Consider the following 50,568-nt stretch of genomic DNA (forward strand, 5'->3'; position numbering starts at 1 on the left):
CTGTCAGTTCACCAATCTTTGAGCGGTGAGAGTGGGAATCGAACCGTCAACCTTCCGGTTATTAGACGACCCAGTCTGACTGAGTGAGCCACGGCACGGCATGACTCCACGGCATAACCGATGAGTCAAAAAGTTCACTTGAACCTCACGTTTCTTACATAATGTTCAACACTATAGGAACACTCCACTGAGACATGTCTGCTCCTATGGAATCCAAATTATACATTTCCTCTTTCCACCTTCCCACCGTGGAGCAAACATTTGGGCAATTTAATGCTGGCACTGGGTGGAGTTTAGTCTCCGCCCACAGGCAGGTGATATCAGAAAGGTGAGCTCCGCAGCTTCATTTTGTCACGAAGCTTCAAGACAAGGTGAGTAACAATATTTGTGAAATGTGTTTGGATTGAGCTACCTCAGAATGACCTGACTTTTACTCACAAAATTTTTTGTTGTCATTTGAGTGAGTTAACAAACCAAATTAAAGTAAAACTAATTTCTTTAATTTGATTTATCAAATATTGCAGATGGAACTGGTGCAATAATAAGATTAAGGAAAATATTGCATCTATGATGGATCTTTAAACTGTATGAGGACTCATTTCATTTCAAAGAAAGTCTCATTTCTGGTTTAAAAGGCATTTGTTATTATATAAAGTTGAAAAGAGGAACAATGATCGCAGTACATCACAGCCATATACTGCACCTGAAACAGGAACTGTGAATTATGAAATGGAATATTCAAGGAATCTGTGATTTGTACTTTGTGTACAAATATTCTTTGTATGGAGTCAGTGAGCTGTACACAATGTATTTGCAGGTCTTTTCCAAAAGAAGATTAAATGAACGGTTTCCCAGGATGATGGAATGGAATCAGGGACAACACAATGCTTTCACCTGGTTCACAGAGTCCGAGCTCCAGTCTGTGATGAGGAACGGTTTAGTCCCAGATTGGTTTCATGGAATGATCTCCAGGAAGTAAGTTTACAAGGCCTATCACTCTCTGCCATCTGCAAACACAAAACAAGCAAAGTATTGAGTCGTCAGAATTTTACATCCAATTTCACGATTTTTTTCTTTCCTGAAAGACACAATATTATACACATGTGCTTTATTTAAGTGAACGCTTCAATAATCTTTTTTTTTAATATTGGTAGTATTAAAGGATTTGTACCCATGGCCCACTGATGAACTGTTATATTTATGGACTTGTGAAAAAATGTTGTATTACCAGTAATGCAAATCAAACATTTCCCTCTGCTGCAACTCCACACTACACGCTCCAACCAAGCAAAACACGAGTTCACCTTTTTGATTTATTAACAAGAACATAACACCATTTATGTCTGTGTAATTGCCCAGTCATCCGGTTCATTGTAATCCTGAGTGTTTAAAGAGAAGGCAGCTGAATTTTTCTTTTTTGGTTCTTCTACTTGGCAAAAAGAAGTCCAGCCTTCTCCTTTATCGCTTTCTGTTCTGGACCCTAATGTTTCAGTGGTTTGAGCATGTTGTAATATGTGGCTGGGAGTGTGCAAAAGTCAGCCTCTTTACTGTGCATATTAACATGTTAGATTCTCACAGAAAACTAATGGCAGCTTCAGTTTAAAATACAACTGGTAGATTAAAATGTGGGTGAAAGGGGCCTTTGTGTGTGGTGATTTGTGCAGAACGGCAGAGGAACTTCTCATGTCCAAGCCACCTGGCTACTTCCTCATCAGAGTCAGCGAGAGCAGGATTGGCTACACGCTCTCATATCGGTGAGTGTTCTGCACAATTTCAGGATCTTTTTTTCACCGACTTCACTCACGCACTCAGCTCAATAGGTCAAAGTCCTCCACAACTCATTCTTGTGCACTGACCTCTCAGTGACGAGGGCCACTGCAGGCATTTCATGGTTGATGTACTGGAGGACGGCCAGTACATCATTGTGGGGGAGAGCAGGCGCCACCGGTTTCTGCACGACCTGGTGGACTTACATCGTAGGACTCCCATCATGCCCTTTAATCAGGTGTTGACTGTTGCTTGTGGACAGGTGAGGGACTGAGTTGGCTATCTTATTAGCATACAGGTGGATGCATTAAAGATTTGTATGGTTTTCAAATTATCATATGACATATTTACGCTATAAAGAATTACTAGCTGCACAAGTAACAATAAAGGCTTTCTACTGTTTATTTATTTATGTTATATATACTCAGAGTTGAAACAAATGACCAAAACCACAACATTTGCAGAATGGCATGGCACACACGCCATGCAAACAGAAAATTAATCAACACCTGCTTCCTCTTTTTGTCTCCGTCTCATCCTATGTAAGTCTTCAAATGACCGTACAGACTACGCTGAACTGCTGTTTCCTCAGAAACATCCAACATCTAACTCCAGTTCGCTACAAAACTACTCCCCCCTTCCCAGCACAAGTCATCAAGTATCACAAGACGACGTCCGACCTGCCCTTCCATATAGACCAAATAACCTGATGAACTCTACGGTTCAGTCTCCAAACAGCCAACCAAACAGGCTCTACCCATGTTTGGAGGATCACATCGCCTCCCCACTTCCAGCCACGGTAACAAGACTTAAAAAGACCGTTCTTCAAATTACTTTACGTAGACGATGACCAAATGCTTTATGACAACAGTGATTCTCAAAATGTTTCAAAGATTTAAATTGGAATTGTACTGTCCTTTTAGAAATGTATAAAATGCTGTTTACAATTACTGTGAGTGTAAATCTGTTCAGACACAGTTGTGATGAATTCTGGCCTTACATTCAAAAGATTTTTGCACATTCAGGCACCAAGCACTGTCAGCATCAACCGATAAGGGGTGGAACCACAGTTTAACAAGCACACAACAAGCTCCTTGATTAAGATTAAGAAAAAGTCATGGATAGCATTAAAACAGACCCACATAACGTTTCACATGAACGTGTAATTTTCTTGGATTAATGGCTGCTGAGTCCCACCTCCTGCATTAAACATACTAAAGACAACGGCACATATGACACTCCACATCCTGCTGAAAACCATTATCTAACAATTGTGCTTGGTGGCAACAATAAAGAAAGAAATAAAGCTTTCATGGGCATCATCACAACAAGAAGGTTTTCTGTTTCGTGACAATTTCCCGTTTTGCAGTGAGACTCGTGTACAGGCTCTGTGGGAGGTTGCGCCAAACCAATTCAAAAGAGGAGCGGTGAGTGGGCACCTGGCTGGCTCACTGATGGTGATGTTCACAGCTGTTGTGGTCTGGTTACCAAATGATAACCTCCCTGAAAAACGACAATGCTTATAATACTTTATTTGATATGACAATGATCTTCCTGAGATCTTCAAGCAAGTGTTGCTGAGCATTCAAGTGTAATGGTGCCCCTTTATTGTCTTACATATGTCTGTGCTTCATGTCTGTGATCTGTAGCCTGTGCCAAAGACCAGGAGGAGATATGCAGCTGACAACCCTCCATCCAACCAGCCTCCTGAAGTCCCATCTCGGAGTTTTCTGCCTCAGAGGCAGAACCAGGTTTGCATCAGAACAGTCTCTGCAGTTCAAAGTGCGTGTAGAGCTATGCCCTCTATACAAACACTCTGCACCGAAGTCCATCTTCATGATGCGAAGATGTCAGTCGTCGCCAACCTGAAGAACCTCAAGAAGAAATTCCAAAAGAAGACAAGTACTTCGCAGGATAATACATATGCAGAGATTAATTTGGATACAAGTGACATGAGCGAAGACACAGAGCATGAATATCAAGAGATCACAGGGGAGCAGACCTTTAGTGGATCCCATCTTTATGACACTGATGTGACTGATCAGGTGTTACCTCAAGAGTACATGTCACCTCCACCTTTTGCCCCAGGCTTCTGATACACTATAGGGTCCAGAGCCTCCCTACTGACACTAATGGGAAAGACATTATGACCTGGCCAGGAATGTGTAATAGTAATGAGGGGACATTAGATCAATAAGTCTTAAGGAAGTATAATATTAATTATATCTGAACTGTGGCCATGTCTTTATTGGTCCTCATAACATCATATTTGTGAGCCAACATCTAAACCAGCTCTTTGAAGTCATGTCGCCCTAAAAGGGTGTGTGGTTATAGCAGCTCCAAGACCAAGAGGGGCTGGAGCCTGTCCTAACTGCCATCAGGGGAGAGGTGAGGTACATTCTGGACAAGTCGTCAGTCCATCACAGGGCCAACACAGGAAAATGAGACTAACAACCATGCACGCTCACACTCACTCCAAGGGTCAATTTAGTATCCCCAATTAACCCAACATGCATGTTTCTGGAGGATGGGAAGAAAGCCAGTGTACCGAGAAAGGGCCGGCACATGCATGGGGACAAAATTAAATTGTTGCAGCACACTTTGAAATCCAGTTTGATCGAGACGCATCTGTTGAAATCAGATCAGAATCGTATTTCAGTACTACCTCGAACTGTGATATGGATCTGAGTTTAAAAAGCCATCTTTTTTTTTTTTTTTAACTAAAAGTATCATAATACCCAAGGTATGGGATTAATGCAGAAGAGTTGCTTGTTCTTCAGGCATTTATTATGCATTCGCCTGTGTTAATGTAGCCTCCCGGTTCCTTCCAGCTCCTGCTCGATGAACCGGCCCGGAAAATATACACTATCTTTCTAAGCAAATCAAAGGATGAAAACCTATATTCATTTTACAACCAAAAAGCTTCGCCACCTGACAGTTTCTCATACTATTTAATCACTTAAATTTAAACTTGTGGTCATGCAATGGTGAAGTTCTGGCCATGATTCAAGTGTCTCAATTCACACATCTTGTCAGCTTGTGGCTGCAAGTCATTGATCTTATGATCATGTGCTGAAAACACAATAATTTTTTCCCTCAAATGCTTATGCTTGTGCTTTGCCGGCACAAAAGGCCATGTTTTATATGGACTGATCGTTGGCCTTTGTGGCTCGCCTGAAACTATGTTACACTGCTGAATGAAACCAAAGAAGGGATTAGTGTGCATAGCCTGCACCTGGGATCTTGTCTGGTTTGGTAGACACCAGCCTCTTTTGCTCTTGTGCTGCAATGATTAGTGACTCTGTCCTACCTTGCAGAATAGCCATTTCTAACCACTGATAGGACTTCTCCATATCAGTCAGTCCAATCGGAATTTGGTATGTGCCATGGAGGTGCTAATCCTTCTATGGTGTTTTCTTCTTCTTCTGCAAAGATACTAGTTGCACTTTTATACTCAATTGAAATGCCAAAGACGCAAAAAAAAGCCAACAGGAGAAAGTTTTATGCAGATTATTTTAAATATCAATAGCAGCTATACAGGACCTATGCTAAAGAATTAGATGCAGATCTGTTATCAGAACATATAATGAGGAAGCTGGAGAGGAGAGAAAATGAGGACTGGTCAAACATGTTTCCCAGGTAGAACCTTACAATTATATCAGGTTCACTTTTATACAGCTTTTCTGCAAAGGCATTGTTTTATTTTTATGGCAAATCTCTGTGGTTACCTTTGTCACATACTTATAATAGTTATGAAATAGAACAGCAGGCATGTAGAACCATGTGACTGCAGCAACATATGACATTTGTGCACATGGCTGACACCTAATAAAGCAAATAAAAATGTGCTCTCTGTGTTGTTTTGCAACGTTGTGGCCGAGCCTCGACATACAGTCGTTTAAATAAAATATATTATCTTGGTCAAGCCAGATTAGAGGCCTGCATACCAAACCAATAGAAAGAATGTGTTTCATTGTAGGCTACCATCTAGTGGCAATCAGCCACATCAGATGCCATTAGACTCCTTCATATGTCACAACACAAAATCAAATTATACACAATTTCCCTTTTTTACTAATGATCATGATCTGATTGTATGTCTTTTCGTGTTGAATAACCGTTAACACTTTAGAACTTTGTCTTACGTAAAGTTGTCAACACGCATATTAAAACTGCGTCCAGTATAGTAAATGTGTTAATTTCCCTTCACTGGGCTCTACAGTGTTTTGTGAGCAAAGTTGGTTATGACATCATAGATCCGAAAATACAAATAGGCTAAAAGTTAAGTCCCATAGCATGGTGAAAAGAATCCATTAAAAAAGAGCAAACTAAACAAAATCAACACATGAAGACTTATAAATGTGACATCTTCCACTTCCCCCTGGTATTTCACAGTCACGGCATAGTTATTAATTAATTATTTCAATTCCATACTGCATATAGTGACACACTGCTGTTAAACGCATAATCACATATCTGAACTCTCAGCCTCGTGCCTCTGGGGAAAAGAGGACCAACTGTTTCTCGGAGAGTTTGATTTATAACTGCTGCCTTTACAGAGTCTGCATAGCACGACAGTCAACCGTTAAACGCCACCTTTCTGGCTGCCTGGGTGAACAAATCACGCAAACCTGCTCTTGTAGGAGGCGAGCTGACGTCATCTGGGAAGCCGTTGGTTTCCAGCTCAGGATCAGCGAGTTAACTCATGTCGACAACTGGGAAGTTGTCCCTCTACGGAAAAAATACCTTTTATTTTACTATAATAGCGACGTTCGTTTCACAGTTGTCTGCTGTTTAGCTTAAATATAACAACTAAACCATGTCTTTCATCCCAGGTCAACCGGTGACCGCTGTTGTGGTAAGTTTGGGTGAAGCTCTTTTTCTGTTGATTGAGACTCTATTGTTTAGCTCCTCGTCCGACATTGAGTCGTAACTTTACAAACCCTTTGTCAACCGATGTTACTTACCCACAAGCTCTAATCCACTAACGTGAGCCCGGTGTGTTAATTGTGACATGATGTTATTTGTTTGGTGAAAGTGGGTGCAGTTTTTACAGAACAGTCAAAACGTCAGATATTAATGTTCAAATGAACCAGATAACTCGTTAAATTACTACACGAGGGGCGATGGGTGTTGAATTGGGATATGAAACACTGTACCGACTGCTGGTTAAAAAACTTTAAAAAAAAAGACATATCTTACGATTCTTTTAAATGGGCGTCACCCGGTAGGTGTGTGAGTCACTTTTCCTGGTCAGTATTGATTTTGTCTCCCTTCCCTCAGTGAACAATGGACAGAAGAAGTAGATGTATACGAGAAGAGAGCTCAGTGGTTGGGTTTTTACCAGGCTGTTGTGTGTGAGGAGAGCAGAGGTTAGCTTCCTACCTGCATGTGAATGGGGCATTCCCAATGTATTGCTGAACCTTTTGACCTTAGGACTGGAGATGACTGTCACTGTTGTTAGATAGTGGCTGTTAATTCATCCTTTAGTTTATTAAATGGCAGAAAGCAGCGTTCGGTATTTTCAGTGATTCACAGAGCAGCAACTTCTCAGTTGTGGCTTATTTGCTCTCATACTGACAGCAACCTCACATCTCACTCAGCGTTTTAATCATCCATTCGGTTCATTGTTTCAGCTCCGATTTGGGGAAGATGCCGGGCCAGTATTAATGACTGACATTACTAGTCAGTCAAGAGGGCACACACTACAGTTTGCAAGTCCTTAATAATTGACTGTCTGACAGTTTCCGTGAAGTCATCTTTAGACTTCATTGTATCAGCCACCACTGAGAGACTCTCTCGTTATTCATCATCACACACACAGGCGGCCTTTGTGTTTGAGGAGTCCTACTGTCAGAGTCCTCCATCCATCTGGTGCTGCGAGCCTGCAGCTGCTTGTCACTATCAAAGGAATGACTCCATTAATGGAGTCTCCATCTGTGTGGACTTCACATTCATGGGGGAAACCGAGTCTTGGCCACGTACTGCAACCTTATTCTGCAATTACTTGAACATTTTATTAACACGTTGACAGTAATTCTAGTTTTGAGAGTTAATGGTCTCGTGTTGCATGACTTCATCTAACCTAGTTTTGTTTGGCAGCAGCAGGAACAGAAGCCTGTCACTGTCTGAGGTGGAGATAATAGTGACACATTGAAACACGAATTGTTCAGATTTCTTTTAACGCGACAACAAAACAAACAAAAATCCCAATAAGCAAACATCCACTGTTTTCTGAACAGGGACTTGTGTTTATCTGATTTTGGATTTATTCACCTTTGTCAAACAGCAACGAATTGAGATCCAGAAGTTGCGTCAAGGTGCCAATCTGATCCTGGGTTTCAGCATCGGAGGAGGTATAGACCAGGACCCCGGACAGAACCCCTTTTCTGAGGACAAGACTGATAAAGTAAGAATAGGAGATGAAGAAAGAATTACTAATGAGGATTCTGTGCATACTTTTTAGTGTTTATTTGATTCTTTTGCTTCTTTTTTTTTTCAAACCTTTTTGGACAGCCCTGTCTATCTTGATATTTTTAAAGCTAGAAATGACTTATATGGTAGGCTACAGATTGATATTTACAGGCAGTGGCAGCCCAATTAGAATTAAAACGTAAGACTAAACCCATCACCTAATCCCAATGAAAGAAAAAAAGAAACATCTTCTCGTTATTTCTTCCTCTCGTACCGACTGGTTTTGATAAACACAGATAGAATCTGCATTCAGAGGGAGACTAAATACCTCCACTTTAGATTTTCAGTTATGATACAGTAGTCGGTGACGATTATCAAGTCCAAGATACATTTTTGTTATTCATTCAAAGTGAATTTCACATAGTTGAGGGCAAAACTCCAAAGGATGATGCAAAACTAGCATTTGACTTGGAAAATGCAAGCCTTTTGCGTTGAATCACAGTGGTAATGGAGCCCTGCTTTGGTGAGCTGTAAAGGAGGGACAGGCTTGAACACATTTCTCGTGGCCTCAGGTTTGAACGAACCAGACTCGAGTAACTGAGTCATAGAATGGGAAGCTGCAAGTTTGCACAGAGTCACATCCTACCTGATCATTATTTAAACATTTGGAGCTCGAGGGATGGAAATTCAATCGAATGCCATGTGCTGTCATTAAACTTGTTACGGATTAATGACAGCTTTGCATTAGACTTACCGGGTTTCACCCTTCGACATGTAAGACTATCCTTATACTCATTATATATTTACAAGTGGAGGAGTTCAAGTATCTCGGGGTCTTGTTCACGAGTGAGGGACGAATGGAGCAGGAGATTGACAGACGGATCGGTGCGGCGTCTGCAGTGATGCGGGCTCTGCACCGGCCCGTCGTGGTGAAGAAGGAGCTGAGCCCGAAGGCAAATGTCTCGCTTTACCGGCCAATCTATGTTCCTACCCTCACCTATGGTCATGACTTGTGGGTAGTGACCGAAAGAACGAGATCGCGAATACAAGCGGCCGAAATGAGTTTCCTCCGCAGGGTGTCTGGGCTCTCCCTTAGAGATAGGGTGAGAAGCTCGGTCATCCGGGAGGGGCTCAGAGTAGAACCGCTGCTCCTCCGCATCGAGAGGAGTCAGATGAGGTGGCTCGGGCATCTGGTGAGAATGCCTCCTGGACGCCTCCCCGGTGAGGTGTTCCGGGCCCGTCCCACTGGGAGGAGGCCCTGGGGAAGACCCAGGACACGTTGGAGAGACTATGTTTCTCGGCTGGCCTGGGAACGCCTCGGGGTCCCCCCAGAAGAGCTGGAGGAAGTGGCCGGGGACAGGGACCTCTGGGCTTCTCTGCTCAAGCTGCTGCCCCCGCGACCCGATCCCCGGACAAGCGGAAGATGATGGATGGATGGATGGATGGATGGATGGATGGATATTTACAAGCATTAAAGTAAAGCTCCCAAAGAGATGCCAGAGATTTAACTCTGTCTATGCAACCATAGATCGTAGAAAAAAATGGTCTTCAGGAAAGTTACTTTATCGCTGATTTTGGCGAAAGCATCTGTTGTGATGAATCACTTTGGGGACTGCATGTAACGCCGTCGCAGCCAAAACGCCAGATACAGAGTCGATTAATTGACTTAAACATCTCTTCTAAACGCTGTCTACGTCCACAGCTCGCACGGTCTCTGAGTCCCCTGCAACGCCACTCTCACGATGGATTTCTTCTCACATCCGTTCTTCGTAAACCTTGCTGCCTTTTAAACATGTACATCTTAATTCTGCCACAACCAATCATGCTTTGACATAACTCAAGTGGTGAAGAACGTTTGGACAGCAACTATTTCCCGTTGTGATCCAAGGAGATCATATGTCAGATTGTTGACCCTCACATCTATGAATGGAGTGCAGGTTTACTTAATATTAGTTGTCATCTTTGTTTAACAGGACATCTTTGTGAGTTTTAGAGCTGTGATGATATGAAATAGCAAGTGTTTTTATCTTATCCAAAGGGCATCTACGTGACCAGGGTATCACCGGGAGGACCAGCAGAAGCGGCCGACTTGAGAATGGGAGACAAAATAATGCAGGTGTGTCTGAAAAATACAGTTCTACTTGTTGAACGGCATATCCACAAGATGGCAGTCTGGGCCCCTCTTTGAGTGTCAGGCGGGAGCTGTGCATCAGGAGCACTGATCATCAAGCTGAAATGTTTTCAAAGCCCTTACAAAAGTTTGAGAACTCCTCTTCTTCTTCTTCCTCTCAGGTGAACGGTTGGGATATGACCATGGTGACTCATGACCAGGCTCGTAAAAAGCTGACAAAGAAGGGCGAGGATGTGGTCCGACTACTGGTCACCAGGAAGTCGTTGGAACAAGTTGTCAAGCAATCTATGTGCAATTACCCCAGGCCATGATCCAGTGGCCCTATCTACACTGACTAATACAATAGCCAAGGACTGATCACGTTCATGTACACTACAGACACTTCTAAATCCACATGACGGTTGCACCGTGGCCTTTTATAACTCCATCAACACACACACAAACAAATAAAATAATCATGTAACATTTAGGCGACTTGTCGAGTCTAAATTCCCATTTGTCCTCTTTGCCCTTGTTTGTTGCACATCTGAGTGTAACTGAGTAAAAGAGGTAGATTACAGGAAGAGATGCAAGCTAAGCAAGCTAAAGTTTGAACAAGAGCAAATGCAAGACATTCTCAATAATGTCTATATTAACCACGGCTTCTCTTTTTTTACTTTTCTGAGAACAGCAGACTGAATTAGACATGAAAGACATTTTACGGAACAATTCTTGAATGACTGAGTGCAGCACAACTTAGCCGATATTTATCAAACTACTTTGGGAGCAGTTTTAGTTTTTCTCCTTTCTTCCCCACATGCCTTTACCTGACCAAAGTGGGGCTTGATGGACTGAATACACCAAGGAAACCGAGGTTCATTGCTGAATGTTGGATCCTTGATGAGCAGTGTGTCTCTCCTCTAATAAAGAACCAGTATTCTCTTGTCTAGATTACAGCAGCAAATGCCAAATTGAAAGCCAATACACTGTTGACATTTAATACAGTATGTGATGTAGTATTTGTGATTATTTTCTCTTTGTTTTTTTTTTTTGTTTTTTTTAAATAATGGTACAGTAAACTGCAAAAAAAGTATCCGTTTACACAGTTTTTTACGCACACTGATGCGTTTGTGTTCTGTTCGTTTTTGGTGAATTACATTTCCGTACCTGCTAAAAACACAGGAATTTTTATTCTAGATGCTGGGCTTTTTGTGACACATTGTACGATATTCCTTTTTTTATTTTCCTGCTATCTCACCTTTGTCGTGATCAGATACGAGAACAATTTGCTGTTTTTTTGTTAGAGAAGCGCCACATTGGACTGTGAAACGCAGTAAAAGCTGGGTGTCATAACTGACCAAAAGTCAAAACTGTAAACTCTGCAAAACCAAACGAATGCAAATGTTGTTTGATTTGTTGGAATGCAAACAGCAGCCTTAAATAAACATTTATTAGCACAAAGTTTTCTGATTGATTTCTGTTTTACATTTTGCTTGTATTGGGAGGAGACCCAGGACACGTTGGAGAGACTATGTATCTCGTCTGGCCTGGGAACGGGGACAGGGACGTCTGGGTTTCTCTGCTCAAGCTGCTGCCCCCGCGACCCGATCCCCAGAGCAGCGGTAGATGATAGATCGATGGAAGGATTGGTTTGACACACCTGACACCCCCCCTACGTCCCCTGATAAAGAATGCACTAAAAACAGAAGAGATTATCGATTTTAGCACAAATTCTAAATATGTATATTTTTGGCTTGAATAATTCAAACAATGACAGTTAAATGGTTTTGCTAATAATGTATCTTTGACCTTAAATGCTCCCCTTTATGTTGGTATGAAAGATAGGGGACTTGTATGGGTTCAAATGGGCCCTTTAATTGATATGATATTAGAAAGAAAAACCTAATTTAGAATGTAACATTTTATTTTTTATGCCCTTTTTAAGAAAAGAAAAAGCTAATGTCATCAAACTGTCAGTAAACAATTATAGATGTTAAAGGTACATTCTGCCTAAAATATGTCTTATTTGTATTCTGAAGGAATCAGAACAACAAGTTCTTGATGTGTTTTATAGCTGACTATTTTGTGATTAATCTTGTTTTTTTTTTTGTTTGTTTTTTTACCAAACTAGAGCCTTATCTACATTAGTTCAACAGAAGGGTTATATTTCCAGTTCCTTTCATAAATCAAATAATCGGAATGACTTCACTGAGTATTTTGGGGGGGGACTTCTTTCCTGTTTGGAGCCTCTGGTTGTTACGGGACACCTTCAGGGTTCCTGACTCCTTGTTGGGAAGCAATGAATTCCCCATTCACAGTATTCCTGTTCAGTGGAGCAGTAAGTAAAGACAGTTACTTGTGACATCTCTGTTTGAATGATGTCTTATTTGATGAGAATGTTTCTTACAGTATGTTAAAAGACTGAAAACAAGTCTTCCACTCGAGCTTTTATTGAATAAGAGGATAAGAACATCTCCACCCTCCCTCTTTGTAAAGCCTTGATTTATTTATTTATCTTTATCTTACAAGCCCTTCAAATAGCTTCATGTTGCCAGTTATGTAGTAATCAGCTGACATTTCAAGCAGAGAATCTATTCCCTGACCTTTCTGCATTCACCGAGGCTTTCTGATACAGAGAGCTTTCTCCACTTTGATCCCTTAAATATGTGAGCTTGGAACAACTCAGTTACCTTTGATGTTTGGACTCTGGACGCAGCCTCCATGGTGTAGGAAAATAACGGTTTATCAGATCTAACACCCAATTCTTTCTTTCTCGATATACATAGCATTTGTAATTGCTCTCAAATCAGATCTTATTTATTGTTTCTATTGATTGTGCCGTTAATTGCCTGTCCCTGTGTCCTTGTCCACTTGTTCCTTTGCTGTCACTTAGTATCCCACTACCGTTGTTGTTGTGCTTGCACTATATCATCTGCATTATAATGATTCCAAAAACAAGTGCATTTTCTGTTTGTTGTTGTTTTGACCAAGTTAGTTATTGGCTGTTGATGACAGGCGGTGTCATCTAGAGTGATGTTATTCATTTTCATGCCATTTTTCTGGGGACTAAACATTCACATCTGAATCTGCTGTGTAATGTTTAAACTCTTGAAATATCACCTGTCACATCATGGCAGAGGGTCGATTTAGGGCAACACTGAGCTAAAATCCCCCCTTTGAGAAATAATTGATGAGCAAGCCATGATTGTGTGTGTGTGTTTGTTCCAGATACAGAGGGAAGCACGCTCCATTCCACTTACCCGCACATCATAAGTCCCTTAAACCATGTTGTAAGACAATGATGTAGTTGCACAAACATGTCAGCCAGTGCTCAGGCACATAGTTTGCGTTTGCTCTAACCAGTACTGCAACATTAACACATTGCATGTTGCTAGGTAACTAATGGGCAGCTGTAACTGGGAGCTATGAGCATCTAACTTCATTATAACATGCACAATGACATCATTTAATCCATGTAATAAATTGTCATGATAATTTTGTCTCTACGTTTCCTAAACTCACTTGTTTGATGACAAGATAACTCAATTTCGTATATTTGGCATCTATTAATTTCTACACCCACAAAACTTAACTTAAAATATACTTCTAAATTCACACCACATGAAATGAACTACTAATATACAAAAGAAGAAGAATCCAATTTCTACCAACTAAAATACAACACAGAGATACATTTTCCTTCTTCTTAAAAGGGGGTGAATTATTACACCAACTAAGCTTGGTTCATACATGATCCATGCCTCCCACGTTATGGCAGCATATTTGCGTTTCCATGGCGATGCAATCTGCTCCCATCACTTTGGTCCTACACCAGATTGGAAGCAGAGGGAAGCCCGCAGCCTCAGATCCATCCCAATGTCAGGAATACGAATCTGTTGGAGATGTGGTACTAAGTTGATCAGCATGAAGGGGCTCTCTGCGATTTCTTGTTGGGTTAATAAAGAGCAAAATAGTTTGATACTCTGTAGTGCTAAAGCTGATGATCATTAGGGTCAGTAACCTGATTCTGCTGGACTTTCTGCTAGCTCCATTTTTTGTAAAACGCGATGCGTGCATAGGCATTGCTCAACCCCTTTTAAACTCTGTGTAACCTCCCAGGGATCTCAGTGTTTCCAAGTATGTTAAAAAAAAAAAAAAAAAAAAAGTTGGGAGGATGTGCATGAAATAAATCCCATTTCAAATAATTTTTCAGATAAACGCAGCTCCTGTTGCTCTCAGTGTCACTAGCAAATAGCTGCTCTGAGGTTTGTAAAACATTCTCACGACAGGATCTATTCATCAACAGCTCGAAAGCTTTCGATATCATCAGATTTTCCTCTCCAGCAGTTATCTTAAACTACAACTTGCGATTTCTAAAATAACAAATTTGTCTTATCTTAGCTAAATACACATAAAATAAACTGTTCATATCACAGGGTACCAGGGGTATTTATCATATATTCTTGTGTTGAAAATTACATTAACAGCACAAACATTTCTGGCTAAATTTGTTATTTGTTCATTTCAGGTTGAACAAAAAGTCACAGAATCAAGAGTAAAACTACAATGAAATCTGCACGCAACCTTTAACTTATCTAGACTGTTGCTTGTTTTTAAATTCATTTAAATTATTTTATTTGTTTCTCTTTTATGTATTTTAATGCTTCTTCCACTCCCTGCTGCAATGCTTTCATTTTATGTAAAGCACTTTGAATTGTTTGTACATGAAATGTGCACTATAAATAAATTTGATTTGATACAATCTCTGACGTACAAATGTGCAATGAAAAATAAAGATAAACTCCTTCTGGAAAATTATCTGACATTTCTCTTGAGTTTGACATTTCTCTTGAGTTTGCTTGATGATGTTTAACTGTAATTCAGAAAACCACAGTTTTTATTTCTGTAGCTTCCTATATAGAGCGTGTATTTGAAGTATAATTTACTCTGTGTGATAAAGTGTGTGAATATGACTGCGTGTTAAAAACAGAAACAATTGTGGAGCAGATTTTTTCTCAGTTTGCCTCCCTGCATGTAAATGGAACTTTTCTGAACGTGAGTGTGTGGGCGGGTGAGTGCAAAGCTGGGCAGCTGGATGCCAGCAGGGTTACAAATGCATGAGTTCCCCAGAGTTCAACAATGAGCAGATGCGTGTTGTCATAGCAATAACTGCTGTGCGTTTGTACAATGTTGTGCCACCCATAGGGCCCAAATCCACAATTTGAACAATAACCGCACAATCATCAAGGTAATCAAACATGTTATGGCAAAGAGTTTTTTTTGTCATTTAGCAGCCTGCATGATTATGAAAAACATCAACAGAGTGGTGTATTTGCACACAGGCTTCACTGGTGTTAACAGGCAGCAGGTGGGTTATCTTGATTACCATTTTCTCTCCTGAAGAATCCTTAACCTCTCCTCCTCCCACACAGACCTCCCAGGCGCCCCTCGCTGGAAGCAAAGCACAAACAGTTCCATCGCCTTGTAAAACGGGAGTCTACAGTGAGGATGATGAGGGGAGAATCTGTGCGTGGGCAACATTAGTTCATTATCGGCAGCGTGGTGGAGAGGAAGACATCCACATGACAGTGTGAGGATCATCTTGGACAGATAGGTGTGTCAGACTTTATTCAGAATTAGCCTCCTATTTTTCTTTTTTTCTTTCTCTTTTGTGGTGATAAGTGTGATTAAGATCAATTGGAGTGAGAATTGTCAGGAAGATTGTGTGTAAGTGTTAATCTTTTTTCTTTTTTGCGCTGCCTTCAGGGAGGACAAGTTCAAACAGAGGAACTTATCAAGTCATGACAGCTTGAAAAGAGCAAAGTCCAAAGCAGGGTGAGTGTTTTGTTTATTTTGCATCCAGTTTTAAGTGGCATAAACCTTTTTATCATAGAATAAACACATCACTCCGTGTATCCTCTGTGTCCGTCTTGAAATCACATTCTCTGCAATGTTGTCACTACAAATCAGTAGAATCATTACAAATTAAAGCAATTTTCTCTCATACCTCGATCTAGTAATACTGTATATACAGCAAGACTCTGAATTAATCCTACACTCAGGTCTGTAAAATAATATAGTATTTTCTCCTGTTGCTATGCTGATGCTTGACTTAGTATTTAACCCTCTGAGCGATGCCTTTCAATCCATCAGTTTTCTTTCTCAAATTTGACTCACAGTATCTCATCACAGTCATTTCACAGGCAACTGAGTAAACGTCGACTGAAGACACTTTTATTTGGCCAAGTAGAACAAAGAAACGGTGTCTCTGTGTCAAGAAGGAAAGACAGCAAACACAAGTGGTTGGTCGGTCACCTTGTTGACTTTGTTGTCAGAACTTTTAGACAAACGGGAGAACTTCTTTGACATCTGTCAAAAGGAGCAAGGAGTGTTATTGCTGGATGAGTTCATTAAAGTAAGGCTGCTACGACTGCCGTCGGCTTTGATGTCCTCACTAAAATCATCACACACTGACATGGTCAAATTTGACATCTCCAACCCTTCACAATTTTTTTTTTCCTATAAAATGAAGTGAAGCACAAGTATTTTGATGGCTGGGGGGGGAGTTTCCTTTATTTCAACACATTGTTTCACTTTCATCCAAAACTTTCTAAATTCGATCAGTCACTTTAGGTCCTGGACACGAATTTCTCTATTTTGTTTACACCGACATGAAAATAACCGCATATAGGAACATAGTCTTGTGGTATTTCTTCAAACTGTCATGAGAGAAGATATTATGAGCTCTGACGGACAAAGAAGTAACTCCATCATCAAACACTCCTCATACACACGACTTTCAGCGATAAGATTCCAGTTTCTCTCTCATCAAAATTATTATTATTTTTTTAACTAACTGCAGTTGTTTGCTTCTGCTTTTATGAGCAGGAAAACATCATGCCCTGTCTTAGAATATACGGCATGCTACTCCCCATTTTGATACTCAATTTTGCTGTAGTCAGTTATCGCTGGTTTCTTCACTAACACACATAGCCGTCAGTTCTGACAGCCAATGAGGTGGTGATATAAAGTATTACTGGCGTCCACACAAAATGTCTCCAGCTCCAATAGACTCAATTAAAGATTTCTATTAAAGTCGCACTGCGTAGCATTTTGATTGCTTTATTGACAGAAATGCAATTTTGTATCCATAATTATATCTAAATTGGTGTACAGTTATATAAAAAAAAATTCTTACTGCTCTTTTATGACCTTAGAATGAGTTGTTTGTAGCTATAGATGGTTCAGGACAAACCAGCCACTAGCTCTGGAGTAGGCCTTTTGCATTTTTCATAGCTGTCACACTTTTTTCTATATGCTTGGAAAGGGAGGGTGAAGGAGAGGGTGTTCAGGTTGCAATCTGCAGCTTTACTGCTGGATGCCACAAAATCTTACACACTGGCCCTTTAAGAGGTACAAAGTGAATACAGTACAATCTGCCCACTAATCATTGTGGTGCCATTAGACAGACTCTCACCTTCTGATCAGTGAGCTGGCAGTCATTTTGAAAAGAGGAATTAAAATGAGGAAATAGATATTTGACCTCATGGAGAGTTACTGTGTCCAGTCAGCTTTTTGTATCCCTCTCCAGTTATGCCATCTTATCCAAATATGGTCATTTTTGTCTTAAAAGCAAATAAACAGACAAACCAAAAAAAACAAGATGGCAAAAGCCAAATTCAGGTTTTAAAACGGCAGCTCATATAATAGTGGCTTATGTCAGAGTGACTAAGTCCAGCTGGTGTATGATTTATTACATCCATTTGTGATGTAGCCACAACCCTTCAATGACATACAGCTAAGTTATTCATCTTCAGACCAGTTAACAGAAGCATGGGCATTTTACTATTTATCAACATTTCAAATTTTTAGAGGTTACTGCTGGGAGACTTTTTTTTTTTTAACTTAGCAATCACTTATTTAAAATGGGCTTTCTCAAGTTTAACAAGTCAAACTTGTTGTGCCTTGAAATAAATGACTTATTCAAAGTTATTGTCTCAGACAGAAAGACACTCTACTCATCACCAGCTTTGAAATATGCCAACGTCACTGAGTAAAATGAATGCAGTGATCCATTCACTTGAAGTTTTGGTCTGAATGTTTTCTTGCATGAAAATGTGTGTCATTTGTACAGAAATGATGTGCATGAACGACAGGTTTTTGTGGGAAGTGAAGAGGACTAGAAGTTTGGATAGATCCAACTCTGTTGCACATGTCATGTGGTGCAAAAGGCTGGCAGTACAGTGTGTGTGTGTGTGGAGGTGTGAGAAGGTCAGACCTTAGGAGAGGCCTTTTCATGTCTATCTGCTTATGGGAGCGGAGCAGAGACGTTTTATCATTGTGCCGTTCAGCTCCTGATGCTCTCTCACACACACACGGCATCCCGACTGTAGAGTACGCAGGTGAAACTCAAAGGTGCCTGACTTTACTTGGACTGTCTGACAGAGGCTGTTAACCATGAGTGGTGAGTAATCAGCGAATTAAAGGACGACTGTTTCTGGAGAGGAATACTCCTCAGCAGAATTTTTCTCAATGTTATTTACAAATTGGTGAGATTGCCCCGGTTTATGGTCAAATTTGACATTACCTCTACTGTGGTGTAAAAATACGGCACATGCTACAGCTTGAGATGTGATCTCTGTGTCCCAGTTTTAACGTGGTAGTCTGAAGTGTTCTCATGTTGATGTGCAAAATATGTTCTGCCTTGAACCAGCAGCATATCCAGCACTCCTACATTTGTGTACTAGTGGTTTTAGTGATATTTACCATAACCATTAAAGTGTAGTATTTCCTGGCTATTAGTGTTAGCTATTTATCACTGGTTTGCTCTTCATCAAAACTCCAGCTTTTATCATTGCACTGCAGTTATGAAGCACAATATGGCTCCTGTTTTTCGCCAGTGTTTTCCTTTTTTGTTGTTGTTGTCGTCTGTCACAACCTACATTCACAGGGTCTGCCATATCAAATTTCAGATTATAACATTTGGGCAAAATTGTTTTCGAGCTAAAGCAGATGAGATGTGAAAATATTATGCGGCTCTTTAAAAAAAATGCTGAATTTAGTTTCAAACATTGGTGGTAGGATACTCAGATCTGTGGTCACTGAGCACCACGGTTGAAGTTTTATTGTGATGCTGAACCTTTTTTTTTTCATAGCGATGGTTTGCTCCCTAATAGGCTTTTAGTATTATCATACCTAGTTAGTATTAGTGTGTTTTTGTTGTTCCTTTGATGTGTACAGGTGGGTCTCACCAAAAGACAGAGCACGTTTGTGGCTACAGAGAAACGATGCCAGCCACCTGACCAGGACAAAGCAGTCTGATTGGTGGTGCAGAGAGATTACCAGCAGCTGGATCTGCAGCCATGCTCCAGTTGTTCCTCAATTAAAAAATGAAAAATTGTGGCTTACAGAACTTGAAAGCTTAAATAATGAGAGGGTTTTGTTTAGTTTTGTGACTGGATCAGCCTGGTGGCTTTGGAGAAACAAATTTGCTCCAGTAAAAGGAAATTAGGTAAAAAAGGATGTGCTCAGTGACATTTGAATGATCTGAAATAAAATCTCTAATTGTGTTTAACATACAGTGCAGCTAATGCCTTATTGGGAGTTGTATGGTAATTTATTCTGAATCACGCAGTAGAAAAAGAGATTAGAGGCTTTCATTTCCTTCCGTTCTTTCTTTTCTGGGCTCCAAGACAGAACACCCATGTAGCTTTACATCTTAGTTATTTCAGTGTTAATGTAAAACTGAAACTCATAATGAGAACTCCATGAGTTGATCCTCCTTTTCATCCAAATTTAGCAATTAGTCATGGTGAAACAGGATCACAAGTAATGTTCTAAATCCAGACATTGTGAGTGCACTGCATAGAAGTTTTGGTGCTCCAGCTTCACACACACACACACCCACACACACACCCAAGTGCGAGAAGTGCTGTGTTAGAACTGACACAGATTTACAGTAAACAATGGGCTTGTATCACCCCAGTTCATCACTCTGCCTGCTTGTTTATGTAGAGATAGAGTTGAACCTCAGCAGAAAACAGACAAAGGCAAATCAATCGACAGTAAAGATGCGAAGTAGATGCAGTAAAATGTGTCCCCACAGAAAAAAAGAATTACAAAGGAACATGAGCTTACACTGATAGGGATAAAGAACAGATGAAGAAGTCAGAAGGAAGCTAGTGTGTCTAAGCGCGGGACTTCTGGGAAGTCTGTTTGCAGAGGGTGGCGGAAGTATTGTACCTACATAGATAAGGAGAAGTGAGACCAACCGCCACATGCTACTCACACACAGGGAAAGAGAGATACGGTAAGACCACCAAAACTCAGTAATTGAATGTTTTACAGTTGTTTTTACAGCTCTTTTTAATTCAAACTTGCCAAAGTGTTCCCAGATGAGCTTTAGAAAGACAAAGCCTTTGTTATTGTACTTGATTTAATACAACACAGGAAGTTTATCTGGCTTTAGTTGTAATTTAGGAGACAGACTTATTGTTTGCTTCTTATTGAAGGTCATGCAGTGTTGTCTACAGTTAACAAACTCTGTTTGCTTTAGCCTTATCAGGAGGAGAGGATTGACAAAACAACCACCGCATGCAGCTTTAATATACTCTGGTTTTATGAGGTTTATTGTTAACAACTCCGTCAAAATTACAGTTGACACTATTCAATATGAGATTCTAAATGAGTGCTTAACAACATAGATCATAGATAAATGCCAAGTACTTTCATTATGTATTCTCAAACAGAGGAGGGTGTAACAAAGAAATTAGATGTTTGCTGATGAATAATGATCTGCTATGTGTTTGTTGCTGCAACAGAGGAGTGAGAAATGCTTACATTTTAAAGGCTGGAACTGGTAGATTTCAAATTTTTTAATTTCTGATGACTGATCCAATGTTTAGTAGACAAAATAGTTTCTTTTTTTTTGTTTCCTTTTTTTATTTTAGAAATGGAGGCATTGTCTGTTCTTTAATGAAAGAAAAGAAACACACCTTCTGTTTCAAATTATCTCCAATCATTATGTCACAGCTTCCCTTCCCTTCCCTTTATTTCCCCTTAATCATCTTTCTAGTTTCCCATGAGACCTGCCTCCTCGACCAGGTGCTGGAGCTTATTATGAATGAGAAGCCCCCCAACAGTGCAAGTCTTTTCCTGAACGAGGACGTGGACAAACCACCCCTGCCAGACAGAGGAGACCTGAGGAGGCGCCTACGCAGGGCCATGGAGAGGAGAGCCAGCAGCATGAAGGAGAGGATTAGCTCCATCAGCAGGGAGAGCCTCAAACGTTTCCTCAAGAGGAACCTGTTTGTTTTGTTCACCGTTGCCGCCGTTGCTTTGGGTGAGCAGAGGGGGAACCCTTTCGGAAGTTGTTTAGTTGCGAGGTTGTTTCGACGGTCAATTGAGTCCAATTTGACAAATCTTTTTTATTTCGTGTGCGTGCATGGGAAATCATGCTTACCCAGGTGTAATCCTGGGCTTTGCTCTGCGCCCCTACAACCTGTCCCTGAGGGAGATCAAGTACTTTGCCTTTCCTGGGGAGCTCCTGATGAGAATGCTGAAGATGCTGGTGCTGCCTCTCATTGTCTCCAGTCTGGTCACAGGTTGGATTTTACCACGTTTTTCGTTTTGTAATCTGTTGCAACTCCCCTTTCTCTATTTTTGTCCCCTTTATGGAATATGCTGATATCAATAATAACATACTTGCAGTTTATTCAGAAAATCTGATGTAGTTTCTTCGGCATTTATCACTCAGGTGTTTCTGAAATATAAACGTGTTGCAAACAGACTGCAATTGAAAAGTCCTGTTCTCTGTCTCAGGTGTTTCCTCTTTGGACAGCAAAGCATCAGGTAAGATGGGTGTGCGCGCTGTGGTCTACTACACTGTCACCACCCTCATTGCAGTGTTTATCGGCATTGTGATCGTCATGATTATCCGGCCGGGGAAAGGCAGCAGGGACAGTCCTGTGGCCAAGAATGGGAATATTGAACCAGTTCAGGCTACGGATGCTTTTCTGGATCTCATCAGGTAAGACCTCAGAAACTACTGAATGCATATTTCCCCAAAGTTTTAAACTATTTTCTCAATGGCTTTATATCCTTGTAAGGACAATAACACAAAGACAAGTAGTAAACATGACCCATGTGAGATTACTTTTAGGGAGATTACAATGGAGTTATAAATTACATAGTAAAGAGAACATTTACAACGCATTGTGACTCATGTCATTTGTACCTTTTTTCCAGGAACATGTTTCCACCCAATCTGATAGAGGCTTGCTTCATGCAGGTGAGGTTTATTTGTTCCTCCCCCAAAAACATTCTATACCACATATTCCATAAATCTAACTCAGTCATACAGGTTATTCATCAAGGCTAAAAAGCTTGTGAATAAAAAAACATTTTATTTCTTGCAGTATAAAACCATGTACAAAAAGATTGTCCACACAAGGAACGTGACGGTGACTCTGAATCTGACCGACGCTTCCAACACGACAGAGTCTGACCTGAGCATGAACTTTACCCGGGTGCTTCACACCATACAGGTGAAGTGAAGTTTTCTCGTGACATGCTGAATTCTCTGTGCTACACTTGGAAAACAATAAACCAAAAAACAAGTGACATGTTCAGTTTGCTTTTTCTGCTACAGGAGACGGTGGAGGAGACTGTTCCTGTGTCTGGCTCCTCTGGTGGAGTAAACGCTTTGGGTCTGGTGGTCTTCTCCTTGTGCTTTGGTTTGGTCATTGGCAACATGAAGCAGCAGGGTCAGGCTCTTAGAGACTTCTTTGACTGCTTGAATGAAGCCATCATGAGACTGGTGGCCATCATCATCTGGTCAGTAAAAACATGTGAACAGCTCCTCGTGTCCAACGTGTTCACTGTTCTTTACAGCAGTTAAATAATACAGACACAATCCTTTGATGGTTTTCCTAAACTATAATTTAAAAGATGTTCTAAAAGTCATTCCTAATCGAAACATTTTTAACCTGTTTGTGCTCCGTTTCATCTTGCTACATACTCATGCGTCTGAGTCGTCTCCCCTTCAAGGTACGCTCCAGTGGGTATCCTGTTCCTGATTGCAGGGAAAATAGTAGAGATGAAGAATCTGGCCGAAGTGGGTGGTCAGTTGGGGATGTATACCGTGTCAGTCATTGTAGGCCTCCTCATTCACGGACTCATTGTCCTGCCGCTGCTCTACTTCCTGGTGACCAGAAGGAACCCTTACACCTTTATAGGTGGTCTGCTGCAGGCGCTCATCACAGCTTTAGGAACTTCCTCCAGGTGAGTTTCATCCTATAAATGTTTCTCAATGCTCGTCTTTTATCTTTTGCCATCTCCTCACCCCATTTGGAACCATCCTTTCTATGCAAAGTGCCCTAAGAATGTAATGGAAATTACATGAAAATGTATTCCCGTATCACTGTTTATATTATCAGACACACCTTTTTAAAAAGTTGATATTGTATTTCCCTTTTATGTGCAATACTTGGCATGTGTTGTGACTGCAAATAAAATGTATCTGTGCAAATGAACCGGTTCATGCACTTATGACTCTGCTCACTTAAATGTCTCCCTTTTCGTATCCAGCTCTGCTACTCTTCCCATCACTTTCCGTTGTCTTGAGGAAAACAACCATGTGGATAAACGAGTGACGCGTTTCGTCCTTCCTGTTGGTGCCACCATCAACATGGATGGCACCGCCCTCTACGAGGCTGTGGCAGCCATCTTCATTGCTCAAGTCAATGACATGGACCTGAACTTTGGGCAGATTCTCACCATCAGGTGACTGAGTTTTGACCAACAACTAATACAGCTGATCATGAAAGCAAAAATGATTTGTTGTGATACAGTCCACCAATAATTAGTGGGGACCGAACTCTACCCGATCATGTCATGGATATCCGTTAAAAAACATAGTGAAAACCTTTATGAAGCCACGGTATCTTAAAGGCGGGGTAGGGGATCTTTTTCTGGAACATTTTTTTACATATTGCTTGAAATACTCTTCACACCCCCATTGCAACCAATTAATTAAAAGTTTTGACACAAATATGAAAAGTTTTAGTGGCCTCTAGAACGTACAATCTAGGAAAAACAGTATCCAATCATTGTGAACGGACCGTTCAAACTGCAATCTGCTCCTCCCTCCCCCTCCTCCCCCCCCTGTGCGCGTACCCTGCTCCGTGAACGAATTACACGTCCAGAAGCTTGGCAGGAAGCTAAACTAGAGCCAGCTTGGCTAGCACCTAGCATTATTAAACGTATAGTTAGCATAAACTAAATACTAAATACGGCAACGATCGATGCTTGCTGTCAGAACAGCGCTCGTGCACCTTCGTGCTCGTGCGCGTTCATGTACTCTAGAGGCGTGCCTTCGGGGGGAAAGTGAAGAAAAGGGTTGGGACTTTTTACCGGTGTATTTTCAAAATGCAGCTTCGCTGGACTCAAAATCCAGGATCTCCTACCCTACCTTTAAGTTATACACTCTGATAACTTTGGTGGTCTGGGCTAAATATCAAGTAATACCATGTAAATAGGATTAATTCTGCATTAAAGCTGTTGTAGTATATAGACAGTTTTATTCTATAATGAAAAATTGTAAATATTCCAAAACTCATATTTTCACTTATTGCAACCAATTTGTGCTACTGTTTATTATCAATATAGCTCTATGACATCCACAGCCAACAACCTGCCAAAAATCTAGCTCGATGTAACAATGGAGCTGGAAAAAAAATTAAAAAATTCAGGTAGTGTGGACTGGTTTATTCAAAGCAACTGAACGTGGGGTTCAGTATCTTGCCCAATAACACTTCGACTTGTGGAATGGGGGAATCGGGAATCAAACTAGTAACTTATTCTACCAGCTGAGCTGCCTCTGTCCCAGCTTGTAAATTCCATTTGATATTTTTTAGGGGAAAGTGTTACTGATCAGTGTCTCTGAAGATGTAGATTTGACTTTAAGGTGTGTGTGAACACTTCAACTTTATGAACCCACCTGTGAAGTCTAGTTTAATCCAATACAACAGCGGAGCCCTAAATTCTTTCACTAAACTTAAACATTTTTCAAAAATGTATATTTGCAGACAGGCTATAAGGGTTTTGCAAGGTCCTTCAACTTCCGAAAAGTTTAGAAATCTTTGAGGGAAATCTGTGATGTGAACTTGGAAGATCAAGTGTGTTTGAATGTAATGACCCATCTTCATTGTTACTGATTATTCTTGTATCCAGAATTGCCCTTTGAGTTTATTACAGAGGACATCTTACTTATGATCATTCATAATCAAATCAGCTTAGATTTCCTATGCGAGGGACGTTTCTGATAAGCTTTTTAAACCATGGATAACAACATAAGGTAGCGTAATAATTCCTTGTGTGGCTTCAGCTCTCTACCACTCCCACCAGGAGTACGCATGTGCAGTTTGTTTGTTTTTCTTTATTAAATGTCTTCACTCTCTTCTCCATCCTCCCACCGCCCACTCAGTATCACAGCGACTGCTGCCAGCATTGGAGCAGCAGGCATCCCTCAGGCTGGCCTGGTTACCATGGTGATCGTATTGACATCGGTGGGACTGCCCACAGAGGACATAACGCTTATCATCGCTGTGGATTGGTTCTTGTGAGTTCCCTCTAAATGTCAGCTTAATGGGGATTGGTCTGGGTTTGTGCCGGCCTAAATGTCATTATAAAGCTTCAGAGAACACTCACAACTACAAAGGTTATTGTTGCATAATGCAGAGTGCCAGATGAGAAAGCCTGCAAACGGTTTTATACACTGATATTTTTTGAGTCGGTGGTCTTTTTCACCCTATGTGTTTTTACTCTCTTTGACTCTTGTGTCTCTTTGCCACTGCAGAGACCGTTTGCGCACCACCACCAACGTGCTGGGCGACTCGCTCGGGGCCGGCATCGTGGAGCATCTGTCCCGTCGAGAGCTGCAGAATCAAGACGCTGAAGTGCGCAACTCTGTGATTGAGGAGAACGAGAAGCCCTACCAGCTTATCTGCCAGGAGAATGACTTAATAAACCACCTCAACAGTGAGACCACGATGTGAAGACAAGGGCTTCAACTGCGAGGACACATACCAAAAGTGTTTGTGATGGTCCTGGAGAAAACTTTTTGTTTTTTTTATGTTCAACTGAGCCAATGGTTTGTTTGTTGCCATATCTTTTCCCCTTAAGTACAGACGGCTCTCTGGAAAACAGCACAAAGCTTGTTCTGAGGTGTAGTGACGACAGGAACTCAACCTAACATGTTGTTAAATAACAGTTAAACATGCACTGTTTGGGCCCAGACCCCCAATTATTTATTTAACATCAACCTATTTTCTTTTGTCAAATGCTCAGTAGTCAAACTGAAGTCAAACTCCTCAACCTCACCAGAGTTTGAATGATTCATACATCTTGTGATCCGTGAAGTTGGAACAACACAAAACGTACCAGTCTCAATGCTAGAAAACAGTGTTATTCCAAGTAGGTACCGTGAGTCAAAAAGAAAAGTCAAACCAACTTATTCCTCAGTGTTAAGTAGGAAAATCAGCCCGTTGGGCTCATTATTGAACAGGATTTACATTCACATAATTTCCTTTACAGACACTTTTTCTGTCATTTTCATCCTGACTACCTCTAACAGGATTTGGTTACGGAGTTTCTACGAAGCAACTCAAAAAAATGTGCTCAGCAGGATGTAAATAGCTCAGTGTAAGTGTTCTTTTGTTCCTGTTTTTAAATTTGTGTAATTCAAATGTTCTTACACAGCTCTTACTTAGACTTCGAATGTTCTTGACTGTTAAACACCGGAAAATGGTGAAAAGGAAAACTGCTTTTGAGACTGATGTATTTTTAGTGACACGCAGTGCTTTATTACCAATATTTGTGTGGATCTTGTATTTATTTGGTGCTATGAGTATTTAAACTATGGGCCCAGAACTGTACTGCTACACACTAATTTCACAGAAATGGCTGCAATAATAGTATAACTGTTCATTTTCTCTTGCGTGTACTTTTTTTAGAACATTTTTTTTTTTTGACTTGTTAAAATTTTTCATTTTTGTTTCATGGTTTCTTCTGGATTTTTTATTTTATTTTTTTTAATTCTATATCACAAATTCACAACTCTACGATACTGAAAACTCTCCAAAAGCATTTTGTTTGTGTTTTGATAGTTAGTGAACCCTTCCACTTAACTAAATGTGTATATTGTGCCTCAACTTTAGAGGCAACTTGATTTTATGTTTACTGAAACTTGGAAGTTTATTATTTTTATCATTTTTTTTTGTTTGTTTGTTTTGTGGAACAGTGCTGTGAGGAAAGTTTGTGAAGAAGAATTTGAATCTACCGTCGTTTTATCAAGTGCTGTGCATAATAATGGATAGGATAAATATATTTAGCTCTTCATTTAAAGCTTATCTGACTTTGTGACATTTCAATGTTTATTAAGAAGTTTGACAGTTTTGAAGCTTGATGCTATTTTAGTGTAAATGGTATTTTCTATTGAAGAGCAGCTCAATATTTCAATGGACAGCTTTTAAAAAATGTGACAAATAAATGTCTCAGGAATTGAACCGTGATTCTCATTATTGTGATTGTGGCTACCCCTTGTGGAGGATATTCTGTCCAGAAGCTGTTAGGTGCTCTGCTAAAGACAAACGCAAACAAAACTCAGTGTAAATGTATAGTAGTAATGCCACTAGTCCTTCTACTCCTATTTGACAACAATAAATCACTATGAAGGCAACCTTGGTGCGACCATCTGAATGTCAGGGAAATCTGTTGTCATCGTGCTTTTTACATGACCTCAGTCTCAATACTTTAAAACCAAACCAATCCACAGTCACTGAAGAATGCCAACGCATTTAGATGTTTATTTTCTTTAATGAAATAGTAGATACTAAATGTATTTACACGACTCACGCTCTCTTTGGACATCATGCCGACAATTGCTGTAGACGCCTGTGGCTCTAAAGGCTTACTTCCACTAAATTTGCACTTTTTTACCTGTTCTGTCCTTTTGAATATATGACACAAGGATGTTCCTCCTCACTTGTAAACTGCTTTGGAATAAAGAATGAGCTCAAGAACAAAATCTAAATTTGACGCTGACATGCTGATGTTTGCCATGTATGCTCGTCATCATTACAGTGACTACTGTCAACCATTGCCAATTCTACAGTTAAAAACCTTGGTAAAATGCCCTCTATCCAGTTAAAAATCCCAGTCTCAGTCAGAAAATGTGAAAGCACATCACTCTGTGTTGCACGTTGGGACTGGAGTGCCATCCTGTAAGGAACGCTTTCGACTCATCTGTGCCTGCTTGCTTTTGTTGCCTGATTAGCTTTTGCTTATTTGTTTTACCTAAAAAGTTGATCAAATCGGTCAAACATGGTGGATAGGGAGACAGGAAAAAAGAGAGAAAATATTTCTTACAGAGAAATTGAATTATCCTGCCAATCAAAGGGGAAAAAAACTACATAAAGCCATTAACAGGCTTTTTTTCCTACAAATGTGTCTGGATGCATTATGGGGCAAAACTGTGTTTAGGAGTAATGAAATTCCTAAAAACTTCCTTAGTAAATGTACATTTTCATTATTTTCAGGTTGCGTTGAGTCGGTCATGACAAAACTCAATCATAAAAGGCTGCATTCTGTATGGGTTTTAATACAGACTTGTGGAAAATGTAAGCTTTATGGATTCAAAATGATTTTTCCTGGATTTTTTTACTTTGGCTCGATATGTCTGCTCTCTTTATCGTGACGAAAACGAGAGCTTAAACACTGAAAATGACAATTTCATAATTATATGTAAAATATAAAGAAAAACTGATATCAACCAATAAATACATATTTTATTCTGAATAGAACACAGAAAACATAATTCGTTAAAAGTGAGTCATTTTACGATTTAAATGAAAAATACGAGCTCATCTTAAATTTGATGGCAGCAGCATGTCTCAAAAAAGTCGTGACAGGGACATGTTTACCACGGTGTAGCATCTCCTCTTCTTTTACAGTTACTGAACAGTTACTGAAGTTACCATCTGGTAACTGAGGGGACCAGTTGCTGGATCTTTGGGAGAGGAATGTTGTTCCATTCTTGTCTGATGTAGGATTCTGGCTGCTCAACAGTACTGGCATTTCCTTTTTGTATTTTGCCAACAGCCATGCTGTTGTAATAGATGCAGTATGTGGTTTAGCATTTGGGATGGTGAACTTTGTCACTAGGATAGTACTTTTTAAAGGATTCCTGAGCCTGTGCAGTGATTTCCTTGATAGAATCGTGACGGTTTTCTGATTTTCAGCTTTGCACCTTCCACATGTCTCCAGATTCTCTGAATCTTTTCAGAATTCAGATACAGTCGATGACAAAATATTAAAAGTCTTACTCGGAAATTGCTCCACATCATCTTGATACTGTTTTTTGCAACTTGCTGAACCTCTTCCCATCCTTATCTCTAAGAGACTGTGCCGCTTTAAGGTCTTCTATTTATATGCATTCATATAAATAATATGTTGTCAATTTACCTAATTAGTTGTGACATTTTTCTCCAGCTGTTTTTTTTTTAGTACCACTTACTTTTTCAGCCGTCTGTAGTCCCCCCTCTCAGCTTTTTTTTGCTGCTGTCAAATTCAGAATGAGCTAACATTTTTCACGAAATGGCAAAATGTCTCGTTTTCAACATTTAATATATTTTCTGGGACTTACATCTTCTACTGTTGATAAAATATTGATTCACAATATTTGAAAAATATTGCATTCTGATTTTAGATTAAAACCAACTTTTTGGGAATCTTTGGGCATTCTTAGCTTGGATCATACACATTATATCAATGAACCACTTATCACATGTGGTGAGAAATTACAGGATCCCAAACCTATTTTAGACAGCAGATGTTTTAGACATTTTTAAATGCATTAATGCATGGCTCTATACACGTATATTATTGAGGAGCTTATTGTTTTTACTAAATATGTGTGAATATGGACCTTGGGTGCATATAATTGTGATGTCATGTTGTTATAAGAGACAAAGTCTAATTACATGGGATCAGACTTTTGCTTTCTGAGACAAGACGAGGGCACTGCTGGAATTTGCTGCATCTGGGACTTGCATGATCTGCTCTTTTACTGGCCTGGACCCACAACCTTCTCCTGCTCTGCTCTGCAATGGGCCGTGATCTTCTGGGAACATTGAATATGATTTCCAGCCACAACTATAAATTGCTGCCCGATTGGCAGAGTTAACTGCTTCGTTATCAAGACCTTGGCTCTTTCAAACAAATGCTGATGAGCAATGCTTTCTGCCCTGAATTCCACACGCACCTTTGCGATGATGGCGTTGCACAGAAACTATTGGACTGACACCGTTCCAGTGTCTCCACAAAATCCCCAAAATCCTCAAAAGTTTAGGAAAGATTTTGCAGTAGCTGGTTGTAGCATCTGTAAATTAACAAGGTGTTGTGCGAAAACTCAATTTCCTGTGATCTGACCTCCCTTTTTTGGCTGATTTATAGTAAGTTAGTAAAACAACTGTAATACTTGTACATACAGTGCATTGAGCTATAAGCTAATTTTAGGCCAAATCTTTTTGCTGTGGCTACATTGTTTAATAAAGATTTCATATCATCTTGGAACCTGTTAAAAACATAGTTAACTTGCGGTGGACAGATGTGTTGAGTATTTTCCACTGCTATGTAGAAATCAATTGAGACATAATCTTAGAGGTTATTCCTACAGTGGGTGATGATCTAAAATCATGATCCTGAGCTCAATAAGCGCCCTGCATGTAGAGGACACTACTCTACACTATTCTCACAATGTAAAGAGTAATAAAATTCTAATTACCCAAAATTCAACATGGCATGACGTCTACTTCACGTTCCCTTTAGGTTTTATTATTAGTTCAGTAACATGTTGAAAGAGAGAAGAAATAATGTATTCAAGTAAGCAGTCTCCTGTTATAACCCAAGCAGCTCACTGCTTTGACAGAGATGGAGCATGCTCTTTGCCCTTTCAGTGAAATAAGAAACATAAACATGTTTTGTGTTTTATTGTGGATAGCTGTTTAAATTAGTAGGTAAGGATGTGCGTCAGGAACAGATGGGCACGACGCTTGCTCAGACTTTTGCTTTTATTACTGCACATTCTGATAAAAAAATATGGTGTAAATGAGAAAAATCAACAATTTCCAACAACTGATGAAAAAATGCTCTGTGGAATAGTTCAGCCACATGCAGTTGTGTCTGAAGGCAATTTCCTTAGCTTTGATGTATTTATAAAATCCTCTTGGGACACAGTAACAAACCAGATGATGGTGTTACAAAGTTAAAGCGTCATCATAATTATAATAATTCATCCCATGGGTGACTTGATTGTCTGTGCCAAATTTGATCAACCTCTTAGAACGAGAGTGGACTTACGTCACCCCAAGTGTCGCCAGAGCTGCAGCGGTTTGTGTGGTTGGAACAAGCATTATTTAGATCATGATGACAAAGGTTGCTGCTTCAGATTCATTCTTTGTGGTGGACAGAGCAACACTATTGTCCTTAGTCTGAGCCACAACGCCTGCATGACTGTTGCAGTAGAAAAGACAGACACACAATATACCCAGAAAAACACTGAAGCTGTGGTTATTAACTCAGATTAATTTATAAAATATTTCACTTAGGATACAGTGCATTTTTCTACCACACAATGCTTGAGCATTGTATTAAGCCCTCTAAGTTTTAACAGCCTGGCCACGGTATGGATCGACCCATGATTACTTTGGCATAGTTTTGTGATGAAAAAGACACATGTAAACTGCTAAGTTATTTAAAGATATCTAAATCTATCATTAATGCCTGACGGGCTCATTTTAAAAGATAGATTAAGCATTTTCAAACAGTCAATATACAAAATGGACAAAATATCAAGAGCATTTGCTCACTGTGTTACAAAGAAAGGTTGAATACAGGTGACATCCTCACTCTGGTCCCACTTTGATTTTAGTCAACAGTCAAATATAGCCTTAAGGAAGATTTTTAAATCCTATTACAAATAACCAAGAAAGTTAAACAAGGTGCAAGTTAACATTACAGACAAGCTTCCCAATATCCTCACAGAGCTGATTGGGACAAATTTCTATCTACTTTACTGTGTGAAGTGTCATTACATGTTCAAGGTATACAAGTCACAAATAAACACAGAGTATCTTGCTGATATATAATATATAAATGTCAACGCTCTCTTCAGTACAACTTCACTGATCTCACATCAGCCAGGTGTGTAGTTCTGTTGTAGTGGAGGGAGACATTTTCAGGCAGACTGGCAAATAACAGTATAAGCCATTGAAAAAAAAAAAAAATCATTGCAACTTATCTTACAGATAACACTCCTCTATTGAGACTGTTCCAGCCACATGTTGGGAATATTTCAAGCGCAGTTCATGTTTAGATATCTAAAGCATTTTAAGATGTATTGCTGCCCAGGTCTGGTCCCAATGAGACGGAGAGTGTAGAAAGAGAGACACAAGAGTCAGTGAGTGTCGCCGAGTAAAGACAACAAGCTGCTGAAAGTTTACTTGGCCTATTGAGAAGTGGGAAAGAATGCAAAAGCTTAGGATTAGATACATCACCTGAACATTCAATTTATCGATCTTCATTGGATAACTACATACTCAGCAGAGCCTTACGTATGACTACAAGGTTTCCTCCATATTTAATGGGGCTTCATCACTCCACATTGAGAACCGCCCAGTTGTTTTTTTTGTCCTGGTGATCACAAGGGGTAGAAAGAAGGCATCAGGTGACACATATTACACGTAAATCTGAGCTGACACAGTTTGATCATATAGCCGATTAACTTGGTTACGTTTCGTTTCAGTGCATTTGCTGCATGATCTGCAGTAACTATGTGAAGCAGCTGGTATCTGTCGAGAGCAGCAAGTCTACAACCACAGGCAGAAAAACAGACGAAGTTCAGATTACTGAGAAGTCAGCAAAGGCTATATCCTTTAACCAGCACCAACTTATTATTGGCGAGATCAGTAACTGGCTTTGACGAGGATAGAGACCCTGCTGACTTCTTTGTAGTCTGATTACTGAGCCATGAGAATCTATCTGTTTTGACTTTGAAACACGCTTTTGTATCATCATCTATACTAGTAGATTTCAGGTGTAACAAACAAGTTAGAAATGGCAGATCCTCAAAAAAGACTTATGATATTGGTTATACTGCAACTGGAGAGTATTTCTTCAATGAAAAAAAAAGTGCAAAGAAAGACAGTGAAGGCTTTTCACAGATGAAAAAATGCATTTGCTCTTCTTCCAACTGGCTTCAGCAAGAGCTTGATTTACCAACTGGATCTGCTGGTCGTGCTTCGTGGATGTGATTGATTGAAGTTTATTCTTAACATATGGTGATAGATAGATCCACAATGGATAAAAGATGTGATTGAAGTTTTCTTTTTTGACAGTGCCTGCACTTTTCTGTGGAAAACAATTTCCACAGACAACTTTCAAGATGACTCAACGAATGAGAGGTGTAGTGCTTTGCCTCCGCTAGGATCTGCATGACCTAAATGTTCACATCAGCAGGTGCATGCATGTTTCTGTGACCCAGATTTGTAGTGGGTATGCACATTTGATACACGCCCTTTAATCACACTCCAGTGGGGTACAATAGCAAGAACTTTTGCAAGTTGTGTGTAAAAAATACATTGAAGTAGTTTGACCGAGTCTGACCTCTGACATGACAGGCAGGTTATCATGCGGCAGGAGCCACATGGTTCGGTGGGCCTTGGTTCTCTGTCTTTGCAGGAGCTTCCTCAACAACCGTTTCACCTTCCGATCCCTGGGGTCTGCACATTTCACTGCCTTCTTTGTGTAAAGACTATGAAAAAAGAAACAATCCCTTTCATACAACACAGGTTAACAGAATAAGGACCTACTCAACGACAGGGGGAAATGGAAGAAATGCCAAATTCTAGCTGTGCAAGTTGCCTTAGGATGAAAGAGAATGAACAAAAGAAAAAAAATGGGAAAAAGTTTTAAAAAATTTGTTGGCAACCACCAAATAAAACACAGAGGACCAAAAGAAATTGTTGTATCTACTGAGTAAGAATTCCATGTTCATGTTAAGTGGACCAGCGAGCTCATCATTCCCCAGCGACATCAGATTTCTCTGCCCTGCTGGAAACAATAGGTACCACAATAGGGTTTGCTTAACTAAACCCTGCTGTTCTGACTGACTGACTGCAGTAGGGCTCAGCTGGCTCACAAGGTATTTTCAGACGGCTTGTTATTCCAACATATTTCCTTTCTTACTTCTCTGGCAATTACAGCTTCGAGCCCTGCCATAACAACTTGACCTGGAAAGATGACAATGCCTCTCAGCCCGGCTCTGCCCTTCTGTAATGAGAGGCATATTTTCCATGCCTGCAAATTGCTCTGTGCTCTTAAGCTCCAGGAATGGATAGTTGAAATACTTGCATGATGGCTTGTATACTGCAGTCAGGCCCCTCCGTCTGCACCTCAAATCGCAACACGTCTTTGGTGCGCACCTTGCCCTGGGAGTACAACATGCAACACTGGACATCCCTCTGCATCTGCACGCCGTTAGCTGGAAAACAAGGAGAAGCATAACAAGTTAAACAAAAGCAAACTGATATGATGATAACAACGTTTCCAGGTGTCAAAAATCCCTAAATTATGATGGCTTACTCCCTCCGATTTTACATGTTTAGTTTTATTGTAGCTCTCCTTTAGTAGATCAAGTCAGTGCGAAAGCATCTGTCAAAAGTTTTAAACAGTATAGATCATTTTGCACTATCAGAGATAACCATAACATCAGTTGCAGAAACATTTATCTTTGGTATTAACTGAAGAGCATCATGATTTTGGCAGCTTTTCTACACAGAAAACATAATCTGTCTTGCAGCATCTCCACATGCCTTTTGGATACATATACACATACTTCCATGTGAATACACATATGCACACATAAGAATGTCAGAGGAATTACAATGGCATCCAACTGTGCAGAGAAACGTACTACTATGCCTGTGAAAAGAGAGGAAGTGAGAGAAGGAGAGGAGTGTGTGTTTGTGTGGAGGCTTTGCCATGATGTCGCTCCATTCAAAGCAGATCTGTAAACAAAAGTGAGATGTGAAGCAGCCGGAGCAATAAGAACTGTAAAATAGGACAGAGTCGCTTTGTTGTGCCATGAACGATTTAGAATCAGTGCACTTCCAGCACGTTCACTACATCTCAGGAAACAGACTACACCGTCACACAGGCTGACACAGTTGCTGTGTCTCTGCATGAGTGTGGTGTGATTTCAGATGCTCGTCCTCCTGCGTTCTGCCCCTCTGTTTACATCCATGTCTCCATCCCTGCTGCTATCCCTCTTTCCCTCTTCTTTCCTTTTCTGTCTTCGCCATCATTCCCTTTGCTACACTGTCCAAATGCAGGGTGCATACAATCCATGCAACACACACATACAAACACATATAGGAAGTATAGCTGTGTCCTACCTTCTACAGATGCCAGGAAGATAGCAGTGAGTGAGATAACAGTCAACATCTGCAGGATGAACATGATGAGACTGGCAGAGAGGAGAGGATAATCTACTCTGTCACCTCTCCCTCTATGGCTGCCTCTCTTATATTACTCCCTCCCTCTCTTTATACCTCCCTGCCCATCTCTCACTCACCCACTTTCAGCACCTCTCCTCTTCTGTATTACCGTCTTTCCCTCCCACCCTCTGCCTACCCATCTTCAGTCATTCTCACACTCAAACTCAACTCCCTTTTTTTTTTTTTTTTTTTTTTACACGTTTATCTCACCTCTTCATCATTTCTCCCTTCTTGTCTCCTTGCTCAGGATGCCAAACCCCATTTGTCTCGTCTGAGGTTTTAAATTCTTCCTTCCTCCTCTTGTGCATTTTTCCCATCAGGACTGAATGGAGATCAAAGGGGGATATTGAGAAGTAATCACTTTGAGGCGTTCACATTAATTCCCATGACCGGTCTAGTTATTTGGCCAGCAAATAGCACAAATGTGTACTCTGTGTCCAAATAAAATAATGTTTAATTACTTTCGGTCAGGGGCGTGCCTGGCTTGTGCTATAGGCCAGTCTTAAAACAGGCTTATGCCAAACTAACTCGATGTTGAATAAAGTCCTTTTTTTGGACACGAGACACGTAGAATTAAGGGAGTCATCAGTCTGTTAAAGTGGCTGCATTCATACCTATCATTTTCATTATAGTAACAGATAGGGTAAAAGGCATGTGTAATTATCAACCATTTATGAGACTGGACAGATGTACCAAGTGTGATGTCATGCATAAATGCAGTTTTCTTATAGTTACATCCGATGTTGCTATGAAAATCAATACAAATTTGACAAAAACATTGTGGTTATCAAAAAGAAACTGATGTAGGCACCGGATCAACTCAGAGTTTTGCATTTGCAAATTCTGATACACGTGGCTAGAGAATGAACAAATACTATTAGTTTTTTTTTTTGTGAGTGTGTGTGTGTTCGTATGATTGACTAAATGGAGGAAATGTTTTCTTTCTTAGTTTAGGTTATCCTAATTCTTTTCTGACCATAACATTTTTTCGCACTTGTCTGGTTTGGGGCGAGGGCCACTCCACTATCATTTAGAAAAAGTACGATGAATTCCTTGTACAAAACACAACCTCAGTTGTGTCAGTTGAGCATTCAAGTCTCATGGGAGCTATCTCTTCATCTCTTCCATCATACATTTGTTTAGTTGCCAGGCCACAGTTACCAAAATTGATTAATTCAATGCATGTCTATGTAACACCAATTAGACCGGCATAAACTGTAGTTACAGGATGTAATGTCAGTCCCGTGTGTATGTGTGTAGCTCCCTGATAGTCATCTGTCAGCATTTGTCATAGTCTATGAGCTTTTGTGTTTGACCTTGTCTTTTGGTTTCTTGGTTTGCTTTTGCACTTTGGTTTCCCTGCTTCCTGTTTTGTTTTGTAGAGTTTGCCACCATATGTTTTCTGTTGTACTTACTTCCTATGTTACACCTGGTTTCTGTTACTAATTGCCCCACCTGTTGTTAATTTCCCTCATCATTCCTTCAGTATATATTCTCCTGGTTTTCCTTTGTTCTGATGCCAGTTCATTGTGTTGTGTTGTACTAATCCAGTGGGTTTCGTGGTGGCCTCCTGTGTTGTTGTTTTCTTGTGAGTTTACATTTGTTTCAGTTAATCTGTCAGGCTTCTCTTTGTTTTGTTCTCGCAACTTTCCAATGATAGTTTTTCTTGTCCTGCTCCAGCAGAACATTTGGTTTATAAATAAAGCCTTTCATCATCTTCTCTGGACGTCCAGTATTTGGGTCCTAACCACAGTAAAACTTGAATCGTGACACCATTAGAAAAGCTTGTTAGAAGGAATGAGCAAATCTGGTTAGCTGAGCATTTCTACTACCGAAGAAATTTACACAAACAATTGGGAAAAGTAGATTTTCTACATGATTAAGGTTGTTGAGAAGGCAGATTAAAAAAGGACTCTCACGTGTCAGAAAGTGACTCGAATGTCACTGTGCGTCTCTTATAGAACAACACTGTTGAATTTATTATGGCACACACACACACCTGATGATACAACATTGTGTGCTTGGCTTTCAGCTCACAGTGAAGCTTGTTTTAACGCACATGTTACACATCACGATGTTAAAAGTACAAAATTCTTCTCCGATCAAATAACGACAAATACTTCTGTCGGATCTTACATTCTTTGGTCCCTCTAATCATCTCTTTCATTTACAGCATTAACTTGGAAGTCTGGCAGCAGCACGAAACTAATAAGAGGATTTTAGTTGATGCTAACCAACACTGTTATTCGATTTTGAGGCTTGGCTCACCGATGTCACAGAGTAAATGTGATATATTTGGCCAATAGACTGATGCAGATGTTGAAAAACATGTCCATAATATGACTATAAAGCCTCTCCATGTCTGTACATAAATCATAATAAAACTTTTACTTTGCTTCCATAATTGGAAAACCACAAAAAATAAGCTGGAGGCGCAATGTGTGGGCCAAGTATGTTCATCCATTACACAAAAGCTTTGACAAAAAACAGCATCAGGACCTGATTACATGGCAGAAACCAGAGAAATTTCTGTAACCATCCATCTTTTCTTTCTTCATTCTTTTGATCTGACCCTGTGGCAGGGAAAAATGGCAGACACATATGCCAAAGTCAGATAATGCAGCCAACAACAGCACTGCATGACCAATCAAAAGCCTGGTTAGGTTTGATAAAGGTAGAAATGATACCACAGTCCAGTGTTAAACAGCATAATGTGTCTGGATAATAAACAGCTTGAGCTCTGCTTCTTTATCAATGAAGACATGATTGTGTATCTGTCTGCTCTTGTAGGAGTAATTATACATTAAAAAAAATCTGCTCTTAACTCAGGGTTTTAAGGAAATTCCTTCTGTCTTTGAAATATTCTTCGGGACATGCACTTCTTCATTAGAAGGGCACAGGAGGTGAGAAAAAGGAAGAGTAAAAAAAATAAATAAACAAGCCTCACGCAAAGCTGAACATTTCAATTTATAGTAGAAATCATCTATAGTTTGATATTGTAAATCAGAATTATGAGGAGTGATATCTGCACCATTAATTGGGGCTTTAAAACATAAATATTGACGTTTTGTATATTTTGGAAATCCTGTAGTTATCATTTTCTTTTTTACAGTTTTGTTTGAAAGTGGTTCAGAAACAATTGAATCTTATGTTTGCACTGCATAGATCATCATCATCATCATCATCTTAGCAGAATTAGGACATGAATTAAATGACAAGAGAAACTTCATGTTCTCTGTATGTAAATGTGTAAAAATGTGTGCATATATCAGTACTGACATTTGCAATCGACCCCAATGATTGGCATATAGAGTACTGACAAAAATCTGATATTCCCCTTCCCCTTAAATAATGATCTATTGCTTTTAAGTTATCTTGTTACAGCAGTAGTGACACATTACCAGTTTGTACGAAAGTTTCCGATATTGAAATTTGCAAAATAATTAGGATTGTTTTTGTCTGGATCCGTGCATGTCAATGAAGATGTAACATGTCGTGTGGCTGCATTTTGTTTTTATCCGCTAAGCCTGCTGATGGATGGGGTGAAACTTCACCCTCCCTCAGATTTTCCCTGTTGGACCAACACCAAAGCCTGACATTTAAAGTTGTATTAATGAGAAGGCTTCTACTGACATGGTTTCTTGTTATTTATGTTTGGTCATTCATCTGCATTAAGAACCAAGATATATCACCAAACGAAGCTGACATGGGAATGTGTTGTGTATCATTGGTAGTTTTTTTTTGTTCACTTTTGTTTTGACTTGACTTAACAAAAAGTGTTCTCGTAAAACTACTGGGGTGGATCCACCAAATAATCTTTGGGAAGAATGTAGCCTTCTCTACATCACGACATAAATTAAGCTTACAAAGATTCAAACAACACATCATACCTCGTTAAACGAAACGCTTTGGGCATTTTGTTCTTTGGAAAGAAAAACACAATAATGGACAAATATTTAGTGCATTGGCAGGGCAGCCCTGGAACTATTAGTCACTTTTCATGGAGGGATATATTGCTCTAGACACTAATACAGACATGTAATGGACACATTTTGTAGGATTAGACCATTAAGTGCCTCCCCAAGTTCCTGTGGTTCAACAGATCATAACAATGGACAAATTATCCTTCGATTGGAAAAACTTAGAAATATCCAGACGAGACAGTGTGTCTCATATGGAATCCTGGGTATGAAAGTATGCAGTCTGTGCACCGAGGAGTGAGGTTGCAGTAAAAATGTGTACTGCATGTACATGGGTGTGGGGTTAACTGTTCAAGAATTTGACCCCGAGAAATCAGGTTGGAATTTCAGCTGCAAAAACATACCTTTCAAATGACTACAGGTCTGCTTGTGAGCCAGTTTTGTGCATATCTTTGCTGTGATTAAAATATCTCCTGTCAAGGTGAGCTGACCTACATGTATGGGAAATCATAAGACCGACAGCAGGAATGATGGCATGGCCAGGTTTTTGTCTTCCTCTCAGCGGGATAGAAGATGCTTGAAGAGATGTTATGGCCTCCTGCAGATGATACAGAGCTTGGCTTACTTTGTTGGACGTGCAGCCTACGAGATTGTAATGTACCTGAAAGGGATCTCTGAGGGATAAAATGCAGGGGGCAAATACTTGATATAATCTTTGAATGAAGGCAAATGGTGGGGGGCATATAAAGCAGACAGCGAACTGTGTCGAATGCATTTTTGACTGTCGAAGCCTACGCAACACAGTTATACACTGATTTCTGTGCTAAAGACATTTAATAAAGGGGAGATCAGAAGAAGCAGATATTTTCATTTGCAAAATGCAGGCAGTGTAATGAAGAATTTTTGGCAGTTTGAGTCCAACGAGCAGCGGTTTCATATGAGTAATAGTCCTGGATGAGGAAAGGAGATAGGACTAAGACACCCACCACCCAGCTCACTAGATGCTGGCATAGTTGGGAGATACCTGAAATGTTTGAGATACCTTGGAGAACCCAGATGAGACAACATGGGGCGAGTGAGGGATGCATACAAGACAGTCTGAAAAGCAGAATTAAAACCCAGATTACAAAAAGTTGGGCTCCCATCATCTGCCTGGAGGCATATGTTCTAAAACCTGTCTATGTCTCTCAGTATCGATGGTGCCTTTCCAGATGTGCATGTTTCCAGTTGCATAGGCACTAATGCCCCCACATACCATCAGACATGCAGTTTTTTTTTCTCTAAAGGTTTTTTTTTTTGGCTCTCGAGGCCTTTCTTTGACAGGAAACAGGCAGAGAGAGAGAGTGACATACAGTAAAGCACCACAGGCCACAATCTAACCCGGGTCAGCAGCTAAGGGGCAAAGAGCCTCCGTACATGATATGCAGTCTTACGAACTGAGCACCGTCAACAACCTGAATGGTCCCTCTCCTCTTTAGTCCGGGGGATGCGCTGTCCATGATTTCCAAAGAGAATTTTTGAATTGTCTGTCCACAGAACATTTTTCACTTTGCCTCGGTCCATTTCGACCCAGAGAAGGCGGCAGTGTTTCTGGGTCATATTCACATTTAGCTCGTTCTTTGCAGGAAAAAGCTTTAACCTTCATCAGTGGATGGCACAGCAAACTGTTTTCACAGACAATGGCTACTGGAAGCATTCCTGAGCCCAGGCGGTGATTTTCATGAAAGAATCATGAGTATTCAGAGCTGCCCGAGGGCCTGAAATGATCACAAACACAATAAAATAATTTGTATAAAGATATGTCTTGGAACTGAAGATTGGTGAGGTATGTTGTGCTATTATGAAGCTTTTGCTATGTGCAATAAAGACAATCTCTTCCCTCATAGCTACCCTCATTCCCTGGTGTTGTAAAAAGTTACCTAAATACATTTCCAGAAACAAAACAATGACATTAGAGCTTATTTTCTGGGCATGCCTTATGTATGCATCACAGCAAAGAACCATCCGGCCAAGCAGGCCAAGATTTATAGTTCTGCTCTGGATGAGAAAAAGATCTGCATTGTCTTTTCACATGAGATTTCTTGGATGGAATGTCTTTACTGACTGTGGAAATAAAACAATGTCCGATCCTTCAACATTTGATTATATTTTATTAGAAAAGAGGACTGTGTGTTACCCTGTGCCAGTCAAGCATTCCTCTGAAGGGAGTTCACTGGTGCTCCTCTGGAACTAAACATCTGCGCTTCTCACAGCTCTGTTTCATTACCCCCTGAAAACCTAAACCCAGAAAATCAGCTTAAACACACTAGAGCATTTATTTAGAAAATCCCTGCTACAAAAACATAGAGTCTGAAACTAGACACTCTGGATGTGTTTAACAAATTCTGCCAGGAAGAACAAAACACCTCTCAGGTCTAGAAACTCGCATACATTCCTTGGGCAATGTGATTTTCTCAGTGTCACCATGTCGAGTGAGAAATTCGAACCCTTAACATTTCAACACGGGCTTGCATTGCTCTGTGTGAATGTCCAAAATGTTCTGCTGGTGCAGCCAAATGAACAGAATTCAAGTATAATAACACAAAGTTTACTCCATATATTTACATGATGTTAAATAATTTGATATATCATAATTTGTTAGTTCCTTTAGTCCACTTTGCTCAGAATGACCAGATACTATTTGTTAAGTTAATAATAATCAGCAAGAAATAAGTTCATTATAGAAAAGCCAAAGTATATGTAATTCTGTGGCATTATACCAGACTTATAACAGAATGACACACTCTACTTACCCCAATTCAGTGTTCAAATAACCACAATTCAGGACCCCTAATGGAATATTGGTATGAAGTTTGTGTTAATACCGGCCCAACACAATTTTCTTAACAACTTGGTCCTTCGGAGCACGGTTGGAGCTGAAACTGTGCAACTGGGGGAGTCCAGGACTCCTCATGAAAGACCTCCTGCTGAATTGCTGTTATTCAGAGGACAGCTTCCACTGGAAGGGGGAAAGTGACGAGATTGTATTTTTGAATCAGTGGCCAGAGTGGCTGGATTCGTGGTGAGAAACAACTTTGAGATACTATTTTTGCAAAAATAGTGTGATATTTAACTAAGACCTGTAAAACCAGTGAAGTGAGTATAATCAGTATTATATTCTTCTAAAACCTGCTCATCCGGTGAAGTTCAATGTTAATGTGTAATACTTAACTAAGACCTGTTAAAGTCAGTGCAGTTAAATACAAGGGTATATGAATGTTATATGGGTATAAACTGTATTGGGTGGTGGTTATTCAGTAGGGTCTTAGTGAAACACCAGACAGGGGCAACCTCGCGGTGACAATAAAAGCAGTGTTTCACTGATCGGACCAGTTGCTCGGGTATACTCAATACAAACTGGTTGGCTACTGAAAGGATAGAAACTGGGGAATACTTGTTGTAAAGAAAACAGGGAATTAAGTGGGGATGTTAAATGCATGTTTCAATGGGACCCAGATAATATTAAATACTTAGAAAGATACGAAAAGAAGTTTAGTTTTGAGGGAAATCTCAGTGTTGAAGAATGCACAAAATTAGTGAAAGACACAGAAAGAGCAGGCCAGAAAAAGAAAAAGAACGGCCTCACACAGGCACAGGCCTGGCTCACAGAGGCACACAAGAGAAAGTCAGGAAAAAGAAAAAGGAGCAGCAGAAAAAGAGGTTAGAGCTGATAGATAGAGAGGATGTAAATGCGTTGTATAGAAGGAGGTATCCAGACGACCCTCTGGGACCTCAGCCAAGTCCTCCCTCTACACCAACAAACCCACCAGCTTATGGCCTCCCGGGAGCTATAAACGGGGTAACGCCCCAATCTAGGTCCTCACCTCCAAACTCGTGGTATCCATCAGAAGATTTAAAAAGGATCCTTAAAAAAAGATGAAGGACATGTAACGAGATCAGGGAAGAATTTTAAAGTGGCGTGGAATGTGTCCAGCCCGCCTAAAATGAGAAACTCAGACATATCAGAAAGAGAAACTTATTCCAAGATAAAAGCCCCCAATCCCAGAGCAGGGGAACAAGGAGCTGGCACCACCGTGTATGTCTACCGACCAGACAGCTGAAGATGTGAGAAAAGCATACCACACCCAAAAGTGAATGCTTGTGGGTTTAGTGATGGTGTAAAAAAATTGTGTTTTAGCAACGGGCTAAATTGATTAGAGACAGAGAGAGCATTGAGACACGTAATGGGAGTAGATTGGTGTGTAATCAGCAGGGATTGGAATCCCACTGATGCTGACGGAGTGGCGTTGCATTATGGTGCAGAGCCACTAACTGGCAGACTTTATGCATTATTAGAGATTAACAGGTGCATGCAAAAGGAGGAGGAAGCCGTAGATCGATATTTTTACAGACTCAAAGAAGTGTTTGACATTCACAGTGGAGTAAATCCACCAGATAACAGGGATAATGACTCTCCTTATGAGCAGCAGTTGAAAAAAATGCCTTTCTGAAGGGCTGTGTGCCACAGATAAGCAGCTTTGTGACCAAGCACATGGTAGATCACCGTACTGCCAGGTTGAATAATTTAATGGACTGGTCGAGGCATGCAGAGCAACATTTTAAAAACAAAAAGAAAAGCAAGAAGGGTCAAAGCTTTATGATGGAAGGTGATGAAGAAAGAACTGTGCATGTGATGAAAAAGAGCAGAGACACAGATGGAGGCAGAGGCGGTAGAAGAAGAAAAAGAGGCTCAGTTTCTCACAGAAAACCTACTTTCCAAGGAGGAAACTCACATAGAAATAGACCATCAAGTGTTTTGTGATGTGCAAAAAGCAGCTCCACAAACAGAAAGACAGATGTGACAGAATAAAGGTGCCACTTACAACGCACAGTCAGACTTGTATGAATGACCTGAAGGAAAACCCATATTGCCAAAAAGCTTGTTTAGATATGCTGCAGTATTGAGCCATGGACCATGTCATGTCAACAGGAGGGATGGTAGCAAAAAATAAACAAGGTCTTAACAGCACATGGCTTTACTAGTAACTCAAAAAATTTTTGTCTTACAAATTTTTTGTCAAATATGTGCAAAACACAATTCACAGGTCAATCTAAGACCAAAACGAGGACAATTCTCTCAACCAGAGTACCCTTTTTCAACACATTTGTATGGATTTAATTTAACTAAATAAATGTGAAGGGAAGCAATTCTGCCTGGTGATAATAGAGTTTTTACCAAATGGGTTGAAGTATTTCCATGTGCATAAGCAGATGCACTCTCAGCAGCAAAATCACTGGTAAAAGAAATAATTCCTCGATTTGGAATACCCGAAAAGATCTACAGTGATAATGGAACACACTTTGTAAACAATGTTATCTCCCTGATGGCAAAAAACTTAAAAATAGACCTCAGAAACCACTGTGCATATCACCCACAGTCAGCAGGATTGGCAGAAAGACACAATGGAATAATTAAGTCAAGGTTAATTGACTTAATTATTCAGAAAATCATGGAAGAAACAGGAAAAAGTGTTTACTGTTTGCCACTAGTAGTCCTTAACATGCATATTACTCCAACAAGCGCAGGATTAACTCCATTTGAGATAATGTCTGGTAGACCATTTGTACTCCCACAGTTAAAACCAGTCACCAGTATTATGAAGAAAGAGAATAAACCTTAGCAGAATACATAGTTAAAATGTTAACAAGTAGCGAGATCTCTTCTGTCAATTCTGTTCCAGGTGAACCTGTGGAGGAATCTCTGAAGACAGTAAAACCCTGAGACTGGATCCTCATTAAAGTGTTAAAGAAAAAGAACTGGTCCAGCCCAAGGTGGGAAGGTTCATATCAGGTGCTACTTACGACACCCACAGGAGCTAAAATAGCAGAAAGACTTCCTGGATTCACTTATCGCACTGTAAACTAGTATGGCCATGACCTGCAGGAGGAGGGAAAGATTAGTTACCCACCACCGTTCTCTGAGACATAAGTCTGACTACAAAGGGAAATTCTCTCAACAGGAGGGCGTTCATCTCAACCTCAGTGAGGAAAACAACGGCTAAAACGAGAGCATAGGGTGTGGCTAAAATAGGACAGGAAAAATGGACAGGCAAAGGCCGTGGCATCCATTCAGATTACCAGAATTAAAGCCAGACCACATTTAGCAACTACACCATTTAAATTAAGTAATCATTGTATAATGACTCCTTTGTACCTAACACAAAGCAATGTAAAACTCTTTCTTTGTGGTTCCCAGCAGTTAAGAAAATGTACCGGCCTCAGTGTTGGCTTATAAGGGTAATTATACACGTTTTATCCGCAGCAGCGCAGGTAAGAATAAGTACACTCATGTCAGATTATTGTCAAGAATCCATCAATGTTACTCAGCTACTCGGCATCTTGGTTTCGGAACCAGACTTCAATGAGAGCAGACCTCTGGTGGCTGTGTGGGGATCTGTAACTGAGGCCCGCCCTTCCGCCTAACTGGCAGGGCAGCTGCGCAGTGGCCCAACTACTGATGCCTTTCCATCTGTTCCCTGTCGGGGATTTTAAGGCCTTGGGTCACAAACTCTCTCCTGAGCAGCTGCAAGCGTTCAACCGTGCCTAGTGGCTCATTTGACAATGGAGTGTACATAGATAGCATAAGGATTCCGAGAGGAATCCTAAATGAGTTTAAAGCTAGAAATCAAGTAACTTCAGGTTCTGAATCTTTTTTTTCTGTTGGGTAACAATGAATAAGAATGTAGATTGGATAAATTACATCTATTACAACCAACGGCGCTTTGTGAACTACACTAGAGATGCCGTTCAAGGCATTGCCGAACAATTAGGTCCAACTTCCATTCTGGCATGGCAAAATGGAATGGCTTTGGATATGTTGAGAAAGGAGGAGAAAAGGAGAAAGGAGGAGTGTGTAAAATGTTTGGAACTTTCTGTTGCACCTTTATCCCTTACAAAACTTTCCCAGATGGCAGCATCACCAAGGCCTTAGAGGGACTCACATCACTCTCTGCAGAGCTGGCAGAGAACTCCGGGCTAAAACGGACTAAAACAGACCCCTTCACTGGCATGACGGAGAGGTGGTTTGGCCAGTGGAGCCGACTAGTTGCTTCTGTACTGCTATCTCTGTCTGTTGTAGTTGCCATACTAGTCACCTGTGGTTGTTGTTGTAACCCGTGCCTGAGAGGACTATTCCAGAGACTGATTGAGACCACCCTTACCCGCACAACGTATCAGCAGGTACAGAGTGATGATGGCGGCGAGCTACAGGAGGATGATGGAGGTGAAGTTTAAAGTGTCAAGCAGTGCTTTGCATGAACCCGAGTGAATTCTCAATGATTTGCTGAATGAAAATCTCCTTGCAGTGTTAAACAATGATGTAGAAGATAGGCAAGATTATGCAAAGAATATAAAAAATATATATATGGATATACTGTATATTGAGATTTACACCTCTTTTCTTCAAGTATAAACAGGAGGGAAATATTATGAGGATATACTATGAGAAAAGAAATACTGTGTGCAAGAATTTTTTATGGTGTTGGCAGATTAAAGGACACTGTGTGCTGAAGGCCTCCTATTTTTGCTAGTTTTATCCTCTGTATGAACCTTGATCTACTGAACAAAGAAGTCTTACATGACGTTATGATATTAACTACATTGTACTCATCTAACATAAACAGTGATAGCAGGGAACGACAGCAATGTCTCATCACCTTATGTGTATAATGCTTCAGTAATAGAAAGTAAAACCATGTGTGGCTAATGTTTATGTAGTAGAAAGAATAAATAGCAGAAGTATCAATTTAGAATTCAGACAACCCTGTGTCAGCTTTGTGATATGTTTCGCAGACTCGTTTCCTCACTGCAAGATTAAACCTTTGTGTTAACTGATTCCAGCGACTCTGAGCCTCATTGGGAGAATTTTCTTAACACATTCATAGGATCATAGAAGACTACAGTGCCTAAGCCTGATATCACCCAACAGACCATAGGGATTGGAAATATTTTGGTATATAATTTTTATTTAACATAGAAAAGCATGGGAAAATGTGTAACAAAAAATTTTTTTCAATAAGTTTAAGCCATAAATTTCAGAAACAATTCTATCCCGTTAACTTTAACAGAGGAAATTCTTTAACATGTTGAGTTGTCTGTGACTAAGAGAAACGGGTGTGGAATATGAATTCGACATCCCAGGAGCGACACTCTGGTTAGCCATTGGTCTCATTTTGACAGTTGGTAAAATTATCCATCTGACCTGTATACAAGTTTCACAGCTGTCAATGTAAACATAAAGAAACGTTTTCAAAAAGCTACTTGATCACTCACTGAACTTTATGATTGTGTTTTTTCTCCTGATTAAATTTAGTTGAAAGTACTTTTTTTTAGTTTTTCTAAATTTGACAGAATCTCTATATACAAAAAACCCCAAGCCACTGAGCGATTGTACTGGGACACTGATCGCATAAATCAGCATAAACATCTGTGCTGTGTGACAAAGATGAAGTGCTGCGGACATAATTCTGACAGAAATCGGTCCTTTAAAACATACATTTATTTCATTGCACAGAAATATTTCACACATATTTACAAAGAAATGTACATTTTACCATCAATGTCTTTAAAGTTCCGTTAAAAAAAAAAGAAGAGATTTGTGGGGCCTATGGCAAAGAATTTATAAAGATCCAATGTGTGAGTTTTACTTAGAAAAGAACCAGGAAGTTTCCCACATTGACAGGTGACCCAGTAACAGATATTGTGAATATCCAATGTGCTGATTGGTCTTTAATCCAGAGTGCCTGTAGGGAAAATAAAGAATTGATGCAAGATGATCAGGTATACAAGGTACTGAATAAGTTACTATATATTTACACATTTGTATAAGAAAATAAGAGGTTGTGTGTTCTTTTATGCGTGTGAGGAGTTTTTTCAGCCTGGAACTGAATTCAAGTCTCAATAAAAACACCCAAAAAACAAACAAATAAAACCTGAGTCAATGGATTTGCATGCAATAGCTTGCAGAGCTATAATCATGTAAGGATGAGGCCAATGATCCAGAGGATTTCCTTAATGTCTTTAGAAGGCTTACCTTCAAGAAAAGCGAACTCATCTATGGCCTCTATTGCGTTGTCTGAGGGGGGGAAAGAAAAAAAAGGATGGTTTAATATTTTCGGTATTTTCAATTTCATAGATTCCCAACTTTTTTGGAAACGGCCAATACAATAACACATTTAGCAAACCTTTTTAATAAAAACAAAAAAACAACAACAATAAACCTCTCTATACAGTCTCCAGTAGTCATGATTTGTTGAGCCAACCAGCTTAAACAAGACAAAACAATGGAAAACAAACAAACAAAAAAAAAAAACTTTGAAGCACAGTGATTCTGGGTTTGCAAATTACATTTAAAGTATTTCAGCAGCACATACCCAAGTCTTTTCTTTGCAAAGTTTTCCGCTTCCCCTGCTGTGCATACACCATTGCATCTTTGGCAATCATCTCAACAAACAACTCCTGGGAGAAAATAAAACAAAAGAATTGAAAACAAAAACCAAGTAACAAACTAACACACTGATGTTGGGTCATAAATAATACATGCCTTGCACAATTCATCTGGTTCCCCTTTATCTTTGTCATAAGAAAATCAATATCTAATTACAATATGCTGGGGTCAAGCTGAGGAAACTGATTTAAGAGGTGATATTGATTGTATATCTTAAATAATGTTAGAAAGACAACGTGTAGGTTATTTTTCCGGGTCAACAACTTAATAAGTTTGGCTCATGACAGGTGGGATTTATGCTGAATTTAAAAAAATATATATAATGAAGATACAACACACTTGAATTATTGACGATATATCAAAAATTAAGGATGCATCAAGCAGTGACAAGTCATGCGCTGCCTGCACTGAAAGCACAGTGACACACGTGAGCGCATTGATAGTCTGATTCGTGTTTACTTCCTGAGAGACTGTTAATGGTCTTACTGTGGCTTTTGCGATTATGAACACAGACTCCTGGCTGGCGAGGGACACGTCTGGGTCCGACTTCATCAGAGCTTTGATGCGGGCTAGCGGGAGCTTGGACAGCCGGCTGTGGCTGACGGCGGCAGCGGGGCCTGTCTGCTGCTGACTGCCCTCCTCCGCCTCGGCCCCGCGGTTCTCCTCCTCACTCCCACACCGGTCAGAGTCGTGCTCCGTTGGGCTGACAGGTGCTGCCACTGTTGCTGCCATTGTCTGATACTTTACAAAACGTTATATTTCACAATAACACACAATTGTCTAATACTTTATGGCTACATGTCAGAATTGATAACAACATCAGTAGCAGCGCGCCAACATGTGCTTCCGGTCTTCTGGTTAGCGGGTTGTGTTTATTCGTCGTTCAGCTCAGGCCCCGCCAACTAATTCTTGTCGGTGATTGGACAGCCGGGAAATGAGGCCTGATCATTGGCTTGACTCAAACGTCAATCAACGTACGTTGCTGCCTACGAGATTTAAGCATGCAGCATGTTGTGAAGATGTGAAAGATTCTCGTAATGTAATGGCAAGAAATGTAAACTATTCTCTGTTTTTTTGTAAACAACTCAGTGGTTGAAATGTTATCGTTTTAATTCAATTTATTATGTTACACTGAGATAAAATGAGCAATAAAAAGGTCACATTTGTCCACTGGAGGGCGATGGAAACGCGATGTAAACACATTTCTTGAATGAATTTGAATACATGTATTTCTTTTTATCCACTTAACACATGAGCTTT

General features: G+C 40.1%; 5 protein-coding genes across 8 annotated transcripts; 3 read left to right on the forward strand and 2 right to left on the reverse strand.

Moving 5' to 3' along the window:
- The first annotated feature begins 313 nt into the window (after window positions 1–313).
- hsh2d (hematopoietic SH2 domain containing) lies at window positions 314–5,609 on the forward strand. Of its 2 annotated transcripts, XM_075485300.1 has the most exons (6): window positions 314–371; window positions 818–975; window positions 1,665–1,754; window positions 1,864–2,029; window positions 2,315–2,566; window positions 3,417–5,609. In XM_075485300.1, the coding sequence occupies exons 2-6, from the start codon at window positions 857–859 to the stop codon at window positions 3,861–3,863; spliced, it is 1,074 nt and encodes a 357-aa protein (XP_075341415.1). In that variant the 5' UTR covers window positions 314–371; window positions 818–856; the 3' UTR covers window positions 3,864–5,609. The 2 variants fall into 2 exon arrangements, with proteins under 2 accessions (XP_075341415.1, XP_075341416.1); XM_075485301.1 differs by lacking the exon at window positions 314–371 and having other exon boundaries at window positions 903–975; window positions 1,637–1,754.
- Window positions 5,610–6,423: 814 nt separating this feature from the next.
- Window positions 6,424–10,833, forward strand: tax1bp3 (Tax1 (human T-cell leukemia virus type I) binding protein 3). Its single transcript, XM_075485303.1, has 4 exons — window positions 6,424–6,625; window positions 8,057–8,176; window positions 10,220–10,297; window positions 10,474–10,833. Exons 1-4 carry the CDS (start codon window positions 6,587–6,589, stop codon window positions 10,621–10,623), a joined length of 387 nt encoding a protein of 128 aa, XP_075341418.1. The 5' UTR covers window positions 6,424–6,586; the 3' UTR covers window positions 10,624–10,833.
- A 4,844-nt stretch (window positions 10,834–15,677) lies between these two features.
- slc1a6 (solute carrier family 1 member 6) lies at window positions 15,678–27,855 on the forward strand. Of its 2 annotated transcripts, XM_075485304.1 has the most exons (12): window positions 15,678–15,905; window positions 16,058–16,126; window positions 21,366–21,632; window positions 21,757–21,894; window positions 22,112–22,319; window positions 22,538–22,580; window positions 22,708–22,836; window positions 22,941–23,125; window positions 23,339–23,572; window positions 23,879–24,073; window positions 25,776–25,910; window positions 26,148–27,855. In XM_075485304.1, exons 3-12 carry the CDS (start codon window positions 21,410–21,412, stop codon window positions 26,344–26,346), a joined length of 1,689 nt encoding a protein of 562 aa, XP_075341419.1. In that variant the 5' UTR covers window positions 15,678–15,905; window positions 16,058–16,126; window positions 21,366–21,409; the 3' UTR covers window positions 26,347–27,855. The 2 variants fall into 2 exon arrangements, with proteins under 2 accessions (XP_075341419.1, XP_075341420.1); XM_075485305.1 differs by lacking the exons at window positions 15,678–15,905; window positions 16,058–16,126 and adding an exon at window positions 18,585–20,600.
- Window positions 27,856–31,371: 3,516 nt separating this feature from the next.
- Window positions 31,372–35,925, reverse strand: ccl44 (chemokine (C-C motif) ligand 44). Of its 2 annotated transcripts, none has more exons than XR_012772884.1 (5): window positions 35,803–35,925; window positions 34,760–34,889; window positions 34,013–34,160; window positions 32,947–33,040; window positions 31,372–32,855 (listed from the first exon to the last, which is right to left on the reverse strand). XR_012772884.1 is itself a non-coding variant. In XM_075484355.1 (5 exons), the coding sequence occupies exons 1-4, from the start codon at window positions 35,864–35,866 to the stop codon at window positions 33,002–33,004; spliced, it is 381 nt and encodes a 126-aa protein (XP_075340470.1). In that variant the 5' UTR covers window positions 35,867–35,925; the 3' UTR covers window positions 31,374–32,855; window positions 32,962–33,001. The 2 variants fall into 2 exon arrangements, 1 of the variants encoding a protein (XP_075340470.1); XM_075484355.1 differs by having other exon boundaries at window positions 31,374–32,855; window positions 32,962–33,040.
- A 12,416-nt stretch (window positions 35,926–48,341) lies between these two features.
- Window positions 48,342–50,161, reverse strand: pole4 (polymerase (DNA-directed), epsilon 4, accessory subunit). The gene is made up of 4 exons (XM_075484356.1): window positions 49,795–50,161; window positions 49,235–49,319; window positions 48,895–48,936; window positions 48,342–48,604 (listed from the first exon to the last, which is right to left on the reverse strand). The coding sequence occupies exons 1-4, from the start codon at window positions 50,038–50,040 to the stop codon at window positions 48,591–48,593; spliced, it is 387 nt and encodes a 128-aa protein (XP_075340471.1). The 5' UTR covers window positions 50,041–50,161; the 3' UTR covers window positions 48,342–48,590.
- Window positions 50,162–50,568: the final 407 nt, after the last annotated feature.

This window comes from Odontesthes bonariensis, chromosome 15 (assembly GCF_027942865.1).
Source record: "Odontesthes bonariensis isolate fOdoBon6 chromosome 15, fOdoBon6.hap1, whole genome shotgun sequence".
NCBI lineage: Eukaryota > Metazoa > Chordata > Actinopteri > Atheriniformes > Atherinopsidae > Odontesthes > Odontesthes bonariensis.

Coding starts and splice junctions, on each gene's coding strand:
- hsh2d (XM_075485300.1), top strand. CDS start 857: ATGATGGAATGGAATCAGGGACAACACAATGCTTTCACCTGGTTCACA. Junction 1,755..1,863: donor GGCTACACGCTCTCATATCG/GTGAGTGTTCTG, acceptor CTGACCTCTCAG/TGACGAGGGCCACTGCAGGC. Junction 2,567..3,416: donor CCTCCCCACTTCCAGCCACG/GTAACAAGACTT, acceptor TGTGATCTGTAG/CCTGTGCCAAAGACCAGGAG.
- tax1bp3 (XM_075485303.1), top strand. CDS start 6,587: ATGTCTTTCATCCCAGGTCAACCGGTGACCGCTGTTGTG. Junction 6,626..8,056: donor AACCGGTGACCGCTGTTGTG/GTAAGTTTGGGT, acceptor TTTGTCAAACAG/CAACGAATTGAGATCCAGAA. Junction 8,177..10,219: donor CTGAGGACAAGACTGATAAA/GTAAGAATAGGA, acceptor TCTTATCCAAAG/GGCATCTACGTGACCAGGGT.
- slc1a6 (XM_075485304.1), top strand. CDS start 21,410: ATGAATGAGAAGCCCCCCAACAGTGCAAGTCTTTTCCTGAACGAGGAC. Junction 23,126..23,338: donor CTGGTGGCCATCATCATCTG/GTCAGTAAAAAC, acceptor CTCCCCTTCAAG/GTACGCTCCAGTGGGTATCC. Junction 25,911..26,147: donor ATCGCTGTGGATTGGTTCTT/GTGAGTTCCCTC, acceptor TTGCCACTGCAG/AGACCGTTTGCGCACCACCA.
- ccl44 (XM_075484355.1), bottom strand. CDS start 35,866: ATGTTCATCCTGCAGATGTTGACTGTTATCTCACTCACTGCTATCTTC. Junction 34,890..35,802: donor CTTCCTGGCATCTGTAGAAG/GTAGGACACAGC, acceptor CTTGTTTTCCAG/CTAACGGCGTGCAGATGCAG. Junction 34,161..34,759: donor TGCAGTATACAAGCCATCAT/GCAAGTATTTCA, acceptor CTTTTTTCATAG/TCTTTACACAAAGAAGGCAG.
- pole4 (XM_075484356.1), bottom strand. CDS start 50,040: ATGGCAGCAACAGTGGCAGCACCTGTCAGCCCAACGGAGCACGACTCT. Junction 49,320..49,794: donor TCATAATCGCAAAAGCCACA/GTAAGACCATTA, acceptor ATTTTCTCCCAG/GAGTTGTTTGTTGAGATGAT. Junction 48,937..49,234: donor TTTGCAAAGAAAAGACTTGG/GTATGTGCTGCT, acceptor TCCCCCCCTCAG/ACAACGCAATAGAGGCCATA.